We start from the raw sequence: 63,043 nt of genomic DNA on the forward strand, positions 1-63,043 counted from the left end.
GTCCCGTGGAGCTCAGCCGGGAGCCTGGTCCCAGCGGCCTGAGCGCTCGGTCACGGTCCCGCGTGCGGCTGGTGCAGCCCCCGCCGGAGGTCGGAGCGCGGGGCCGGGGCAGCAGGAGCGGGGCGGGCCCGGCTCGGCTCGGCTCGGCCCGGCCCGGCTCGGCTCGGCCCGGCCCGGCTCGGCTCGGCTCCGGGGGCGGCCCGCGCTGGGAGCTGGGACGGCCGCGGCTGCGCTGAGACTCGCGGGGTCCCTGGGAGCCCCGCGGAGCCGGGGCCGGGGCAGCAGGAGCGGGGCGGGCTCGGCTCGGCTCGGCTCGGCCCGGCCCGGCCCGGCTCGGCTCGGCGGGCGGCCCGCGCTGGGAGCTGGGACGGCCGCGGCTGCGCTGAGACTCGCGGGGTCCCTGGGAGCCCCGCGGAGCCGGGGCGGGCCTGGCAGGGAGCAGCGGTGTTTGCTCCCGGAGGGGGCCTGGCCCTCGGGTTGGGAGGCTTCCCAGGTAGGGGACGTGGGGCGGAAGGCAGCGCAGGGGAATTGGGGGCTGGAGGGCGAAAGCAGCAGCGTGGATGAGATCTGAGCCAGGCCTAGGCTGAGTAAGAAGTTGTAATGGGACAGCCTGGGTGTAGGGGCACCAGAGGGGCTGGGAGCCTGGCGAGCTCAGCGGCTGGGGCTGGGGCGTGGAAGTGAGGGAGGCTGTAGTGTTCAGGCAGGATAAGGAGAACTTGCACGAGGGAGGAAAGGGGAGTGCGCTGTGCAGGACAGCAGTGGGATTCAGACATGAGGGGTGATGATGGAGAATAAAGGAGAGCAGAGTGTGGTGGGAGGAAAGAGCAGGAGTTTCATTTTGATCTCCGGGAGCATGAGTCGCATCCCGGTGGTGAGTGCCAGGTCTTGGTCCCTACTTGGGCAGTGGAAGAACCTGATTGCGTTGTGCTGGCCTGCACCAGCCACAGGAAGTGGGAGGCAGGAGAGTGGCTGCTTTTTGATGCATCTCATCCCTGTGTGAGATGATGTGAGCTCCACTGGACAGGGACTGTTTGTGCACCTGAGTACTGAGGGCAACGCACCAAACCTGCCCTTGTGCCAGGAGGAGGGCTAGCCATGTCCTCAAAGCAGAGGAGGAAGTGATTCCCCATCAGATGCCCATTGTCCAATAGTAGAGCTGGGCCAGCAGTGCCAGGCTGGAGTGGCCATGAACTTTGGGGTTATTCCGTAAGACTCATCAGCCTGGTTGTTAAATTGCTGAGCACTCAGAGCCTTGAAGTCTCCAATGCTTCCATGTGAGGAGCTCCCATAGGATGCTCCAGTGCAGTGGGGTGAGCCATATACTGTATTCCAGCTTGAAGGCATGGAGACCTCCTGCCTTTCAGGTGGTGCTAACACCATGGCCTGCCATCCTCCTTGCCCATTCATGCTGCACATGGTACCCTGCTGCCACCCATCCAGGTGTCAATAATATTTACAAAACTGCTTCCAGAACCAGAGCCATGATGGGATGGGCCTTGTGTCAATCAATAGGACCCTTGGCCCCGACACTCCCATTCTGGCTACTAATTAAATGTGAACCCAGTGGAATGGCCAATCACTCCAGCCATTTCCTTGCCCAGGAAGTGAGAAGCCTGATGCTCTTTCCCAGGGCTCTGCACTTCTGATGTGCAGTGATGCTATTCATCCTTCATGGCCCCCCAGCCTGCCCTTCAGAGGGGCATAGCAGCTGTAGCTCACTGCCTGAATAAGGACTTCCACGGCAGGTGCCCCAAAGGTTTAATAAAAGGGCAGCCTCTTTCCTGTGCTGAGGGAGTGGGCACAGGAAACCTTTCTTAGGTGCCTGGGACTGACGGAGCCTGCTTGGCTGGTGCTTCCCCGAAGTGCCAGGCAGCAGGAGTGATTGTGGTTTGTGTGTGCCGTCACAGTTCTGCTCCGGGACAGTAGCCATGATGCACTGTCACAGCAGCTACCCAGGATTTCACTGAGAGAAGCTGAGGTGTTAACCATTGAGGTGCGGTGCCACATCACGGGAGCACTTGTTTGTTAACCACTGAGTGCGGCCACTCCTTGTCACAGGAGCACCTGTTCGGCTGGGCCAGCGCTTTGGAGAAAATCGCTGCCATGATTCATACAGGACAGCTGTCAAGAGGAGGTGGGGCAATTCCAGGTGCCCTTGTAAGGCTGCATCAGGGCAACCTCGGTCCTATCTGGTCCCACCCAGCCCTGGGTTGCCCTAGAATTTGATTTCAGGCTGCGTCACAGGCACTGACCCCATTTCTGCATTTCTCTGCTATCTTCTTGGAAGAAAGGAAGAGGTTTCTGCTTCCAGGAAACCCAACCACCGGGGTGGCAGTGCCTGAGCTGCAAGCAGATGAGCCTTCCTGCGGAAGCCACAGCTGAGGGGCCTCAGGAGCTGGAAAGGTTGTGAACTGTGTGCTGCTCCTGCCTGGTGCTAGCTGCCCTTTTTCCCCAATGGAAAGACCCACTTATGGGTCCAGTGTGCACCTGGCAGGACATTCATATGGCTCTGAAAGTCAAACCGTCATCCAGTGGCTGGAAACTGAAGCCAGAGTCAGATTAGAAATCAGGCCCAAATGTTTAACCGTGAGAATGACTAACCATTGGACCAAACTGCCAAGGGCAATGGTGAAATAAGTCACGGGCTCAATGCAGGGGTAGCTGGGTGACTGTCAGTGGCCGCTGCTAGACAGGAGCTCAGACTTGATGAGCACAATGGTCCCTTCTGGCCTTGTACTCTGTGACCCTCAGGTGCTGCCCTAAGGTCTACACCCAACGTGCCAGGGCAGGTGGAGCAGCTGATAGTGCCAACACCAGAGACCCTGACTCAGACGGTTGTGCTGCCCTCAGTCTGCCTGCTTGGCACATGTCCTGGGAGCAGGAAGCATGGCTCAGGCTCCAGGGCTCTATGTATCTAGTGAGACTTGTTTCACAGTTAGCTGCTGGCTGCACAGAGGTTTGTCCTGTCATTGCTGCCCTGTCCTAGACTGCACGGAGGGGAGATCTCTGGTAGCTTATCCTTGGCCATCAAAGAGCCCGCCCCTCCCCCACCCTGCAGTGAGGGCAGAACAGTCCTGGAACCCCTCAGGGATACACTGCTTCAAGGGAAGCCCTAATGCTACTGACACAGTGCAGCTATGGGCCGGGGCACATTTTGCTGCCTGCCTTGGCAGAGTGTCAGAGTGCACCACCACCCCCAAATTAATGTGATTTCACCACTGCTCAGATAGCTTCAGCACATAACTCAGCTGGTGAAAAACTTAGCTATAACAGCAAAAAGCTTGACAATGACACGCAAAGCACATGATGTCCCACATAACTGGAGTTCCATCCAGCATCTCAGCAAGCCAGGAAATGCTCTTTCTCATTGGCTGTCATTCCAGATGACCTTGGAAGTTAACAGTTACACAACATAAGAAGTGGGCATCAGCACCGAACCAGCCTGCTTTGGTCCAGGTGCATTTGGAAATTGCAAGTGCCAGCTGTCCGCAGAAGTAAAATCACCAGGGTCTCCTTTCCCGGAGCAACAAGTGCTGCAGATTCATCTGTCCTAGAACCAGTGCAGTTGGGCCTAGGTTTCATGGGCTGGATTCGGTCAGGGTGAACAGTAGGAGCATGTGTGAAGATCCCTCGATTGTGGGGCCTGTTCTTAGCCAAGGTTTTGGATTCCACGTCTTCTGGTTCTTCCCTCTAAGTCGCAGGTAGCCAGAGCCTGTGGAGAAATGCACCCTCTCTGGACCAGTGTGAGCTGGCAGCCTGCCTTCTCTCTGGGCTTGTGCCATCCGTCCCTCCACTCCTGCTAGGGAGTGCTAAGCCCAAGCTTTGTTGATGGGATGTGGCAAGGTGGGGGATGCAGTTACAAGACAAAACTTCCAGCCAGCCTGGCTCCAGAGCATGTTGCCTTGTGCAGGTTGAGGTATCAGCATTGCTCCAGGACCATCCCTGCTGAGCCAGGTAAATGGCACAGGGCTGGCAGCCTTGAGGAGGATGAGAACTCATGGCATGTATGGCCCCCAGAAAAGGTATGTGTGAGGCCAGGACAATCTTGTCCCATCCCCTCCTGTCTCTGGGCTTCTTTGGTCTCTGGTGTAGGTCCCTGACCTTTCGGCCGTGGACTCTATTCCTGTCCCAGGTGTGATGTCCTCATGTGGATGGGGTTCCTGTGGTGATGGGTACGTTACCAGCGGAGAGGCCAGATTCCTTACAGGGAGTTTTTAGTTTTATTAGAAAGTAGCAGTTCACCCTTCCCAGATGGGCCCTGTGTGGTGATGACCCAGGCACCAGCTTTGTTACAAGGAATCCTGGAAATGAGGAGCGGTTCTCTTTTTGTGAGGGGAGTCCCGTAATTAGCCCTTTAGTCCCGCAAACCTTACTTCAGTGAACAATTGGCTCAAGAAACAAAACTCCCTTAACTTACCCATGAACCCAATTTCCAGTCACAAAGCTGATTCACTTAGTTAATCTCAGCAGCATCAAATTACCAAAGTGACTGTTTCCTGTGCAATTGCTAGTTTGTTTTAATTACTCCTCTGACACCTAAGTGATTTCCTCTTCTTTGTAAGGAGATGCATGATCAGAATCTGTTCAGTTACACGGAAGTCCCCGTCCTGGGGTTTGGCGTAAAGAGGAGGTTTTCATGTCCTCATAGATTCCAAGGCCAGAAGCGATTATTATAATCTGACCTGTATATCACAGGCCAGAGACCTGCCCCCAAGTCATCCCTGAATCAAAGCTTTTTAGAAAAACATCCAGTCTTGATTTAAAAATTGTCAGTGATGAAGACTCCACCACAACCCTTGGTAAATTGTTCCAATGGTTAGTTACCCTCCCTGCTAAGAGTGTGCCCCTTATTTCCAGTTGGCATCTGTCCAGCTTCAATTTCCAGCCTCTGGATCATGTTAGACTGTTCTCTGCTAGACTAAAAAGCTCATTATCAAATATTTGTTGGGACTTAGCGATGTAGTCAAGTCACCCCTTAACCTTCCCTTTGTTAAGCTAAAGAGACGGCACTCCTCGGATCTATCGTTGTAAGGCAGGTTTTCTAATCCTCTCATCATTCTTGTGCTTCTTCTCTGAACACTCACCGATAATTGTTTGACTTGTGAACGCCAGAACTGCACAATATTCCAGCAGCTGTCACATCCATGCCATTCTGAGACCTATCACTTAGCCAGTTTTTAATCCATTTAATGTGTGGCAGGTTAATTTTTGTATTTTAGTTTTTTTAATCAAAATGTTGTGATATTAAATCAAATGCCTTACAGAAGTGTGTTACATCAACACTATCACTTTATCAACCAAATTTATAATCTCATCCAAAAAAAAAAAAAGATACTGAGTTAGTTTGCCGTGATCTATTATCCATACATTCATGTTAATTAGTATTAATTATATTACCCTCCTTTAATTCCTTGTTAATCGAGTTTGTGTCAGCTTCTCTGTTATCTTGCCCAGGATCGACGTCAGACTGATATTACATTTATGCTTTTAAATATTGGTACATGAGCTTTCTTCCAGTCTTCTGCAACTTTCCGGTGTTCCAAGAGTTCTTGAAAGGAAACGTTAATGGTCCAGCCAGCTCCTCAGCCAGCTCTTTTAAAACTCTTGGAAGCAAGTTATCCAGACCCTCTGATTTAAAAAATGTTTAATTTTAGTAGGTGCTAACATGATCCTGAGATTCTAGTGGGATGGAAAGTCTGTTATCATATATGACTATATCATCTGTTTCTTCCCAAATACAGAATAAATATTTATTGAATGTTTCTGCCTTTTCTGCATTATTATTGATAATTCTACCATTTCCATCTAAAAGTGGACCAATACCATTATTAGGATTCTTTAAAAAATCCTTCTTACTGTCCTTAACAAGGCTGGCCATAATTTCTTCTTGTGTCTTTTTGCTTCCGTTATCAATTTTCTCAAATTCCTAGCTTCTAATTTATATTTACTACTATCAATTTGCTACTATCAACTTCCCATTTCTTCCATTTGTTATATATTTATTTTTTTTATAGCTGCCATCACTTTCCTTGGAAAGGAGGTCTGTTTTTAACCAGCACAGCCTTCTTCCTCAATTGTGCATTTTGGGCATCTAGTTAAGTGCTCTTAAACAATTTCCAATTATTCAATTTTTTTCTGATTAAATTCCTCCTTCCAGATGATTTGGCTCATAATTTTTTTCAGCTTTGTGAAATTGGCCCTTTTAAAGCAACAAATATATGCATCACTGGTCTGAATTTTATTCTGCTTCCACATTATAAATGTGATGATCAAGTCATGATTATGTGTTCCTAAATTACCATTCATGTTCAGTTCTATGATCAGTTCCTCTTTATTTGTCGGGACAAGGTCTTATATAGAATCCCCCTTGCTGGGTAAAACATTTTTTTAATTAGGAAATTGTCATCTGTAATATTCAGGAATTCCAATGAAGTTTTAGTACGGGCAGCATGAGACCTCCAGCGTATTTCACTCAAAATTGAAGTACCCCATGATCACTCAGCTTCCCCCCACTATGTGTTATAGATAGGTGCATGAAGAGCCAGTCATCCTGTTCCCTAGTGTGACTGGGTGGTCTGTAGCACAAACCAACTAATACCTCATCTTGTGCTTTATCTGTTAGGACATTGATCCAGAAGCATTCAAGATCATTTTCTTTCAAGTTATCAGTGACTCAGAAACAGGTTTGGCTTCTGCTCATGCTCTTTATACAGGGACTCAATACACAGTCATATTCAAAATGCAAATGTACTTGGGCTGTAACTAAACCCTCCTTTTACCTTACAAGTAGAGAACCAGAGCCATCCACCCTGATTGAATTGGCCTGTCAACACTGGTTCTCCACTTGAACTCCCTTCTCTTCATGTGTCAGTATATTTAGGCCGGTATCTGTAATTTTCACTCCATGCATCTGAAGAAGTGTTGGTTTTTTACCCACATAAGCTTATGCCCAAATAAATCTGTTAGTCTAAGATGCCAGCGGACTCCTTGCTGTTTTTGTGGATCCAGACTAATATGGCTACCCCGATACTTGCTAGTCCATTTCTCATTCAGGCTCTCATTCCAGCTCTAGCAAACTCAAGGTTGCAGCACTTGGGTTGCACTGCAGGGAAAGTTTATGTTTGAAACACACTGTTCCCATCAGTACTTGCTAATGTTCTGGGGACATGTCTACTAGTGGCTGGTTTGGAAGAAATTGTTCTTTGGAAGACATGGCTGTTGGGCCCAAATTGTTCTGATAGCATCCCTGGCCCAAGGAGTGAATAATACCCATGGCCACATTAGGGACCTGGTTACTGTTCTCCAGTCTCTTCCACTTCATGTTCTTCATCAAACCGGGTCTGTGTTTGTCTTTTCACCACCTGTTCCACAGAGGGTGGCTGTGGAGGTGGGTCAGGTAATGTTATGGACTAGCTCCTGCTGGGGAGGGACAAGCTTTCAAGCTACACTGCACTCTTCCCTGGGTCTGGGAAAGGTAGTCAGGCCACAGCTAAACAGAAGGAGGAACAGATTGTTCAGTGTAAGCAGTTAGTACATGTTCTCAGGGATCGGTCAAGGTGAAGCTAATTTCTAGTTCTTCTTCGAGTGCTTGCTCATATCCATTCCAGTTAGGTGTGCGCGCGCTGCGTGCACGTTCGTCGGAAGATTTTTACCCTAGCAACACTCGGTGGGTTGGCTGGGTCGCCCCGTAGAGTGGCACTGCCATGGCGCCGGATATATACCCCAGCCACGCCAGTCACCCTTCAGTTCCTTCTTACCACCCGTGTCGGTCGTTGGAACAGTGGAGCGCAGCTTAGCTGACCTCCACTTCCCTAGCTATTCGTAGTTCTCATGTATATAGTTATATAGTTATAATCCCTTTATATATATATATATATATATATATATATATATATATATATATTGTTATATGTTTTTTCTTTACTAGCATAGTTAGTTTAGTAATAGTTAGCGGGGTTTGGGGAGTAGCCCCTTCCCTGCACACGGGGCCGGGGCCCATGCCTGGCTCACCGGCTTTTAAACCGTGCTCAGCCTGCCACAAGCCGATGCCGACAGGAGATCCGCACGACTCCTGCTTGAAGTGCCTTGAGGAATTGCACTTGACAGCTAAGTGCCCCATTTGCAAAGCTTTTAAGCCGAGAACTAAAAGGAGCGGGTCTTTCACTTACCCCTCCGCCTTTGGCACCGAGCGATGATCAATCGGCGGGCATAAGCGCCTCCTCGGCACCGGACCCCGCCGGTACTGCCAAGGCCTTTCGGCACCAGCTGTCGCCAGCACTGAAGTCGACTCGGCACTGCTCCCTCTCTCCGAGGTCGAGAAAGCCCACGACTCCTCCTGCCAGTGCCTGATGGCTCCCTGGCAGGCGCCGTGGTTGAGCTCCCTGCTCCTGCTGCTTCCATGCCACCTGCACTGCAGCCAGAGGGCTCGTCTAAGTTGGATTGCCCGGCACCGACATCTGCAGAGGCACCGATGATGTCAGCACCGTCGATTCTGGTCCCACGGGGCAGTCGAATCCAGTGCCTGACAGCTCCCCGGCATGCGCCGTGGTTGAGCTCCCTGCTCCTGCTGCTTCCATGCCAACTGCACCGCAGCCAGAGAGCTCGTCTAAGTCGGATCACCCGGCACCGACACCTGCCAAGGCACCAACGACATCGGCACCGTCGATCCCAGTCCCAACGGGGCCGTCAAATCCAGTGCCTTACAGCTCCCCGGCACGCGCCGTGGTTGAGCCCCCTGCTCCTGCTGCTTCTGTGCCAACTGCACCGCAGCCAGAGAGCTCGTCTAAGTCGGATCGCCCGGCACCAACACCTGTTGAGGCACTGACGACATTGGCACCGTCGATCCCGGTCCCACAAGGGCTGTCGAATCCGGTGCCTGACAGCTCCCTGGTACGCGCTGTGGTTGAGCCTACTGTTCCCTCCACACCAGAGACATTCCCAACGGCGAGGGATCTCATTGCCATGACAGAGTCGATGCTGCCTGACCCCGGCACTGCCGGTGTGGGTAATACAGTCTCTTGGCAAGCCTCTCTTGATATGACCATCCTCTGTCGGAACAGCAAGGCGGCACTGTTCATGATCACGGTCCCGCAGACGCTCCAGGTCCCATCGGCACACCCGCTCCCAACACCACTTGGAGTCCCAGCGCTGTTCTCCTCCTCGGTACCGGTCGCACTCGCAGCACCGGTCGGTATCCTGTTCGCCGACCTGCTACTCTCGGAACCGTTCCAGCTCCTGGCACCGCTACAGGCACCGTGACTCCCATAGCCGCTCTCAACGTCAAGCCTCGAGATCTCAGTCGACCTCCAGGCACCGTTCTGGTCGCAGGTCTGGATCTTGTTCCAGGTACCGGTACACCTCCCGGTGCCAGTCCCCGGTGCCGAGTTGGGCAAGGTCCGATAGAGTCAGAGACTCTGCCCATGGTTTTTCAGCACCTCCATGGCAATCCAGACACGCATCAGTGTCATCCCATGCAGACAGCTCTTATGCTCAGGACTGCGATTCTGATGTGCCCACCAACAACCTGAGAGCCCATCAGGACCTCCTAAGGAGGGTAGCTCTCCATATGGACCTCCAGGTGGAGGAGGTCCCGGAGGTAGAGGACCCGGTAATGGGCATTCTATCGGCGGTTGCCCCACTAGAGGGGCCCTACCCGTTTATTTGGACCATCCAGGCGAATGCCAATACTATGTGGCAGTCCCCAGCCTCTATCCCTCCTGCGGCCAGGGGAGTCGAGCGTAAATATATGGTGCCCTCTAAGGGGTACGACTATTTGTATGTCCGTTGTCCTCCCTGCTCACTAGTCGTTCAGTCCATTAAGGAGAGGGAATGGCATGGCCAGAAGGCGCCAGCCCCGAAATCGAAGGAGGCTAAGTGAATGAACCTACTCAGCCGCAAGGTGTACTCTGCAGGGGCCTTACAGCTCTGGGTGGAAAATCAACAAGCCTTGCTTAGCCGTTATAATTATAACACCTGGGTGGCGGTAGTTAAGTTTATGGAGCTTCTCCCTCAAGACTCCCGCCAAGAGTTCGCTGCCCTCTTGGAGGAAGGGAAAAAGGTGGCCAGAGCTTCCCTCCAGGCTCGTTGGATGCAGGAGACTCAGCAGCCAGGACTCTGGCCTCGGGTGTTGCCATGAGGCGCATCTCATGGCTTCAGGTTTCAAACCTCCGGTCGGAGCTGCAGTATACTATTCAGGACTTACCATTTGATGGTAAAGGCCTCTTCGCTGAAAAGACAGCCCCAGGCTGCAAAGCCTGAAGGACAACAGGGTCCTAATGCGCTCTCTCAGCGTGCATACGCCAGCCACCAAACACAGGCCTTTCCGTCCCCAGCCGCACCGCCGTACTCTGTGCCTAGCCAGAGACAGGACTTTGGCAGACGGCGCGGCCGAGATGGTCGCAGACGACCATCAGGACCCCTAGAGGGCCAAGATCAAGGTCCCTCGCAATCACCACTGGGAACAAAGACGAACTTTCGAAGGTGCGCCCGAGGGCAGCGTACCAGTTACAGGCCGGGATCCCACTCCTACTTTCTCCTGGCGTGGTCCCAGTTAACTTCAGATCGCTGGGTCCTACGCATGGTGGAGTACGGGTACCATCTCCAATTTGTTCCAACCCTGTCCCCCCTTCAGGGACCCCTCTCACGAGCAATTCCTCTTAGAAGAGGTGCAGACGCCGATGGATGAAAGGGGCAAGGGGTTTTACTCCCATTATTCCCTAATCCCCAACTTGAACGGAGGTCTCAGACCTATCCTAGACCTGCGAGGACTCAACCAGTTTATGATAAGGTTGAAGTTCCACATGGTATCCCTGGGAACCATTATCCCGTCCTTGGATCCTGGAGACTGGTATGCCGCCCTCGATCTGAAGGACGTGTACTTTCACATCGCCACCTTCCCTCCGCACAGGAGATACCTCCGCTTTCTAGCCAACCATCAGTACTTCCAGTTTACGGTCCTGCTGTTTGGCCTTTCTACAGCCCCACGGGTATTGACCAAGTGTATGGCCGTAGACACCGCCTACCTTCGTCGATGTCAGATATGGTTTTTCCGTATCTGGACGATTGGCTTATCCAAGGAGACTCCGAGACACAAATCACTCAGCCTGTGGGCATCGTCAAGGACCTATTCACACGTCTAGGCCTGATGATTACTATAGAACAATCCACTGGTTCCCACGCAGAGGTTAGACTTCCTAGGAGCTATCCTGGACTCCGACCTAGCCGGAGCCTGCTTACCACAGCCGCAGTTTCAGGCGATAGCAACAATCATCCAAGGTCTGCAGACTTTCCCAGCGACCTTGGCTCGCACTTGTCTTGGTCTCCTGGGTCCCATGGTTGCCTGCAAGTTTGTTACCAAACATGCCAAGCTCCGCCTCCGTCCTCTCCAAGTTTGGCTCAACTCGGCATACCGTCCTGACAGGGACCCAATGGTCACGATAGTCACCATTCCCTCGAGCACCCTAGGCTCCCTAGAATGGTGGCTAACTCCCTCCCTGGTGTGGGCAGGGATGCCATTCCATCCGCCCCAGCCATCACTGTCCCTGACGACGGACGTGTCATCTCTCGGCTCAGGTGCTCGCCTCAGTCACCTTCGAGCTTAAGGCCTTTGGTCTTCTCAGGAGCTGGCATTCCACATCAATGTCCAAAAATGAGAGCAGTCCGCCTGGCGTGCCAGGGGTTCCAGCAGCAGCTGCGAGGCTGTGGTGTCTCAGTTTTACAGCCAACACAATGGCCATGTGTTACATAAACAACCAGGGAGGGACATGGTCCTCCCCCTTTTGTCAGGAGGCCATCCATCTCTGTGACTTTTGCATAGCCCACTCGATAAATCTGGTAGCGTCCTTTCTCCCAGGTGTTCGGAATGCCTTGGCGCTTCGACTCAGCAGGTCTTTCCTGTCTCACGAGTGGTGGCTCTGCCCCAATGTGATGCATTCTGTTTTCCAGAAGTGGAGAATTTTCCCCACATAGACCTGTTCGCTTACCCGCAAGAGCAGGAAATGCCAGATGTTCTGCTCCTTCCAAGGTCTCTCCCCAGGCTCGATCTCGGACACTTTCCTGATGCCATGGAAGGGCCAACTCCTTTATGCCTTCCCACCGTTCCCGCTGGTTCATTGGGTCCTGCTCAAACTCCACAGGGGCAGAGCGCACATCATCATGATCACTCCAGTGTGGTCCAGGCAGCACTGATACACCACGTTGCTCAGCCTGTCAATAGCCAACCCAATTACCCTGCCACTCCACCCAGACCTCATAACTCAGGACCATGGCAGGCTTCGCCACCCGGACCTGCAGTCTCTTCACCTTATGGTGTGGCTGCTGCGTGACTAAACCGGGGTAGCAGGAAGCCTTCCAACTGGTCAACATATCTGGTCGAGTGGAAGCGTTTCTCCTACAGGTGCGAAACGTTTGCTCTTACTCCTACTGAGGTCTCGATCCCCTCTATTTGGCCTACCTCTGGCCTACAGCAGCAGGGCCTAGCGGTGTCATCGCTGAGGGTAAACTTGGCAGCCATCTCTACCTTCCACCCAGGCTAAGGTGGTCGTTCCATGTTCTCACACTCTATGGGTTCGAGGTTCCTCAAGGGCTTGGAGTGCGTACACCCTCAAGTATGCCGCCCAGCCCCACCTGGGACCTCAACCTGGTTTTAACCAGACTCATGTCTCCCCCATTTGAGGCATTACCGATCTGCTCACTGCTATACCTGTCTTGGAAGACAGCTTTCCTCGTAGCCATTACATCGGCCAGACGAGTCTCCGGGCTCAGGGCTCTTACGGTAGTTCTGCCGTACAGTATGTTTCACAAAGACAAGGTGCAGTTATGACCACACCCGGCTTTCCTCCCTAAGGTGGTTTCGGCCTTTCATGTTACCCACATTCAACGCAATGGGAGCAACAATTGCATTCCCTGGACGTCTGTAGAGCGCTCGCATTTATGTTGCGCGGACAGAACGATTTCGTAAAACGCCCCAATTCTCTGTCGCGGTAGCAGACCAAAGGAAAGGCCTACCTGTTTCCTCTCAGAGGATCTCATCTTGGGTGATGGCGTGCATCCGCACTTATGATTTGGCTCATATTTCCCCAAGCCGCATCACCGTGCATTCTACCAGGGCTCAGGCTTCATCTGCTGCCTTGCTAGCTCATGTACCTACCCACGAGATCTGTCGCGCAGCTTCATGGTCCTCGGCCCATACCTTTGCTTCGCATTATGCTCTGGTTCAACAGGCAAGAGATGCTGCAGCCTCTGGCTCAGCAGTTTTGCACTCTGCCACATCTCACTCCGACCCCACCGCCTAGGTAAGGCTTGGGACTCACCTAACTGGCATGGATATGAGCAAGCACTCGAAGAAGAAAAGATGGTTACTCACCTTTGTAACTGTTGTTCTTCGAGATGTGTTGCTCATATCCATTCCACACCCGCCCGCCTTCCCCTCTGTCGAAGTAGCCGGCAAGAAGGAACTGAAGGGTGACTGGGTTGGCTGGGGTATATATCCGGTGCCATAGCGGTGCCATGCCAGGGGGTGCCGAGCCGGCCCACCAAGTGTTGCTAGGGTAAAGATCTCCGATGAACGCGCACGCGGCACGCACACCTAACTGGAATGGATATGAGCAACACATCTCGAAGAACAACAGTTACAAAGGTGAGTAGCCATCTTTTCAGGGCAGAGGTGTCTACTACAGGCCCTGGGTTCAACATCCCCCGGGACCTGTGGGGAGGGTATTACACTTCCCATCCAAATCCTTCCAGAACCCTCACAGCAAGCTGGGCCTCAGCTTCCTCGGAGGAGCAATACACCCCCTGGGGGTGGAGAAGGAGGGGGTGCTGGGAGGGAGAAGGGGACTGGGTGTGACCCCCGTGGGGGGGGTGACCCCCGTGGGGGGAGAAGGGGACCAGTCGTGGGGGGGGGTGAAGGGGACCGGCTGTGACCCCCGTGGGGGGAGAAGGGGACTAGTCGTGGGGGGGTGACCCCCGTGTGGGGGGAGAAGGGGACCGGGTCGGGGGGGGGGGGTGTCCGCGCACCGGAACTGCAGGGCTGGGTCCGGCCGCGGGTCCCCCGGGCCGGCGCGGGTCCGAGGGCGCCGCCTCCCGAGGAGGGGCCGGGCGCCGGGCCGGGGGAGCCCGCTGCAGCCGTGACAGCATCCGGCGGCGCCCGCCGGGCCGGGCCGGGCCGGGCCGGGCCGACAGCTGCGGCGAGTCACCAGGCGGCGGCCGGGCCGGGCCGGGCCGGGCCCCCCCGCTCCTGCTGGGCCGGGCTCGGCTCCGGGGCGGGGGCTCCGGGCTTCCCCGCGAGGTGACGCTGCTCCGCCGCCGCCCATAAAGGGCCGCGCCGCCAGCTGAGCGGAGCCGAGCGCCGCGCAGGGTAAGGCCGGGCCGGGCCGGGCCGGGCCGGGCCGCGGTGGGGCCGGGCCGGGCCGGGCGCCCCCGATGCCCGCCGGGGGGACCGGGCCGCTGGGCGAGCCCGTGGGCAGCGCGAGCCCGTGGGCAGCGCGCTCGGGACTGAGGCAGGTCTCCGGCGGGTGCCCCGCGGGCCGGGCCGGGCGGGCTGAAGCTGGGGCGAGCCGGCCCGCAGTGCTGGGGCTCGGGGGGAGCCGAGGCCTGGCTCGGGGCTTGACAGCTCTGGCCTGTGGCCGAGGCCGGCTGGTTCCCCTGCTGGACAGGGGTTCAGGTGCTGCGGGGGCCCCCTGAGCAGGTTCCCTGGCACCTCCCAGTCAGGGGAGCCCAGTGGGACCCCATTTCAGAGCCTGCCTCTGCCCCTCGCCAGCGGGGCCAGCGACTTGTTCTTCGCCCTGTGGGCGAGGGGGAAGGAGCCTTTCCCAGCCCTGCCCGGCGCGATGGGCACCCGGGAGCTGGCCTGGGGTGCAGGCGTGGAAACAGGGCTGTCTGGGAGCAGCTCCTGCTGGTGAGTCAGGCTGGAGGAAATGTCTGTGCTGGGGGAGAGCACTGCTTGTAGGCCTGAGCCTGGCGCTTCCTGCTGTGGGCAAAGGGTAGCCGGGACTCTCTGGAAGGTGGGAATTTAGCTGGAGCAGAAGGGGCCGTGCCGTGGGTGTGTGCAAGAATGCTCTGGGGCTTGGTTTTGGGCAGCGATGGCGCTGCTGCTCAGCCAGGGCTCGGGCCAACTGTGAATCATTTCTGTCCCAAGTGACATTTGTGGGGTGGCCCCATTGCATAGTGGGACATTGCTTCTTTGATGACCCCACAGACCCCAACCTGGCAGCCTTGCCCCACGTGACAGGACAGAGCCCCCTCCTCCAGCTCTCAGGGCAGCTTGTGTTCGCTGCACCTGGCTCTAGGCTGGGAGCTGTGTGCTCTGAGCAGGTGGGAACAGACCCAGGGAGTGCACTCAGGTTCTTCCCAAAGCCACCACCCGTCAGTGTCTTGGCTTCTGAATGGTGTCTCTGGTCCCCTGGACATGCTGGGCTTGCACTGAAGCTGTGCTTGGGGACCCCAAAGCATCTTCAAACCTAGTGCCCCAAACTTGCCAGAGCTGAGGGAGGGCCCCAGCTGGACCGCTGGGCAGTTGGGGCAGGCTGGATGGTCTTAGGGGCTGAAAGCCCTGGCACGCTGCACTGCCAGTCGCTCTAAAATGATGGTTAGAAGTGGCAGTTCTTATTCCCATTTATGCCAGGTGGCTCCTTGCTGCTCCTGTGGGGATGGGCAGTTCTGTGGTCCAGACCCCCCCATTCTTCAGGAACATTAGTAAGGCATTTGATACGGTCTCGCATGATATTCTTATAGATAAGCTAGGAAAGTACAATTTAGATGGGGCTACTATAAGGTGGGTGCATAACTGGTTGGATAACCGTACTCAGAGAGTAGTTGTTAATGGCTCCCAATCCTGCTGGAAAGGTATAACAAGTGGGGTTCCGCAGGGGTCTGTTTTGGGACCGGCTCTGTTCAATATCTTCATCAACGATTTAGATGTTGGCATAGAAAGTACGCTTATTAAGTTTGCAGACGATACCAAACTGGGAGGGATTGCAACTGCTTTGGAGGACAGGGTCAAAATTCAAAATGATCTGAACAAATTGGAGAAATGGTCTGAGGTAAACAGGATGAAGTTCAATAAAGAAATGCAAAGTGCTCCACTTAGGAAGGAACAATCAGTTTCACACATACAGAATGGGAAGAGACTGTCTAGGAAGGAGTATGGCAGAAAGAGATCTAGGGGTCATAGTAGACCACAAGCTTAATATGAGTCAACAGTGTGATACTGTTGCAAAAAAAGCAAATGTGATTCTGGGATGTATTAACAGGTGTGTTGTAAACAAGACACGAGAAGTCATTCTTCCGCTTTACTCTGCGCTGGTTAGGCCTCAACTGGAGTATTGTGTCCAGTTCTGGGCACTGCATTTCAAGAAAGATGTGGAGAAATTGGAGAGGGTCCAGAGAAGAGCAACAAGAATGATTAAAGGTCTTGAGAACATGACCTATGAAGGAAGGCTGAAGGAATTGGGTTTGTTTAGTTTGGAAAAGAGAAGACTGAGAGGGGACATGATAGCAGTTTTCAGGTATCTAAAAGGGTGTCATCAGGAGGAGGGAGAAAACTTGTTCACCTTAGCCTCCAATGATAGAACAAGAAGCAATGGGCTTAAACTGCAGCAAGGGAGATTTAGGCTGGACATTAGGAAAAAGTTCCTAACTGTCAGGGTAGTTAAACACTGGAATAAATTGCCTAGGGAAGTTGTGGAATCTCCATCGCTGGAGATATTTAAGAGTAGGTTAGATAAATGTCTATTAGGGTTGGTCTAGACAGTATTTGGTCCTGCCATGAGGGCAGGGGACTGGACTCGATGACCTCTCGAGGTCCCTTCCAGTCCTAGAGTCTGAGTCTATGAGTCTGAGTCTAACATGGGTCTTTTGGGGGGTTGGGGAGGAAATCAATGGCTGGAAGGTGCTCCTGGCAGGAGAGAGCAGCCTTTCCATCTCCCACTCAGGCCCCCACTTGGGTAAAGCATCTGCTGCCATCAGTGGGCACTGGAGCAGCCCTGACTGGAGGTGGGAGTGCTGTACCCGCAGAAGATGGGCAGCTGGGCAGTTGACGGGGGGTGAGGAGGGACTGGCTGCCCCAGCGGCTGCTCTCATGGATCAAGAGGACGTGGTTTGTTTTGGGCCGTGAAGTCTGGCTGGCCACGTCTCTTCTCTGGACTGGGTAATTATCTAGTGTTGGTGAGTTCCACAGGCTGTCATTAAGTGCCAGAGGTTAGCAGGCAGGGTTCGAGCTAGGCGGAGACACTGCAATGGCTAACACACCCAGTTATATGTGGGTGCCCTGTCTAATGTCAGGTCTGTGGTGTAGCCTCAGCTGTGATGCTGCCGGTGCAGAAGAGCCAGGTGGGAGCCACCCTGGAATCACTGGCTGAGCTACTCTGTGTCCATAACAACCTTTTGTGCCCATCCTCCCCTCCCACGCCTTTCCTCTGTGCTTGTGCACAGCTGTCCTCTGCCCCATGCCCCAGGGTGTCCCCATGTGGTTTATAGGGCTGCAAGTTGCTAGGGGCAGGCACCGCGGGCTGTGCGGTGACTCTCAACAGGGCTCTGGGCCCTAGCATAAGGAATTTAATCCCTCCTGCTCCATGGAAATAGGCACCCACTGAGTGCTAGGGGGTCGCGAGAGCCTGTCTATGTGGGAGATGGGGCCAGGGCAAGCCCTGCTCTGGCCATCCCTATGGCAAGGGCAGCTGGGGCCAGACCCTGGCATTCCATGGTACACTTCAGCTCCACTCATCAGCCCTGCCCCCACTTAGAAGGGCAGTCACAAGGGGAGCCTTACCCTTTGAGAGGTAGGAGCAGGGGTATGGGTCCCCCTCCACCCCACACCCTGGGAGAGAAGCAGGGTGACAGCAGGGCCCCGCAGCCAGAATGTGTCTGAGTCAGTGGGGGGCCGGGCTCACTGCACTCCGCCCTTGGCTGGGGGATGGTGGCAGGGTCCCCAGAGTAGTGGACTGTGGTGTTAACCCGCCATTGAGGAACATGGGGACCCCCCTCCCTGAGCCATCACAACTTTGCTGTTTGCTCCTTTCCCAGGCTTGGGGCTTAGGCTCTTTGTGGGAATCGCTCCTTTTGTTTAGAACATCACCTGGCTCCAGGAGCTGGGCGGCCAGGGGTCTGTAGTGCAGCCCCAAACGGGCACTTCATGCCACGCGGTGCAGCCCTTCATCCCTTGCAAGGTGGCCGAGGCATGGGCCCCTCTCGCCCTCCTATGGCCACTCATATCCCCTGCAATAATCCTCCGCTGAACTGTAGCTAAGGGTCACAGCCTTCGTCAGCGTTCTTTGCATTTCTCCATCTCCCCAGGCTCTATGGGCTACCCCATCCCCCTCTATTTCAAGGACTCCCTGCAGCACCTTGCCTCATGCCAGGGGCTGTGCCCCCATTCTCCCCTAGGCCTCCTTCGCACACCATTATTACGTCTCATTAGGGTGCCAACGGGTAAACTGTTTTGGGATGCCGGGTGGTGCTGAGCTGGGGAGGGGGGTTCTGCCATCAGTGGGTTCTTTGATCTGTAGGCAATTACAGGCTGATGCTGCTGCCTCTGCTAGCCAGGCGCTCCATGTGCTCCCCACTTCCCCCTTCCGGGTTTTCACCTGGATCCATGGGGTTTTGCCCCCAGTGCCTAGCCTTGATGCTTAGGAGTTGAGTGACTGTGCCCTTGTTGCATGGCAGTCAGACTGTGTCCCCATCCCCTTCCCAAGCCAGGGGCCATGTGACTTCAAGCTGAACGTGATCAGGCGTGGCCATGGCTGTGCTGTGGGATTGGGGCCCATGTCACCTGGGTCTGGTGGCCTCGCTGGAGCAGTCACCTGGTGCTGGGGTCTCCTGAGCCTGGTGCTCCCACACCAAGCAGCTCTCCCGGGTCGCCTGGCTCCGGGTTTCTCAGCACCCTTGTGAGCGAGGGAGCTGGTTAAAGTCTCTGTGGGTGGGAGAGGGGTGCAGGGGCTGCTTGTCTCTTTTGCTGGTTATGGAGAGGTTCTCTCCCCCCCCCACCCCTCCATGGTTTGGCTGCTTGCCCCTTGTCCAGGTGAGGTCTGCCCAGGGCCAGCGCTACCATTTAGGCAGCCTAGGCAATCGCCTAGGGCGCCAGAATAATTGGTGGGCGCCGTTTTGCTGGAGGGGGCGGCAGGCGGCTCCAGTGGAGCTGCCGCAGTCCTGCCTGTGGACAGTCGGCTCCTCACGCGGCTCTGGTGGACCACCCGCAGGCACGACTGCGGCAGCTCTACCGGATCCATGGAGCACCGGACCCTCCGCAGGCACCACTGTGGCAGTTCCACCGGAGCTGCGGGACCAGCGTGCGAGGTGGCGAAATTGCCGTCCGCCTAGGGCACTCAAACCCCTAGTGCTGGTCCTGGGTCTGCCTCGAGCTGGGTGCTTGAGGTGGGTTTCCTGTTTGCTTCTGCCTGGGCAGAGGGAGCCATTTGCTGTCCTCTCCCCTCCTTCAGCAAACACTGCCTGCCCTGCTTCCCGCTGGCTGTGGCTGCCTGTTTGCAAGCCTAGAGCATAAACACACATTGGCCAATAACAGGGTAAACAGTGTGAGATGAGACTGGCCTCCTGGAGCTCTGCAGCTGGGAGCTGGGCCGGGGGCAGGGCCCCTCTGGGGGGGATTCGCAGCTCGCCCCCCATGGGGCGCTGTGCTCCCTCCTGTCAAGGACTGCGCTCTGGGCTTGTGCGCTGGGGCCTGGGTGGGCTCTCCTGGCAGCGCTGTGTTTCCTGGGGGGCTGAGGCTCAGCCGTGACTTGTGCTGCTCTTCCTCCAGGGGACCTCTGATCGGTTGTGGTGCGGTCCAGCCCCTGCCTCCAGTTCCTCGGCTCGCCGTGCTCAGCCTGCTGCTCGGATGTCGTCCCCATGAGCCCCAGGCCGGCTGGAGGGCCAGCCGGGCAGAGCGAGCGGCGGGGCGCCTGGCTGCGCTGAGTGAGGAGGGCCTGCTGGGCACTGGTGTTCCTGGGCCCCCGGCGAGAGGCTCCAACCTTCTCATGGATCTGGGGCCCCGTTTGCTGCTCTTGCTGTGGACTCCAGTGGTGGTGGTGGCATTGCTGGCCCAGGAGGGGTTAGGCCAGCGCGTCTACACCAACACCTGGGCCGTGCTTGTCCCAAGGGGGCCACAGGAGGCTGACAGGCTGGCCAAGAAGCATGGATTCCTCAACCTTGGGCCGGTGAGTGAGCCTCTCCCTGCTTGGAGCCGGAGCCACCCCCACCCCCACCAGTCCTGTGTGCCTGGTGCTCAGCCTGCCCCTGGCAGGCCCTCTGGCTCCTGGGGCCATGTGGGGCAGTTCTCCCTGGGGGGCAGTGGCAGTCTGTTTGCACAATGCCAAGCAGGTGCCTGGGGCCCTGTCAGTGCAGTTCTTCTGGCAGGGCCTCCGTTGGCACTCCTGGGTTGGTGTGGGCTAGGGGCAGGGCCTACCCCCTGGCTGCCCCTCAGCCCAGCCTGGAGTTGACTTGCCCACAGACTGGGGACTTGGGATGCACTCAGGTCCCACCCCCAGCAGACTGAGTGGGCGAGGCAGAGCTGTGGGGTGGCTGCATCAGGAGGAGCAGTGTTTGGGTGAGTCTCCAGGACCCCTGCCAGCTGCTCCCCTTCAAGTGAGCTGGGCACAAAGGTCCAGCATCCCGTGCGGGGTGGCAGGTGCTGCAACCTGCTGGGGGAGATCTGGTCATGCAGGTTGTTGACAATGACTCCTGTGTCCTTCCCCAGGAATGCCCTCTGCAAATGCTTGTGTCAGCCGGGCCCCGTTTCCCTTCCATCAGCGTGTGGGCCTGGGGGCTGAGCACCAGGCCTGGCCCGCAGCCGCCCCTCTGCGGGCTGTGTGGGACTTGTCACTTCCCCATTGGCTCTGGTGTCCCTTTCCTTATCTCTGTGCTGGGAGCCTGGCAGCCCCTGCTATCTCTGCAGCACTGGCTGAGGCCCAGGACTCTTGTCCATGCTCAGTGCCCGCTCCCCGTGCCGGGGGCACGGCTGCCGTTCACACCAATGATAGTGAAGGCACCTCTCCAGAGATGTTCCTGGAGGTGGGGCCCTGGCCTTGGCAGCTCCTTTGCGTGCTGGAGCGTGCGACATGCGGGGCGGGGACTTGGCTGGCTCTCTGTTTTCTTGTCCTGGTGGCAGCTCTTTCTTCCGGGCCAGTCCCTGAGCCCTTGGCTCCTGAGCAGCGGTGGGAGTGCTGCCCCCAGGGCACTGGCGTCCTCGCTTTCTCTTGCTCAAGTGTTGTGGGAAAATGTAACGTGTTCTCGGGAGCACTGGATGCAGCCCACAGCGGTGTGACCAGCAGAGCATGAAGTGCTACCAGGCATGCACCTCTGGGTGACCCAGCTGGGGCCTAGCAGTGGGTGGCCAGGACCCACCACCTCAGGCTGGGTGGAGACGGGTTGCCTGGGCCCCCTGAGCCAGCTTGTGCTGCACTCCCTGCTCCCTGCCTGTTTTGTCTCTGTGGAATGTCTCCCTGCCCCTCCTGGGAGCCCTGGCAAAGCACTGCCGGCCAGGGGACCACTTGGCTAGGACTGCCAGCTGCCCTCGCAGGAGGGGTGCTGCTAGTTTGCCAGGCTTCCTCTGGCTGAAGAGTGAGTGCTCAGGAGCACTTGTGTACGGGTGGGGAGCAGGGGCTTGAGGCGGCCACGATCTGGGGGGCTGACTGCCCAGGTCAGGTTCTGCCCTCGCACCTCCCCTGGCAGCACTGGCTGCTGTTGAGCTCTGCCCTAGTGACATGGGATCGGGCTGTGCTGTGCCCTGGGGCCTCAGGCTGCGGGGAGTCCCCCTGTCCCCCATTTCCCGTTCGGGGGAAGGGGAACCCAACCCCCTTGCATTCTTGGCCATTCTCCTACAGCCCCCCCAGGAGTAAGAGAGGGGCACCCAGGGTGGTGTTAGGTTGGGGGCTGGGCTGCCCAGATCTAGTCGGGGCTCTTGGCTCTGTCCTTGCACAGCTGCCCTGCCTTGCTCACGCAGTGTGTGGAGTGAAGCCTCTGGTGAAAATCACCACTGCTGCCATTGTGCCCGTTCCAGGGCTTCACGGGGCACGTGCAAGGAGAGCGACTGGCCCAGCCCCACCTGCCCTGGGGTGGATTGGGGGCAGGGGTTGCAGAGCTGGGGGTGGGGAGTGCATGTGGGTGTCTGAGAAGTGGGCTTCCATGCCCCCCAAGGCCTTCCTCAGCCAGCAGGGTGCAGGGCTCTTGCTCTGCCAGGAAGGAAGTGGGGGGGGGGGCGTGTTGAAATCCCTCAGGAAGTTTCACAATTGGTAGCGGTAGGGCTGGGATCTTGCTCTGAGCCATCCGGCTGCAGCCAGCTGGGGGGCAGGGAAAGCAGCTGCCTCCAGAATAGCCCGGGTGCCTCTTTTTGCTGGCTCATAAAGGGACCCGCATGCAGGGCTCAATGACCATGTGCGCTTGCTGTGGGTGGGGGCAGGGGCTAGCATGTCCCAGAGCAGTCAGGGTGTGGGCTGGGGGTGGGGGGTGGCAGCACGGAGGGGCTTGGCATTTGCTCTGATGATTCGGGCTGGGGGTGGTGCTACGGGGGGGCCTGGCGTTTGTCCTGATGGTGCGGGCTAGGGGGAGTGGCATGGGAGGGGTTGGCATTTGCTCTGACGGTGTGGGGGGTGTCACGGGGATGTCTGGCATTTGCCCTGACGGTTCGGGCTTTGGGGGGATGACACGGGGGGGCCTGGCATTTGCTCTGATGGTTCGGGCTTGGGGGGGGTGGCACGGGGGGGCCTGGTGTTTGCCCTGACGGTTTGGGCTGTGGCTGGGGGATGGCACAGGGGGGCCTGGCGTTTGTCCTGATGGTGCGGGCTAGCGGGAGTGGCATGGGAGGGCTTGGCATTTGCTCTGACGATGCGGGGGGCGGCACGGGGGGGTCTGGCATTTGCTCTGATGGTTTGGGCTTTGGGGGGGTGGCACGGGGGGGCTTGGCGTTTGCTCTGACTGTTTGGACTGGGGTGTGTGGCATGGGGGGGCCTGGCGTTTGCCCTGACGGTGTGGGCTGTGGTGGGGGAGTGGCACGAGAGGACCTGGCGTTTGCTCTGACGGTTTGGGCTTTGAGGGGGGGTGGCATGGGGAGGCCTGGCTTTTGCCCTGACGGTGCGGGGTGGGGTATATGGCACTGGGGGGCCTGGCGTTTGCTCTGACGGTGCAGGCTGTCGGGGGGGATGTGGCACGGGGAGGCCTGGCATTTGCCCTGACGGTGCGGGGTGGGGGTATATGGCACTGGGGGGCCTGGCGTTTGCTCTGACGGTGCAGGCTGTCGGGGGGGATGTGGCACGGGGAGGCCTGGCATTTGCCCTGACGGTGCGGGGTGGGGTATATGGCACTGGGGGCCCTGGCGTTTGCTCTGACGGTGCAGGCTGTCGGGGGGGATGTGGCACGGGGAGGCCTGGCATTTGCCCTGACGGTGCGGGGTGGGGGTATATGGCACTGGGGGGCCTGGCGTTTGCTCTGACGGTGCAGGCTGTCGGGGAGGGATGTGGCACGGGGAGGCCTGGCATTTGCCCTGACGGTTCAGGCAGATCTTCGAATTGGAGTGAAAGCTTCAAACCCCACACTGAGGCCAGTGCCCCTTGGTGCCAGGATTCCTCCTCTGCTCCCGGAGCTGTTCTTCCTGCAGCTGCCTCCTCGCTGGCAGTGGGGCTGGTTCTGCTGCCGGGGGGGTAGAGGGGACATGCTTGCTGGGGAGCATTGGGGCCCGAGGGCTCAGCCTGCCGCTACACAGGCGAGTTGGGGAGAGCTGGGCTGGAGCTTGCATTGCTGCAGAGCTTGCTGGGCTGGCTTCTGGAGGGCCAGGGGGTGAAGCTGCCTGGTCTATGGCCCCACAGTGCTGGCTGCTGCTGGGCCTGGGCTGTTGCTAGGAGGTCCCTGCAGGGTAGTGCTGGCCACAGGGGTGGAGAGGCAGTGCCCCAGCTTGCTCTGTGGGGTGCCCTGTGTCACGGAGTCCCCGGGCCATGCTCTGGAACTGCTCCCCACCAAGCCAGGCAAGACTCTGGGGAGCCTCCTTTCCCTTGGAGCAGACTTGTTCAGGGCAAGAAGCTCACACAGCTTCACCTCCTGGGTCTCTCCTTGGAGCATTCAGCATCCTCTGCCCCTCCGTGCGCTTCCCACAGCGAGTCCACCCCGGCGGGGTCCTGGGGAAGCCACAGGGTCCTGCACCCCCACTTTGCAGTCAGATGTGACTCTCAGCCAGCCAGTAAAACAGAGCTATGTTCGATGACAAGAACGCAGTCTAAAACAGAGCTTGTAGGTACAGAAAACGGGGCCCAGCAAGCCAGACACCCCTGTCTGCCCTCACTTCCCATCCCCAGCCAGCCCTGAACTGAAACCCCCTCCGGCCCCTCCGTCTCTGCTGAGTTCCTTTCCCGGGCCAGGAGGTCACCCTTTGTTCTCCCCCACCTTTAGCATCCCCTTGCAGGGGGGGAGGGCCTAACTATTAGTTGCCAGGAGACCGAGTGTCGGCCAGAAACTGAGGCACCCACACAGTATTCAGAGGAAACATTAAGAACAGTCCCACTTTGTCACACCCTGCTACTCAGATTGTGTCTCCTGGCGTGCCCCATGGTCTCCATCCCACTGGGGCAGGTCCCAGAGTGTATTGGGGCTGCACAGATCCCTCTGCCAAATGCAAGCTATGAACTCAGGGTCCCCTGGCCAGGGCAGTAGGTCAAACCCCTGCTTGGGTAGCGTGCTGCCTCCTGCCCTCCCATCCCTCCTATTGTGCAGCAGCAGCTGGTGCCAGGGAGCTGTTGAGGCTGGGGCCGAGATCCTGCAGGGAAGAGCAGAGCTGCGTGGGTTTGAGGAGGGGGCCGCCTCCCAGCCTGTGCAGTTATTTCACTTGGCAGCACAGCGGAAGGATGGCGCTTTTCTGGCTTAATTCCCTGATGAGGCATCGCAGACCAGTGTGACACTGGTCCCAGCAGGGCAGGGCTGGCACCAGTCTGGCTTGGGCTTCCCAGCTGGCAGGAGGCCCGCGGGACTGGGGGTGAGGCTCAGAGGGGGCAGGACACAGGCTTGGCAGTGTCCCTCTAATTTTTTCTGTCCGTGTGCAGGATGAGTTTTGTTATGTGCACCCGTAGGAAGGTGCTGTCACACACAACAACGTTCATGTGGTGGGGGTGGGGCCGAGGGGTTCGGTGTGTGGGAGGGGGCTCAGGGCTGGGGCAGAGGGTTGGGATGGGCTTTGGGGATGAAGGGTTTGGGCCTGCCCTGAACACGGTGCATTCCCATAGCCTCGGGGGCACTCGGTGCTAGGGGTTTGTTAGGCTGGGCTGCCTGCTAGCTCGCTGCTCGGTCCGGGCAGACCGTAATCCTGTCTGGTGACTAGGCAGAGCTGGGAGCTGCTCTGGGGAACAATGGGCCCCTGTTCCTGGCCCAGGCAGGCAAGGTGCGACGTGGCACTTGCTGGGCCAAGGGCGGTTTATGAAACCAAGTAGCTTTTCTCTCCCCCAGTTCCCGTATCACGTGGCGCTGGTCGCATCCTTTGCCCTGTGCCTGGGCAGGACCACAGCCCCACTGACAGGATGCATGGGGGCCTGTCTCTGGCCTTTGGCACCATAGCCCTGCCCCCAGTGGACTGCTACGGGGGCACAGAAGGAGCTCGCCCAGGTCACACAGGGCGTCTGCAGCAGAGCAGCCCCTCGAACTCAGAGCTGCTGGAGCCCATGGCCACCCTCCCGCTCTGGGCTGCATGGGGAAGGGCAGCGCTCAGCTCTCTGGCTGGGGCCGTGGGTCAGGCGGAAGTAGGGGGCTGTGGAGCCCATGGTGAAAGTGGGGGACTGGGGCTGCAGTCTCCACCCATGTGCTTGTGCGGGATCTGCTGGTGTGTGCTGTGATTGCTCTGGGCAGGGAGCCAGGCTGTGCAGCCACCTGTGCTGAGCAGGAGGCTGTGCGGGGGAGCAGAGCCCAGCTGCTGCCTCTGCCTGGGCCCCAACACCTGCTCTGGGAGGATTTGCAGGCGCCTGCACTGCCTGCAGCCTTTTCCCTACGAATCCGAGGGGCCCACAGTCACCTCTGCCCCTGCCCAGCTCCCCTATGGCTCAGTGACTGCCCCAACTCATGTCCCAGCCAGGGCATGTCAGGAGGGGTGCTGTGGTGCCCGGGGATGGCAGTGGGGAGCGACACACAGGCTGGGCCAGGGCATGAGACTTCCACCAGAGACCTACCTCGTAGGGATGGGCCCAGCCAGTGGCCACCTGCTTCCCCCTCCTGGGAGCCAGCCAAGTGCGGTGGGGAGCAGTCCACCACTGCTCTGCCCTGCCCTGGGGCGGAGAGAGCAGGGCTGGCCTCCTGCAGGGGCCCAGAGCAGGTCCTTGAGCCAGCCTGAGGACTGCCTGCATACCAGGCTCTGTGCCCTTTGCCTGCCCCATCCTGAGGAGCCTGCAGTCTGCGCTCCCTGCAGCCAGGGCAGCAGTGTCTCCCGCTCAGGCACAGGCCTCACCCAGCAGGGAGCAGTGGGGCCAAGCAGAGGATATGCCTGCGCACTGGGCCTGCGGGGGGATGGCGCGAGGGGGCCACTTAGGGATCTGGGGCAAAATCAGTACTTGGTCCTGCTAGTGAAGGCAGGGGCTGGACTCCATGACCCTTCAGGGTCCCTTCCAGTTCTAGGAGAAAGGTATAGCTCCATTAATTTATTTTATTTTATTTATTCCCGGGGTGGTGGGGACAGCCAGGTGCGGCAAGAGCAAGGGCTGGCCGTTGGGGAGGAAGCTGCCGGCCTCACCGGGCTGGGCTGGGGAGCTGTAAGTAGCAAGGTCTGTGGGTGCTGCTGCCTGGCTCCGGAAGGCTGTACCTGTGCGGGCTGGCTTGGCTGCCCCACGCACTCGCAGTACAGCATGCGCCCTGCTCAGAGGCCTGCTTGGCAGCAGGCGCTCCCTGGGGAGGCAAGGGGCTTGCACACTCGCCGTGGAGTGGACATGGTTTTGGGTGGAGGAACAAGCCCTAGCTCCTACCCCAGCCAGCATAGCCTACGGGCAGCGCTCAGGGGCTCGCTTCACTGGGGTGCTCTGGGGGGTGTCTGAAGTAGATGGGGCGTCCTGTTCCCTTGCTGGGGAGTGGGGGCTGGGGAGACCTGGCTGCTCCCAAACAGCAGCTAAGCTGAGGAGGTCCCAGCTCAGAGGGAGAAGAGCCGTCCAGGCATGGCCCTGGGCCGTGGCCTCCTGTCCCGGTCAGGCAGCAATGTGGGGGTTCAGGGCAGGGGTTACTGGGGCAGCATCCTGGCAGGCTGGGCTGCAGCTCTGTATGGGGCAAGTGGCCATTGGCACAGCGGGGATATGGGTGCAGGCCCCAGGGCTCTCTGTATAGGTGGGGGTGGGAGGGATGGTCTATCTCTTACCAATGTGTGTTCCTGGGCCCATGTCCCCTGAAGCACTGACTTAGGGGGCAGTGGGGGCGACTTGCTGTGTGGAGTGTCGGGTTAAAGCCAGAGCTGCCTGGACCTGGCTATGGCCTGGCAGCAGAGAGGCCCTGCCATAGGGCTGTATTGTCCAGATCACTCCCACAATGACCCCCCTGGGGCCGGGCAGCAGCTGGGGCTGAAGCCCAGGAGGAAGGCCAGGGTTGAGGGCAGGGAGGCTGACTCATGGCCAGTTTCCAGGGCGTGGGGTGGTGTACGGGAATGACGGGGCTGGAGAGGGAAGGGTTTAAAAATAACCCACGGGAGGCTCTTTGGGGAGCCAGGGTTGTGTTGGAGTCAGGCCCATCCCCTGTGGGGGGGAAGAGGGGTAGGCCCAGCACCTCCATTTGCTAGGCTCAGCTTTTCTCCTGGGGAGCAGGAGGAAGCCCTGTCCAGTACCTGCACCTGGAGCACTGGCCGGGCTCGCTGAGGAGGCTGGGCTGGGACTCGATCTTCATGTTCACAACTGGAGCCTCCACCCCAGCCTGGCACAGAGCAGGGCACAGGGATGCCCGTGACCCAGGGGCTGCTAGCATAGGGGGTGTCATGTGCCCCTCCCCTCAGCAGGCTCCAGGGCCACAGCCTTGGGGGGGATCCACATTTTGTGGGGACCGGATGCATCCCTGAAGGGAGGGAAGGGTTGATTCAGGGCTCTGACTGGCTGCTCCAGTCCTCCCCTCCTTCACTGCACCCTCTCCCTTGGCCCACCCCCAGCTGTTGCACTCAGTTACTGTGAAAGAAACCAAAACCCAGCCAAGGTCTAGTGTGCAGACCCCCAGGTGCTAGCCCATGGCTTGCCCAAGCACTTCCTGTGACCCTCCCTGCTCTCCTCTGCTCTGTGGGCAGGGGCTGTCTGTCCGTGCAGCTCTCAGCACTGTAGGACGTGTAATAAGAGGGCCAGGGATGGGGCAAGTCTAGTCCGGGCTCCCAATCCCGGCTGTGCCCAGACTTGCTGTGTACCCCCAGGTGGCGTGGCAGGTTGGGCCCTGGGGAGCCTGGGGGAGGGGGCTGGAGGGCTCTTGGCTGGCCTCACCCACGTTCTCTGTGTTGCAGATTGTTGGTGACTATTACCACTTCCAGCACCGTGCGGTGGTGAAACGTTCCCTCTTGCCCCACCGGTCCCGGCATAGCCATTTGGCCAGGGAGCCCCAGGTAGGTGGTGTCTGCCTCTCTGTGCCGCTGGCAGGGCTGCCCGTGGGGCCCCTCCCCACCGCTGCTGGAAAGCTCCTTGATGAAGGGCTAAGCCACCTGGCAATGGCAGTTTGGTCCCAGTCGCGAGCCTCTGTGGTGCCCAGAGCTGGGATGGGCAGGTACAGGACAGGGCTGGGGACATCAGCAGAGTTGAGGAGGGGATCAGGACTGTGATCACATTAGGGAGACGGCCTGTGAGCTGGGCCTCATCAGAGCTGGGGGGCAGGGGACCAAGGGCTGGAATAGCAGGGGCCTGTGGGTCAGGGTTGTGGGGGCAGCAGCAGAGTTGGGAGGTCCAGGGCTGGAATAGGAGGAGGCTGTGGGTCTGGGTTGGGGGGGGGGGTCCAGGGCTGGAATAGCAGGAGGCTGTGGGTCCGGGTTGGAGGGGGTCCAGGGCTGGAATAGCAGGAGGCTGTGGGTCTGGGTTGGGGAGGGTCCAGGGCTGGAATAGCAGGAGGCTGTGGGTCTGGGTTGGGGGGTCCGGGGCTGGAATAGCAGGGACCTGTGGGTCAGGGTTTGGGGGCAGCAGCAGAGCTGGGGGGTCCAGGGCTGGAATAGCAGGAGGCTGTGGGTCCGGGTTGGAGGGGGTCCAGGGCTGGAATAGCAGGAGGCTGTGGGTCTGGGTTGGGGGGGGTCCAGGGCTGGAATAGCAGGAGACTGTGGGTCTGGGTTGGGGGGGGTCCAGGGCTGGAATAGCAGGAGGCTGTGGGTCCGGGTTGGAGGGGGTCCAGGGCTGGAATAGCAGGAGGCTGTGGGTCTGGGTTGGGGAGAGTCCAGGGCTGGAATAGCAGGAGGCTGTGGGTCTGGGTTGGGGAGAGTCCAGGGCTGGAATAGCAGGGACCTGTGGGTCAGGGTTTGGGGGCAGCAGCAGAGCTGGGAGGTCCAGGGCTGGAATAGCAGGGGCTGTGGGTCAGGGTTTGGGGCAGCAGCAGAGTTGTGGGGTCCAGGGCTGGAATAGCAGGGGGCTGTGGGTCCGGGTTGCGGGGGGTCCAGGGCTGGAATAGCAGGGGACTGTGGGTCTGGGTTGGGGGGGGTCCAGGGCTGGAATAGCAGGGGACTGTGGGTCTGGGTTGGGGGGTCCGGGGCTGGAATAGCAGGGGCCTGTGGGTCAGGGTTTGGGGGCAGCAGCAGAGCTGGGGGGGTCCAGGGCTGGAATAGCAGGGGCTGTGGGTCAGGGTTTGGGGCAGCAGCAGAGTTGTGGGGTCCAGGGCTGGAATAGCAGGGGGGTGTGGGTCTGGGTTGGGGGGTCCGGGGCTGGAATAGCAGGGGCTGTGGGTCAGGGTTTGGGGTCCAGGGCTGGAATAGCAGGGGGCTGTGGGTCCGGGGCTGGAATAGCAGGGGCTGTGGGTCAGGGTTTGGGGTCCAGGGCTGGAATAGCAGGGGGGTGTGGGTCCGGGTTGCGGGGGGTCCAGGGCTGGAATAGCAGGGGCTGGGGGTCAGGGTTTGGGGCAGCAGCAGAGTTGTGGGGTCCAGGGCTGGAATAGCAGGGGCTGTGGGTCCGGGTTGCGGGGGATCCGGGGCTGGAATAGCAGGGGGCTGTGGGTCCGGGGCTGGAATAGCAGGGGCTGTGGGTCAGGGTTTGGGGTCCAGGGCTGGAATAGCAGGGGGGTGTGGGTCCGGGTTGCGGGGGGTCCAGGGCTGGAATAGCAGGGGCTGGGGGTCAGGGTTTGGGGCAGCAGCAGAGTTGTGGGGTCCAGGGCTGGAATAGCAGGGGGGTGTGGGTCCGGGTTGCGGGGGGTCCAGGGCTGGAATAGCAGGGGCTGGGGGTCAGGGTTTGGGGCAGCAGCAGAGTTGTGGGGTCCAGGGCTGGAATAGCAGGGGCTGTGGGTCCGGGTTGCGGGGGGTCCAGGGCTGGAATAGCAGGGGCTGTGGGTCAGGGTTTGGGGTCCAGGGCTGGAATAGCAGGGGGGTGTGGGTCTGGGTTGCGGGGAGTCCAGGGCTGGAATAGCAGGGGCTGGGGGTCAGGGTTTGGGGCAGCAGCAGAGTTGTGGGGTCCAGGGCTGGAATAGCAGGGGCTGTGGGTCTGGGTTGCGGGGGGTCCAGGGCTGGAATAGTAGGGGGCTGTGGGTCCGGGGCTGGAATAGCAGGGGCTGTGGGTCAGGGTTTGGGGTCCAGGGCTGGAATAGCAGGGGGCTGTGGGTCCGGGTTGTCAGGTACTGGACTTGGCATTCAGGCGGGTGCTGCGCCAGTGTGCCCACTTCTCACGTAGGCTGAGAGCTCCCCTGAGCCGTTCCCAGGCAACGGGACTGAATGCAGGCGCTGCTGTGCCCCCCCAATCGGCCGTCTACTCTGCCGGGATCACGCCAGGCCCCTTAGCCCCAGCTCCGCTTACTTGTCCTGGGGAGCAGCTGGGCCACGCCCAGTGCCCGGCCAGTCGCCGTGGCAGGAGCCTTTTCTGACTGAGCTCCTGGGCTGGCACGAGGCTAGTGCTGAACGCAGGGGGCCTGGCTGGGGATGTGTGCGGGGGGGAGGGGGCATGGCTTCACCTGGCACTCCAGCCTCAAGACTGCAGGGGGCTGGAGACTGGTTTCTCTAGCCCTCCCCCTGCCCCCCCCGCCCCCGGATCTCTATGGGCCGCAGACTTTGGTGATGCCTTCAGAGGTGCCCGTATAGTGGGGGAAGTTGCGGGCTGGAGGGATTCAGGGCTCTGCCGCTACTGCGCTCCCCGGGGAATGGGCAGGGCCGTGGGTTCCTGGGCAGCGTCTGATGACAGAGGCCTTGCTGTGCAGGATGCCTTTGCCCTGAGAGCTCCTTAGCTCAGGGGCTGTGGCAGGTTTGGCCCAGCAGCCCGGGGCCCAGCGCTGGCAGCTCTGTGAAACGCTGCCTGTGGCACCAGCCGAGAGCCTGTGCTCGTCCATAGGCGGCCAGGCCTGGAAGCAGAGCTGACACATTGGCAACCCGTTGCAGCCGCTCCTTGTGCTGAGAGAGAGAACACCTTACTGGGATTCCTTCTCCTACCATCCTGGCCCCGCTGAACCCTGGACAGAGGTGCAGCCCTGCCCCTTTAGTGTGCCTGCCTCCTCCCGGAGAGCCCCCTCCCCTTAGGCACTGCACAGGCCCTTGCCAGGCAGACACCTGTGTCCTGCTCGCTCCTGGGGCAAGAGGGGCTTGTGTAGCCTGAGGCCGGGCCAGGGGCCAGGGCAGTGGCAGGGGCATGCCAGGCTCGCTGGGGTCACTCTCTGGTGCCTGTAGCTGCTGGGAGGAGCAGATGCTCAAGCCTGAGCTGGCTTCTCCATCTGCTCAGCAGGGGGTGCTCTTCACCCCCCTCTGTCGGTCTCTAGGTGCATTGGCTGGAGCAGCAGGTGGCAAAGCGCAGGATGAAGAGAGACGCCTTCACGGAGCCCACAGACCCCAAGTTCCCTCAGCAGTGGTACCTGGTGGGTGATGGCGGGGGGGAGGGGGGGGCGGCTCGGGTGTGCTGCACTGGATGGTGGGGAAGGGGGTGCAGTGGCTGGGTTCTAGTCAGTTGCTTTGCTTTGTGCCAGGCCTTGCCCTGCTGCATGCCTCAGTTTCCTTAACTGGAACATGGGAATGGCCAGACGAGAGCAGATCTGTGTGCCATCCAGCTCAGTGTCCTGTCACTGCCTTTGGCTGGGAGCAGCTGCTTCAGAGGAAGGAACTCTGCAGCAGGCTGTTTGGGGCGGGCCAGGCACCATTTCCTCCTCCCCATCCATTAGGCCAGTCAACGCCCAGAAGCGGGAGCGGTTACATCCCTTCGGAAGCTCCTGCTTTCATTCAGGCCTCACTATTATGGTCCCATTATTGTAGGAATAGTGGAGGGGGGGGCGACAGGTCGGGAGCGGGGGGCAGCGCCTGCTGGTAAATGTCGTCTGGTGCCTGGGAACCTGCCTGCACTGTCCCCTTCTCCTGCTAGGGGTGCATGAAGATTGACCACCCATGAGATGGGGGCTTGGGTCCTGGGGCTCTGTAGCTAAATCCAGGGTAGAGTGGCATCCGGGCCCAGGAGGGTCACTGATCCCCTGCTGGGGAGGGTGGCTCCCCAGCCCTGCAGCCCCCGCTTAATCCCTTCATTCCAGCTAATGGCACATGGCTGGGATTAGCAGTGCCAGGGCCAATTCCTGCTCAGATAGCGCATCCCCCCGCAGCATGTCAGCCCCTCACCAGATGCCAGATCCTCCCCAGCAGGGATCTCCAGGCTCTGCTATGACCCAGCTCTTAAACCTGCCCCGGAGGAGCCCTTCAGTGTCCCGGACCCCAAGGGGTCCCACCCGTGCTTCAGGGCAAGGCATGCACCCCACCACCACCGCCTCTGAGCCCGAGCCTCTGGGCTGCAGCCCTGTGGTGTGTCCCCAGGAGCTCTGCCCTGCTGGTCTGAGCTGTGCTCTGTGGGCGAGCAATGCCCGGCAGCACACGCCTGCAGTGCCGGCAGGCAGCCTTGTCCACCCAGAGCAGATGTATTCATCCCTACACACTGCCTGGTAAGGCCTCTGGGCTGCAGCCCTGCGGTGTGTGTCCCCAGGAGCTCTGCCCTGCTGGTCTGAGCTGTGCTCTGTGGGCGAGCGATGCCCGGCAGCACACGCCTGCAGTGCCGGCAGGCAGCCTTGTCCACCCAGAGCAGATGTATTCATCCCTGCGCACTGCCTGGTAAGGCCTCTGGGCTGCAGCCCTGCGGTGTGTGTCCCCAGGAGCTCTGCCCTGCTGGTCTGAGCTGTGCTCTGTGGGCGAGCGATGCCCGGCAGCACACGCCTGCAGTGCCGGCAGGCAGCCTTGTCCACCCAGAGCAGATGTATTCATCCCTGCGCACTGCCTGGTAAGGCCTCTGGGCTGCAGCCCTGCGGTGTGTCCCCAGGAGCTCTGCCCTGCTGGTCTGAGCTGTGCTCTGTGGGCGAGCGATGCCCGGCAGCACACGCCTGCAGTGCCGGCAGGCAGCCTTGTCCACCCAGAGCAGATGTATTCATCCCTGCGCACTGCCTGGTAAGGCCTCTGGGCAGCACAGGGCCGCCAGGGTTCAGCAATTATCCAGCCTGGCCAAGCCAGGGCCAGAGATCCCTAGAGGCCGGGTGTGACTGCCAGCTAGTTGCAAGTATCACACAGCCTTGTCCCACCACCTCCTAGACACTTGAGTAACACATAAGGGAAACTGAGGCACACAGTATTCAGACAAAACAGTAAGAACATCCCCACTTGGTCACAGTGTGGCAGTATCCTTTGAGGTCCTTCCACTTGCCCCGATTTCCCCTGAAGGGCCAAACCAGCTCAGTTGATTGCACATCTCCTGTAGCTTGGGGGTGCACTCTGTCTGTTACCTGTATGTTAGTGTAGCTTGCAGACAGCCGTGGGTTGTGGGAGCTGCTGCTCCATGACCCCGGTTGGGGGTTGCACCCCCCCCATCTTTCAGGGTGTGATCAGGGGGTTTCTGGTCTCGTTCCTCTAGTACAACGTGAACCAGCGGGACCTGAACGTGCGGGGGGCCTGGGAGCAGGGCTACACCGGCAGGGGGATAGTCGTCTCCATCCTGGACGATGGCATTGAGAAGAACCACCCAGACCTAGAGGACAACTATGTGAGTAGGGGCCCCAGTGTGCTGCGCTGTGTTCGCAGCTGGGTGCACAGCATGCTGGGACCTGTCGTCTTTGAAAACCACACCTGCCACTCAGCTGCAGCCCGAGGCTCCTGGCACACGGCCCCAGGCTGAGCAGGATTTGGGCCTGGCCCTGGAGTCTAGAAGTGTGGCAAGGCAGCACTGGCTGCTAGAGGAGTGAAGTCTCCCCCTCCCATGCCACGGGTCGGGGCTGGCCTGTGATTCCGTGAGCTTGCTGTGAACCACAGCACAGCTGTGGGCAGCTGCCTGGCCCAGAAGGGAGCATGGGGCTCTGCTGAGCTGACAGAGGTTCTGTCTTCTAGGACCCCGGGGCCAGCTTCGATGTGAATGACCAGGACCCAGACCCACAGCCTCGCTACACACAGATGAACGACAACAGGTGAGGGGGGCCAGGAGTCATCCTCCTGGGGGCGTGGTGGACTGGGCGGGGCCTAGCTGCTCCAGAGAGCCTGTCTGGGGTGGAGGTGGGGGGTGAGCTGAGGAGGAGGTAGGGGCCCCAGCTGTGGTGGGGGCCTGATTCTACTCAGGGGTTATTGGGGTGGCTCGAGCACAGGAAACTGGGCTCCAGGCCCTGAGCGTCTGAAGGCGGTGGGGCAGGGTGGGGAGTCCTCGTCCCCTGTGCCCTGGCAGAGTTGTAGCCATCTCCTGCCTCCCCTCTCCAGACACAGGCTCATTCATTGCCATCTGGAGCTGAGACTGGCCATTCCCATCCTCCTCGGGTTCCTGAACCCAGGGCGCTGAACAAGGCAGCCTGGCTGGGCGATGGGACAGTGGCATGGCTCCAGAGGGTGTGTGCAGCAGCAACAGAGGCTGCAGCTCGGCCGCGAGGGCTGCAGGGACCCAGCCTGTGCTCCTTGGGCTTTGCTTCTGACCGTGCTGTGTTGCTGTTCCCTGGTGCAGACATGGCACCCGCTGTGCTGGTGAAGTGGCTGCTGTGGCAAACAACGGGATCTGTGGCGTGGGAGTGGCTTACAACGCCAAGATCGGAGGTGGGTGTGTGCCGGGCCCAGGGCTGGTGGAGAGCCTCTGCCTGCTGCTTCCCATGGCCTGAGGCCTGATGGGTGAGAGTCTGGGGCCCTGGCCTGCCTGCCTGCCTGCCTCTCAGCCCGCTACCTCGGGCTGGGATGGAGACCCTGCATGGGGCTTGTGCCTGCAAACACGAGCTTGCAGGGCACAGGGAGTCCAGGCTCATCCCAGGGCTTCCACACTGGGGAGCCAGGGGGCTGCAGGGGAGCCCCGGAACCTTTGCTGGAAAAGCTGGTGACGTCTCCTGTGGCCCTAGGTGTGCGCATGCTGGACGGGGAAGTGACCGATGCCGTGGAGGCCCGCTCCCTGGGTTTAAACCCCAACCACATCCACATCTACAGTGCCAGCTGGGGCCCCGAGGACGATGGCAAGACAGTGGACGGGCCGGCCCGGCTGGCAGAGGAGGCGTTCTTCCGAGGGGTCAGTCAGGTGAGCAGAAGGGCCGGACTGGCTGCGGGCTGCCATGGCTGGGGCCTGCCTCACTCTCTCTCTTTCCACAGGGCCGGGGGGGACTGGGCTCCATCTTCGTCTGGGCCTCTGGGAACGGGGGCCGCGAACATGACAGCTGCAACTGCGATGGCTACACCAACAGCATCTACACACTGTCCATCAGCAGCACCACCCAGTACGGCAACGTGCCCTGGTACAGCGAGGCCTGCTCCTCCACCCTCGCCACCACCTACAGCAGCGGCAACCAGAATGAGAAGCAGATTGTGAGTCCGGGCTAGGCGGACGCCAGGCTGGGAGCAGCGTGTGCGTTCATGCTCTCTCTCCGTGGGCTGGCTGGGCGCCTCGCCGGGATCAGGGCATGCTGGGAGCAGCAGTCTGTGCTGGCTGCACCTCCAGTGAGAGCTGAGGGCAGCCCCTTGGTGGGTCTGAGCCCTGTCTCCGGAAATGGTCTTGTGGGGGTCTGAGGGACCAGGCTTCTGGACACTATGGCCCCTGGAGCTGCTCCCAGGTTCACTCTTGCTAACGCTGGGGGATCCACGCTGCCCCCCACCCTACAGCTCAGTTTGGAGGGACCCATCCCCCAAGCAGAGTTTGAAATGAGCTGCTCTCCCCCCCCCCCCCCCGCCTCCGGCGCTATGGCTGTGGTGGCAGTACCCTGGGTCACAGGGACTGGGCCGGGAGGACTCTGGGGTCTCATGCCTTGCCTCTCCCTGCAGGTGACAACCGACCTGAGGCAGAAGTGCACAGAGTCGCACACAGGGACCTCTGCCTCGGCCCCCCTGGCAGCTGGCATCATCGCGCTTACCTTGGAAGCGAAGTAAGGCCAGGCGAGGGCCGTGGGGGGCCTGGGTTCCCCATGGCCCCATGAACAGGGAGCACCCTGATCTGAGGCTCCCAGGGCATTTAGTCTGGGCACCACCTGGGGGTGAGGAGTTAGTGTCACGGAGTCCCCAGGTGATGCTCTGGAATTGCTCCCCACAAAGCCAGTCAGGACTTTGGGGAGCCTCCTCTCCCTTGGAGCAGACTGTCTCCAGGGCAAGAAGCTCACATGGCTTCACCTCCTGGGTGTCTCCTTGGAGCATTCAGCTTCCTCTGCCCCTCCGTGCGCTTCCCACAGCGAGCCCACCCAGGCGGGGTCCTGGGGAAGCCAGGGGGTGCTGCACCCCCACTTCGCAGTCAGACGTGACTCTCAGCCAGCCAGTAAAACAGAGGGTTATTAGATGACAGAAATATGGTCTAAAACAGAGCTTGTAGGTACAGAGAACCGGACCCCTCAGCTGGGTCCATTCTGGGGGGCAGCGAGCCAGACAACCCCATCTGCCCTCACTTCCCATCCCCAGCCAGCTCCAAACTGAAACCCCCTCCAGCCCGTCCTTCTCTGCTGAGTTCATTTCCCGGGCCAGGAGGTCAGTTAACCTCTTTGTTCTCCCACACCTTTAGCATCCCCTTGCAGGGGGTAAGGGCCCCGGTCATTAGTTGCCAAGAGACAGAGTGTCAGCTAGAAACTGAGGCAGCCACACAGTATTCAGAGGAAACATTAAGAACAGTCCCACTTGGTCACAGTTAGGCCCTGGCAGGACCTTGGCCACGCATGCTCCAAGCCCACCTCTGTCTCTGCAGTAAGAACCTGACCTGGCGGGACATGCAGCACCTGGTGGTGCGGACCTCGAAGCCAGCGCATCTCAACACCAACGACTGGGCCACCAATGGCGTGGGCCGCAAAGGTACTGTGCTGCCCAGCCCCCTCCCCCAAGCTGTGATCATCTGGGGACGGCTGGGGCTGCCCCACAGGCCCCGCCCGTGTGCTAGCAAAGTGCCCAAATCTGCCTTTGGAGCCCCTGGGGAGTGGGGCAGGTGGGGCCGCAGCCAGTGGGGCACGTGGCCCGCTTTGGGCAGGGCTGGCTGCTGAACATGTGACAGGCATCCCCCAGTGCCCAGAGGGGTTGGCCCCAGGGACCTTTCCTTGTCCGCCCAGGGCCCTGCGCCTCACCCTCTCTCTCTCTCTCTTTGCAGTCAGCCACTCCTATGGCTATGGCCTGCTGGATGCGGGCGCCATGGTGACCCTGGCCAGGAACTGGACCACGGTGGGACCCCAGAGGAAGTGCATCATCGACATCCTCACTGAGCCAAAGTGAGGGCTGGTGTGTCCTGGGGGGGTCTCCAGCACTGTGCCCAGCCCTCAGCATGGCCGGACAGTCTAAGAGCTCCTGGGTAGAGCCCGGGCATGCTGGGCTGGGCAGCGCTGGGCTCGGAGCCAGGCTCTGCTCCCTGCGTGGCTGACGTGGGGCAGAGCTGGAGAGAGGCCTGCGTTCCCCCCCTTGGCAGGCTGCGGTCAGTGCTTTGGGCACCCTGAGGTGACGGGAATAGCTGGAAAGAGGCCTCGGCAAGAGCACTGGGGCTCCAGAGACTGGCCTGAGTCTGGGGCTCATGCCTGCTACAGGCCATCTGCCGTCCCTGGGGAGTGGCTGGGCCAGCGCTGCTGGTGCCGCTGCTCTGTGCAGAGGGAACCTTGGTCCCCGTCCTGCGTGTGGAGCGGTGCTGGGCTCTGCTGCCTGCACATGGCTTGCTAGCGCCGCTCCCTCGGGTGCTGTGGTTTGGGAGCAGCCAGCGTGAGCCAGTGCTGGACAAGGGCCTTTTCAGGGCTTGCACAGAAGCTGCTTTCACTTGTGCTTGCGCTGTGCCCATGTGGCTGGGAGTGGGGCACTGAGTGCTTCCCATAGAGCTTGGGGGGCGTCTGTCTCTAGCTCCACTTGTCCCTCCCTGCATGCTTCCCAGGACTGGTACCCTGGGATCTGCCAGTGCTCATCACCCATGCTGGCACCAGCACCCCTCCACTGCAGAGCACAGAGGTGCCATGTGTCCAGTGCCCAGGCCGAGCACAGCCTCCTGGCATGCTGGGTGTGGAACTCAGTCAATGGCCACCCAGGGCCCCGCAGCTGCCCCATAGCTCTGGGCTTCTCTAGGACCCAGGTGCTCACTGCCTGGCCTGGCAGCTTTTGGGGGAGGGAGGAGATGCAGTGCCCAGGCCAGAGAGCAGGAGCCGAGCTCTGGAGATGCTGCCATCTCAACTGCAGGTGAAGAAAGGAGCCATTCATGGCTGGCACAGTGCAGCTATTTAGGAGGGGCGGACACACTCACTGAGCAGCCCTCTGCCTTCCAGGAACTGGGCTGGTTTGAATGTGGTGTCCATGTTGTGGGGGGAGCTGGCGCTGAGCCGGGGGAGCTGTCTGCCTGCTGTGGCACAGGAAAGCCCAGGAGGTCCCATCTTGTCCATCCCAGAGCCAGGCCTCTCAGGGAGCATCTATGCTACAAAGAAAATCCCATGGCTTTGTCAGCTCACAGGCAGGGCCGGCTCCAGGGGTTTTGCTGCCCCAAGCAGTGCCAAAGAAAAAAAAAGCCGTGATTGCGATCTGCGGCAATTCAGTGGGATGTCCTTCACTCCGAGCGGGAGTGAGGGACCCTCCACCAAATTGCTGCTGAATACTTGAAAGTGCCACCCTGCTCCAGAGTGACCGCCCCAAGCACCTGCTTGATAACCTGGTGCCTGGAGCGGGCTCTGCTCAGGCATTCTGGCTGGGGCTGGAGCCTGGGCTCTGGGACTGTGCAAGGGGGGAGGTCCCAGAGCCCGAGTCAGCTGACCCAGGCCAGCAGTGGCTGTGTATTGCAGTGCAGACATACCTTAGCTCCTCCCCAGAGCCAGCTTCATCTCCCAAGCTCATGCCAACTCTTGTCCTGTCATGTGGGGCTGTGTTCTGACCTGGGGGCCCGTCGGACCATCAGCCACTCCCGTTCCCAGCCGGCCCCGTCACTGAGCGCCCAGGGTCAGGCCAGGTCTGACTGTTACACACGCTCATTGTCAGCTGCTGCTCAGCCCTGCCCTTTCCCCTGGCTCCTGGACCCCAGGTTGGGTTCTGTTATCAGCACAGCTGTGCCTGTGTTGCTGCCACTGCAGCTGGGAAGCTCTGCCTGGGGGGAGCTGGGAGAGGCAGCTGGAAAGGGAGCAGCAGGAGTAGATCAGTGGAGAAGGGACGCAGCAGGGTGGCTGGCACCTAAAGCTGCTGCTTCCCTGCCAGAAGGCCCTGGGGGGCCTCCCTAGCTGCTGCATTCCTGGCAGCGGAGGGCCATGCCAGGCACTGCTTGCCTGCTCTCCCTTCGGGGCCTCTGGACGGTTCTTGCTTGTGAGTTGAGAAGGCAGCAGGGTTGGTATTTCCCTGGGACCTCGGCTCAGGTGGTGTGGAGGGGCCCAGTGGGGGGCTGCATCCACTGCTGGCTGCACGCTGACTCCACTTCCTGTGCTCTGCAGAGACATTGGGAAGCGCCTGGAGGTCCGGAGGAAGGTGGATGCCTGCCTGGGGAAGGCCAGTTCCATCGGCAGGCTGGAGCACGTCCAGGCCAGGCTGACGCTCTCCTACAACCGGCGTGGCGACCTGGCCATCCATCTCACCAGCCCTATGGGCACCCGCTCCACCCTCCTGGCTCCCAGGTAGGGCCTCGACTGCCGCAGCCTGGGGGCTGCCCAGGCCCCCTCCTGTGCGCTGCTCGGGCTGTCTCAGGCGGCAGGCTTCACCTCTCTCTCGTCCCCAGGCCCCACGACTACTCGGGTGACGGCTTCAACGACTGGGCCTTCATGACCACGCACTCGTGGGACGAGGACCCCTCCGGTGACTGGGTGCTGGAGATTGAAAACACTAGCGAAGCCAACAACTACGGTGCGTGCAAGGGACTGCAGGCTCCCTGGTGCTCGCTATGGCCCCAACTGCCCACCCAGCCTGCTCTCTGGCGCCTGCCTACCGCTGTCCGTGGCGCCCACTGCACTCCCCCACCGGCGTCCCCCTCCTGCTGGAGCCTGCCTGGCCCGGCACACTGTCGCAACAGGCAGGCTGGCATCGTGTATACTAGGTGCCATGTGCTGAGCAGAGAGATGGTCGCCCCGTGGCCACAATGCCTGCGCTCCAGTGGTAGCTCCTGGGTGCTGGTGGCTGCAGCACCACGACTGGGCAGGGGCGCCTGAGGCCAAGCACCTGGGAGAGGGGTGGGGAGGAACCTGGGTCTGCCTCTGAGGGACTTGGAGGAAACTTGCGATGCAGAGGCCCCATGGCGCAGTGTCCTCTCTTTGGGCGGGGTCAGCGCAGAGCCCCCATCCCTGCTGCTGGGGCCCCACTCGGCTCATGTGGGGCAGTGGCACAGCAGTCTGTGGGCACAGCCTGCCCCCTGCTCTCCTGGATTTCCATGGGAGTGGCAGGGGGTATGATGGGCCCTGTGCCCAGCAGAGGGCACCAGACACTGAGATTAACGCCTGGTGGGTTAGCAAGTGTTAGTCCGAGTGGCAGGTCCCTGGGCGCTGCTCACCCTCTCCCTTGGCCTGCAGGCACCCTGACCAAGTTCACGCTGGTTCTGTACGGGACGGCGACAGAGCCCCCTAGCCTCTCCAACCAGCTCGAAAGCAGCGGCTGCAAAACCCTCACCTCCAGCCAGACCTGTGTGGGTGAGTGAGGGGGCTGGATCCCTGCTGCTGGACAGCCAGGCCCAGGGATCTGGGGAGGGTGGGCAGAGCTGTGCCCAGAAGCACCCAGACTGGCTTGGAGGTGCCACAGCCCGTAGGGCAGGTATGCCAGTCGGGGGCTGGCAGAGCTCGGGCCGAGCACTAACCCAGCCCTGTCCCTGCAGTGTGCGAGGAGGGCTTCTACCTGCACCAGAAGAGCTGCCTGAAGCACTGCCCCCCCGGCTTCGTGCCCAGCCTGCAAAGTGCCCACTACGCCCTGGAGAACAGTGTGGAGCCCAGCCCCCCTCACCTGTGTGTACCCTGCCATGCCTCCTGCGCCACCTGCATGGGGCCCACGGCCAATGCCTGCCTCAGCTGTCCAGCCCACTCACACTACAACAGCTTGGACCTGACGTGCTCTCACCAGACGCAGAGCAGCCGCGCATCACCTGCCCTGGGCCAGCCCGAGGCACCGCCCACCTCCAAACTGGCCATCCTGGTGGCCAGCCTCAGCTGCGTCTTCATCATGCTCATTTTCATCACCGTCTTCCTGGTGCTGCAGCTGCGCTCGGGCTTCAGCCTGCGGGGCGTCAAGGTGTACTCCCTGGACAGCGGCCTCATCTCCTACCGGGGGCTCCCCGCCGACCTGTGGCAGGAGGAGCTGCCTTCCGAGTCGGAGGGGGAGGACTGTGAGGCGCACAGCGAGAGGACTGCCTTCATCAGAGACCAAAGTGCCCTTTGAGCCCCCCGGCCCCTCCCTGCCCTGCCCTGGCACAGCCCCTGGGGTGGGGAAGGCTGAGGGGCCCTGGACACTGCCCCGTCCTGCTCGGGCGAGGGCTTCACCAGCTGCTGGCACCATCCTGTGGGCACCTCTGCTCCTGGCCCAGGGCAGCGGCTGTCTGCCCTGCTCTAGGGAGGGCCCCCTGGCACCGTCCTGGGCTCTCACCCCCACAGAACCAGGCCCAGTCTCCGGTTTCTTCTAACTCGCCAAAGTGTTTTTAGCATGGGGGCCCCCCCTACCCCCACCAGCCCCATGGGCCTGGTGAGGATCTTGTCTGCCAGCCCTGCCTGTGCCCGTCACACCAATGTGCTGGGGCAGGGGCAGCCAGATGCGTCTCTTTCAGGGCTGGGGCTCCTATCTGCTCGGGCTGGCCCTCAGGCTGGGCACTGCAGCTCCATGGTGGGGGCTCTGGCGAGGGAGTGATGTGCTGTCTCCTTCCAGCCTTGGGCTCTCCAGGCCTGGCCCCAGTTTGGGCCCAGAGCACTGGGCAAGTCCTGCTCTCGGTGACCCTCTTCCCTCCTGGGGAGCAGCAGGGCTCCCTCAGCTCTGAGGCCCCCCCAGGAGTGGCAGCTGTTTCCTTCTCTCTACAGCAATAATGGCTAGCCCCCTGGCAGGGCTCCGCCGGTGGCCAGGAGGGAGTATGAGGCTCTGCGGTGTTGAAGGGCCAGGAGCAGAGTCTCATCTGGGGCCGGTCCCAGGGACCCCAGCCCTGCGGCAGCAGGCGGCAGCAACCTCACTGCTCCTCGCCTGCTGGAGCAGTTTCCAGGGCATTGCCCCAAGTGCCCAGTCCGCTGCCCATGGGCCGCCTGCTCTTCCCTCCCTTCAACCCTGCAGCGCTCTCTGGCCTTGGGCCATGCAGCCTGGTCCAGTCTCCAGCCCAGTGCAGAGGCAGCAAGTCATGGAATATCTGCCCACCCTCCCCCCCCAATGTGCCTTGCCCCTCCCCTGGTGGTGACAATCTGTTTTGCTCCCCAGCTGGAGCCCCCCAGTCCCCTCCCTGTTCACACATCATTTGCTCATGATGGTGGGTGAGGCCTGGCCCAGGTAAGTAGGGGCTTCAGCATCAAGTGCCCCCTGCAAGGGGCCTGAGCACCAAGCCCAGATCTGCACCCCCAGGCCTTGTCTGTGCTTCAGCCCCTGCGCAGGCTCAGGCAGTGCCGGGGGGCAGGGTCCCCCCCCCCCAGTTTTCTGTCATCACTTTCTGGTGCACAGTAATTTGTTCTTGTAATTTAATCAGGCAGGTGTTGCCTCCTGCACCCGGTTTTTAATTTAATGGTTGTGGATATAACGCTAGAGAGACTGAGAGTTATTAAATGTTCAGAACTATGCAAACCAGCCCCCCCCCCCCAGAGCATGTTCTGTGCCCCTGCCTGGCTGGGTGGACTGCCCCCTGCTCCTTCCCATGCAGGCTGTGCCTCTTCTCTCCCCCCACCCGCCCCCTCATTGCCACTTCCCCTTGGCCTGCGGCAGATGCAAGGGCCAGCCAGCTCTGCTCCAGCCTCCTCTTGGTGCTGCCCTCAACTCTGGGAATTGCTGCTGCCTGGGTATGCCCCCCCCCCTTCCCACTCTGCCCTGTTGCTCAGGCTGAACAGCGGTGGGGCAGGGAGACAGGAAGTGGGAGCCCTAGCCTTTGAGAGCCAGATGCTGGGCCCTGCGCCTTGCTGCGAGTAGCAGCCCCCTGCGAGTGTGGGCCTGGGTCATGTGTTAACTGCTTGACAGCTGGGGTAGGGGGCCCCAGGTCAGGTGCCTGCCCCCCCCAAACCAGCTCACACCTGACTTCTGGGGCAGGGCAGGGCAGCACCTACACTCAGCCCCATCCTGCACTGGGGGGTGGGAGCCACCCGAGTGCCCTCTGCCAGCGCACCATTGCCTAGGCCCCTCCACTTCTGCCCTTGCTGCCTGTTCCAGCCCGGCCTCAAGGCTGTCCCCTGGGGCTCCTCGGGCTTCCCTCTGAGCACAGTGGGCGAGGGTGTGGGGTAGAATCCCAGCATCAGCCTTGGTCCAGCCTCTGGCTCCCCAGGGTGGGCCTGGGTCCCCTGGCTGCAGTGCCAGGGTGGGGGCAAGCTCATAGTGGGGCTGGGAGGAGGATCTTCCCCACCCCCAAGAGCCAAGGCCCAGCCGTGGGGCCCCCTAAGCACTTGTCATGTCTGGAAACTTCTGCTGCTTCTCAGGAAACCACCAAAATCAGGAACTAATTCAGGAAGCTCCTGGTGGTGTGGAGGAAAGCTGGGGCCATGTGAGGCACTTGGAGAGCCTGGCCTTGCCTGCCCTGTCCCAGCCGCCCAGGCTGAGCCCTCTGGGCATGAGGGGTGCAGGCCCTTGGGGGCTGGGCTGGCCCCCAGCCTAGACCTAACCCTTAAGCTGCAGACAAATCCTCATCTTCCCGTAGTCCCTACCTGGGAGGCGATGACTGCTCACCCGCTGGGGCCAGCTGCACCCACAGCCTCAGGCCTGGTCTGGCCCTCTAGCCATACCTACCCCAGTGAGTAGTTCTGGGGCCAGACCCTGAACCACCCAGAGCTGAGCCAAAGCAGCTGCCAGCCCCTGCCAGATCCCTCACCCAACCAGGCCGGGCTCAGCCACAGACAGACCTGTTGCCCCCAGGCTGGGGGGTGGGGGGGAGTGGGAGGCCCAGAGCCCAGTCTGACCCCAGGGGTGACTCTGGAGCCAGCCGGAGGGGAGACAGAGCCGTTTTCTATGCAGCATCCCCAACACAAGGGAGCCATTCCCCTAACGTACCAAGGCCAAGGCCAGGCCTGAGTGGGAGTGATGCAGAGCCGGCCACGTATGAGGGAGCCACCTTCTGATGGACACAGATCAGCCCCCAAACCATGGGGGACCCTGTCCCCCTCCCCCGGCTCAGCAGAGCAGCAGGGCCCACTTCTGCAGGAGGTCACAGTTCAGCTCAAAGGGCCAGAGGTGCCCTGGGTGCTGCCAACAGGTGTCATTGGGGGTGGGGGCTGGTGGCTGGGGGGGGTCCAAGTGCAGAAGCAGCCTGGGGGAGGGGAATGGGAAATTGCCATGAGGTGAAGGGGGAGGGACTAGCACTCAAGGACCAGGAGTCCAGATGGGGTGGGCAAGGTGAAGGGGGCAGGCTGGGGGTGCGCAAGGCTGCCAGGAATCCCAGAGCGGAGCAGACCCCACCCCAGGCTCATCTACCTGCAACTCCATCCCTGGAGCAGCAGCACCAGCCCCCTCGCAGGAAGGTGCGAGATCTGGGCAGTAGCAGATGTGGGGTAATTAGACTTCCCCCCTCCTCCCAGCTGATCACATCCTGACCCTAACAGGTCGCTTGGCGTAAGCCCGGGAGCAGGGGGTTTATCTGTGGTAGCTAGTCTTGTTATTGATAGAAATGTCTACTCCCACTCTGAACCTTGTTCTGGTCCCGGCCTCAATGACTTCCTGTGGCTGAGAGGTCCACAGGCTAAGTGCAGGTTGTGTGAAAAGGTGTTTCCTTTGATCAGTTTTGAATTTTTCACCTCTCTGTGTCACTGCGTGGCCCTTGTTTGCTCTGAGGCCAGGAGAACAGCAGCTCCCAATAGCCGTTTTCTAGCCTGGGCCAGACGTGCTGCCCTGTGCTGGCTGCTGCCTGGGACAAATTTTGCCCATTCTGTTCTAATGGACAATTAATCACTGTCACAGCTCCTCTAGGCTCGGCTTCCACAGCCCCGTTCTCTGGTTCTGGGGCCAGCCATGCTGATGGTCCCCCTCCCCCGCTGCCTTCTCAGCCAGGCCTTAGGGGTAACTTTCGGGTTTCCAGGGACCCACCGCGGCAGTGACTGCAGTTGGTGCTGGAGAGGGGCTTCCTGGGCTTTCTCCAGCTTAAGGCTTCTGCCCTTCCTGCACCTAGCCACATTGTCAGAGCCCAACCACTCATTTCCCTATGAAAGCTGGAACCTCCTCCAGTTTTGGACTGTAGGGCGCTCCTGCCCAAACGGCTGCCCATTGACTGCTGTTCTGTGACCCATCACAAGGAACAGTCCCTTTGCTGCTCTTCCTCAAAGGCGGCCTGCAGAACCACCCGCATCCTGCTGAAGAGCTCCCCTGGGAGTGTGCTGGGGAGCTCTCAGAGCTCATAAACCTGCTGAAACACTTGGGATTTGGTTTTTCCCTTGATCCGTGTGCCGCTCGCCCAGGACCCCAGATCTAGGGAAGAATTTGGCTCTAGGAGCTTGCTGCTGCCCCGGCCTCTTGATTTCCAACCATTCTGGACAGCCCACACTCCCAGCAAATACAGAGTGCCAGCCTCTCTCGGGTACGGGCCCAAGAACGGGCCTGGCCATGCACTCTGCACAGGGGCTCTCCCAAGTTTAGAGGGGCCCGTCTTTGCAACACACCCTCATGTATCCTGCACCAACTTTCTACACATGCCTGCATTTTACCTACCAGCGTTACCTACCCCCACAGCCACGGTCGGGTGGATGAACCAGGAAACCGGGCGCTTCTGCAAACTAGAGGGAGCGTGAGAAGCCAGGCATGCCTTCTTGAGCCCTCTTACTGCCTTGAGCAGCCAATTCCTAGCTTGCCTGCATAGGGCAGTGTTTGCAATGATCCACCCAACAAGGCCTCAGTGTTACCACACTTGTCCCCAGGCCTGGGTATGATTGTGAAATCACAGCACTGCAGCTTTTCCAGCCACCTGGTGAGTTGTCCCTCAAGATTCTTGGTGTGTAAGAGTCATTGCAGAGAAGCATGGGCTGGCCTGAGCCCCCGCAAGTCCTGTGGGTGTCAATACCACCCCCAATCACATGAACTGCCAGCTAGGTCTGATAGGACAGGGATTTGAAACATGGATAAGCCAAGACAGGACAAGAGCCTTTGTCAGCACTGAAAATGCAAAGTCACACTCCGCCAGCCACAGAAATGTTTGCACTTTCGCCTCAGACTGTGTAATGGTTTTGCAATAATGGCAAATCCCCGAGGAGCAGAGACCGACAAAACGCTGCATCTGTCACTGACTGGGGCGCTGGCCAGCTCTACACAGCCCCAAGGTTCTTTTTGGTCAGCGGCAATTCCCTACTTATTGGGTCTTTTCCCTCCCAGGAACAACTCCGCATTCTTGGAGTGTGATTTCAAATTCACCACCTTCAGCTTATCACAGACTATTTAAAAATGTAGGGATCTCAGCTGGGTCTAACAAGGGCATGCCAGCAATACCCTCCCCACTAGCCTCTCAGACGGAGCTGGGACTTTGCACAAGCCAATAGTCATCACTTTCATTGCCACAAGCCTGAGCCTGCTGCAAAAGCAGTCTCCTCCCTAGTATGACACAGTAGGGAGCAGGGCAGGTTGACCTGGGAAAGTCACTTAGTTTTGCTGGTTTCAGAGTAGCAGCCGTGTTAGTCTGTATCCACAAAAAGAATAAGAGTACTTGTGGCACCTTAGAGACTAAGGTTCTGTGCATCCGATGAAGTGAGCTATAGCCCACGAAAGCTCATGCTGAAATAAATTTGTTAGTCTCTAAGGTGCCACAAGTACTGCTGTTAGTTTTACTGGGACTGTCTGCATGGGGGATGGGAGAGCAGGGGGTGACTTCAGGTGAGAGACCTACCTGAGCCTGTAACCTGAGCCAGGAAGGGGGGTGGGTCCAAGCTGGACAAAGGGAGAGTGGGAGAAGGAGGGGGAGAGAGCCAGCTGGAGGGGGTTTTGGTTTGTTTTGGGCTGGCCGGGAAGAGGCAGGGAACCCCAAGTCTGGTGCAGGGCCGGCTGTAGGCACCAGCAAGCCAAGCACGTGCTTGGTGGCACAATTCCAGGGTCAGCATTCCGGGTGGCTGGGGCAGCACAATTCCAGGAGTGGCATTCCGGGTTGGGTTTTCTTTGCTTTGGCGTTGCACTCTCGGAGGGTTTTGGTTTTTTTGCTTGGGGCGGCAAAAAACCTAGAGCCTGCCCTAGTCTGGGGTCTAAGCTCCTTGCACCCCAGAGGGACCTGGCTGAGGGGTCCTGGCTGCACCTACACGCCCTGCTTGGGACTGTGTTCCTGTCATCTAATAAACCTTCTGTGTTACTGGCTGGCTGAGAGTCCCGGTGAATGGCAGGAAGTGGGGGGCGCAGGGCCCTGACTCCCCCATGCTCCGTGACACCTAGGTCTCGGAGCCAGAGGAGCTGTGCTATGATCCTGCTTGGATCGGTCTCTTAAAGGAACCACCACCTTGAGCCTGAGGGGTTCTTGTCCTTCAGGGTTGGTCGTGCAGCCTCCCCACCTCCTGAGACTGAACCTCTGGGCTCCAGCCCTCCTGCTTCACACCCTGAGCTCTGTGAGCTCTGAGCCCAGCTCAGATCAACCCTGATGGAGACGTGTCCATGCGTCAGGGGCTAAGCACCTTGCCCAGCATTTTAGTGACACACACGCTGTGAAAATAGGTGGGTTTCTTAGTCGTCTGTCCACAGCCTAGGGAGGCCTTAGGTCAGCACAGAGGCATGAAGGCTAAAGCAGAGACCATTCTGGTCAGCCCAGAGCCCAGCCCCACTGCCGTGAAGCCCAGTTTCAGGCTCTGTCTCTCTCTGACTTGCTTCCTTAGTCAGTTCCTGTGAGAGAGTCCAGATGCCGTCCAGAAACCAGCTCTCTAGTCACACACCTTCTACCCTGTGTTCTCACACTGTGGTTTCTGCTCAGCTTCCTTGCTAAAATATGGGGAAATCCATGACTCATGGGAGCCATCTTAGTCTCTCTCTCTCTCTCTGGCTCCTTTGTTGAGCTGGGTTGGGTTCAACCAGTTCCTCAACTATTCATCATTGCACCCAGACAGGGATGTGACACACCAACCTATGTCTCTCAGCCTGCATGGAGAGCAAACCTAATCCTAATCCTAATCCTAATCCTGAGGCACACATAGGGTTCGTAAAAATACTATGGAAAATTCCCACTTCATCACCCCTGTCCTTCAGGGGCACGGCCACTTGCCAATAACCACTTTTACTGTCCAGTGCAGAAAACCAGCCGGACTCTGCTATGGCCTCCAGGGTACCATCTACTTGTGGGAATGGCTAAGAATCCTTTACAAGTGTCTGAGTTCAGTTTTCTCTAGGCCATGCAGAACGGTGCCATCTTTTTTCTCAAGCAGCCCCAGAGGTGAGGCCCATGGGCAGGCTGAAGGTTCAGTTACGCCTTCCTGAGCAATTCCCTTATTGGCCTATCAGGCCTCTTTCCGTAACTGGTGATATGGTGGTTTGATCCTGCCCCGTGTCTGGGCTGGCCTGCTGCGCGGCTTGCGACAGCTGTGTTGCCTCGGGAGTGCAGGCAGGTGTGCGACGCTCTGCCAGAACAAGTCCTACAGAGCCGCGGTTCTCAACCAGGGGCCCGGGGCCACCAGCAGGTTTCAGGGGCTCTGCCAAAATAAACCAGAGAGCAGGGCCAGTGTCAGACTCACTGGGGCCTGAGGCTGAAGCTCAGGCTACTGTGCTCTGTGGGCCCCTGTGATGTGGGGCCCTGGCAATTGCCCTGTTTGCTGCCCCCTAAGGCCCGGCCTGGCTTGTCACCTACTGGCTATGCAGAAGACGAGTGGTTGTGGCACAGGCCAGCCATGGAGTTTTTATGGCATGTTGTGGGGGTATCAGAAAGAAAAAGGTTGAGCCCCCTGCAGCAGAGCCTCAGGGAGCTAACCGCCCCCTTCTCCATGGAGTTTTCTTCTACTCCAGCAGTTTACCAGACCCATTGCTTCGCCTTGGGTCTCTGGCCTTGTGGGTGCGTGTGCACCTGAACACTTGCTACGGGAGATGGCAGAGTCGTGCCTGTGGCCTGGGCCTGCACAGAGCAGCCTCATGGGCACAATAGGAGGCACCAGTGCCGCTGCTTAGTTCCTCCTCGCGCCCCAGCAGCCAGGGACGCAGCATTCTGCTGGCCACTGGCCTCCGCTCCCACCTTTCGCTTGGGAACCAGCTGTTTTCCTCTGGTTACTCCATTCATTGTATTCAGCACTGCTGGGGGGGGGGAGCACCTTCCTCCCGATCTTCTTGGACCCCTGCTTTGTGCTGGGCACGTGTTATGCCCACGCCCCATGGTGCCGGCCACGCCAGAGACCCACGGTGTTGGGGGCCTCTCAGGGCTGTCTGGGTTCAAAGGCAGAGCCAAGGACAGGGAGACTAGACGTCCGCTCCTGTTAGTGGAACGTGCTCTAGCTCCGGAGGGGCCCACTTCCCCCCTGGGACATCAGCCGCCATCGCAGGCCACCTCAATCCTGCTGCTGCATCATCTCTGGGCCTGGCCGATGGAAGTGGAAGCCATTCTCCCAGCAGGGACACGAAGCAGCAGGTAGCTCACCCCGTGAATCCACTCTTGGAGCCCTCGTCCCTTTAAGAGCATCACTGAGGCCAGTTCCGAGGCGGTGGGACCACAGAAGAAGCCCTGTTCTGACAACACACCTGGCACCACCTGACACTGGGCAGCACCATGGTACACACAGGGCTATGCCCTGGCACTGGCATCTCACCATACCGCTGACCCTCCAACCACCTCCATGCCACGACAGCCCTGGCAGCACCATCCCAAACCTCGCCCTCCTCCTGCTGGACCCGAGTCTCCCGGCACTGTCCGGGCAGCCTCAAGCTGAGACTCACTTCAGCCTCCAGTTGTTGGGACCGGTCCGGGCATTGGAGGCCCCCCGAGCTGAGGAGCTCTCGGTCCAGACACCCGTCCCCATACCAGACCTTCAGGAGTCCCTAGGGATCCCACCAGACATCGTAGGCCTAGAGACTATGATTATCAGTGGGCCCCATGGGGTCACTATGGCAACCAGTTCTATTGGGTACTTAAAAAAAAGCTCCAGCATTCTCTGGTACGGTACCAGCCCCGACACTGCACACCATGGTGCCATGGGCCTTGGTATCGCACACTGATCTACAGGAAAGAGCCCGAGGAGATCTTGCCTCCCTCTAAGGTCTCTCCATCTCTGGAGCAGACCAGGAGGCCTCCACCAGCCTCCCGTGCTGAGGGAGACATTCCAGGACGTCATGAAGAGGCTAATGGACTCTCTTTGAGAGGCAGGCCAAGAGTCACAAGGTTCTTGTGGGACATCCTGACTCCTAATCCTCAGAGAAAGGTGACCTACACCCTGTGCCATCACCTGGCAGACTCCAAAGACCTGCAAGCGGGCAAAGACCTGCCATGTGCCACTGAACGGAATGGAGCACTTCTTCCCTCACCCCAATTCCTGGTCGTGGAAGCAGCCAGTGAAAGGAGCCTTCAGCCTTGTTCTTGGCCTTCTCCATCTGACAAGGTAGCCAAGCAGCTACTGGCTGGGGAGGAAGAGCTACGCAGCAGCTGCTCTCCAATTGCGTATTGCTAACGACCGGCCTGGATGGTAGAATGCTGTGTGCTGGCTGGTGAGTCTTGCCCACATGCTCAGGGTGATCGCCATATTTGGGGTCGGGAAGGAATTTTCCTCCAGGGCGGATTGGCAGGGGCCCTGGAGGTTTTTCGCCTTCCTCTGCAGCGTGGGCATGGGTCACTTGCTGGTGGATTCTCTGCAGTTTGAGGTCTTCAAACCAGTTTTGAGGATTTAAATAACTCAGTCCTGGATTAGGGGTTGTATAAAAGTGGATGGGTAGGGTTCTGTGGCCTGCCTTGTGCAGGAGGTCAGACTAGATGATCATGTTGGTCCCTTCTGACCTATGAGTCTATGAGTCCATGAGTTACCCCATCACCAATGGACACACCTTAGTGAGCACTTGCTCAAGGGCTGTCTATCATTACAGAAGGCAGCTGGTTGGAAAAGCCTCCCTGAAATCTACTCTCGAGGCCGCTGACCCAGCTCCAGGTCCTGGCCACAGTGGTGCTCATGAGAAGAGCATCTGGTTCCAATCCTCAGCTCCTCCAGCAGACATACAAAATACCAGGGCAGAGCTTCTGTTTGGGGCCTAAGCTCCTCGGCGACCCAGAGACCTCTCCCCATAGGCTCCAGGATGCCAGCAGTGCGGCTGTCTCTGGGGAGCCATGTGCCTACACGGTTCACAATGAGCCCATTCCAGAGCCCATCGCACACCTTCCCCCGCTGCTGGGACCTGTCTGGAGAAACCCAGACCTCCCATCCCTACCTCTACTCAGTCGGCCCCTCCCTCTAAGAGGTAGTTTGATACCTCAGTTGAGGCCATCAAGCAACTCATTTCACTGGATCAGTGGTTGTGCAACTGCCCCGCTTCGGATTCTGACTCTGCACAGCCTGCCTGTAATGATGGTGCCCGTGGGAGCCAGCTGAGGTCACTCAATTAGGGTGAACTGCAAACAGAATGGGGCAGACAAACCCCAAATGCTGGTGGATATTCCAATACTTAGATTTACCAACCAGCCCCAAACAGCTTCTGTAGTACCACACTGGTTACTCAGAAGGCCAAACAACACAGTTCCCTTAAAGTGCCCAGCCTCAGGCCTCCATCCAGATACACATCAGATATGATGATGATGATAACTGAAAATCTTATCATATAAAAGAGAAGGTTCTTCCAATCCCAAAGGATCCGCCACACACCCAGGTCAGTTATAACTTAGATCTTACTCTAAATACACACTTATAGCCAATTCTTATTAACTAAACTAAAATTTATTAAAAAAGAAAAGAGAGAGAGTTGGTTGAAAGATCAATATACATATAGACTTGAGTTCAATTTCTTGGAGGTTCAGATACGCACAGGGGTGGCTCCAGGCCCCAGCATGCCTGTGGGAGGTCCACCGGAGCCATGGGACCCGCAACCGGCAGAGTGCCCCCTGCAGCATGACGCCACGCTTGGGCCTGCGAAATGTCTAGAGCCGCCCCTGGAAACACAACAGAGTTGAGCTTGTAGTTGCCAAAAGTCCTTTTAGAAATAATCCAGAGGTTATAGTCCAATGTTCATATTCAGGCTGACTCCAGTCAGTTCAGTCCAAACAGACTCAATTCTTCTGGCTTAGAGTTTCCCCTTCTTGAAACCCCAAGCAGATCTGAGATAAAACAGGCTGGTGTCCCAGGGTTTTTATACATTTTCCAGCAGCCTCTTGGCTTGAGAGAATAAGCTTCATCTTCTGTCTCCGAACCATCCTGGCAATTAGCACAGGGTCATTTATCCATCAAACAGTCAGATCCAGGTTACCACAACCTGCAAAGAGACATAGAGACTCATAGACTCATAGACTCTAGGACTGGAAGGGACCTCGAGAGGTCATCGAGTCCAGTCCCCTGCCCTCATGGCAGGACCAAATACTGTCTAGACCATCCCTGATAGACATTTATCTAACCTACTCTTAAATATCTCCAGCGATGGAGATTCCACAACTTCCCTAGGCAATCTATTCCAGTGTTTAACTGCCATGACAGTTAGGAACTTTTTCCTAATGTCCAACCTAAATCTCCCTTGCTGCAGTTTAAGCCCATTGCTTCTTGTTCTATCATTGGAGGCTAAGGTGAACAAGTTTTCTCCCTCCTCCTGATGACACCCTTTTAGATACCTGAAAACTGCTATCATGTCCCCTCTCAGTCTCCTCTTTTCCAAACTAAACAAACCCAATTCCTTCAGCCTTCCTTCATAGGTCATGTTCTCAAGACCTTTAATCATTCTTGTTGCTCTTCTCTGGACCCTCTCCAATTTCTCCACATCTTTCTTGAAATGCGGTGCTCAGAACTGGACACAATACTCCAGTTGAGGCCTAACCAGCGCAGAGTAAAGCGGAAGAATGACTTCTCGTGTCTTGTTTACAACACACCTGTTAATGCATCCCAGAATCATGTTTGCTTTTTTTGCAACAGTATCACACTGTTGACTCATATTAAGCTTGTGGTCCACTATGACCCCTAAATCTCTTTCTGCCATACTCCTTCCTAGACAGTCTCTTCCCATTCTGTATGTGTGAAACTGATTGTTCCTTCCTAAGTGGAGCACTTTGCATTTATCTTTATTGAACTTCATCCTGTTTACCTCAGACCATTTCTCCAATTTGTCCAGATCATTTTGAATTTTGACCCTGTCCTCCAGAGCAGTTGCAATCCCTCCCAGTTTGGTATCGTCCGCAAACTTAATAAGCGTACTTTCTATGCCAACATCTAAATCGTTGATGAAGATATTGAACAGAACCGGTCCCAAAACAGACCCCTGCGGAACCCCACTTGTTATACCTTTCCAGCAGGATTGGGAGCCATTAACAACTACTCTCTGAGTACGGTTATCCAGCCAGTTATGCACCCACCTTATAGTAGCCCCATCTAAATTGTACTTTCCTAGCTTATCTATAAGAATATCATGCGAAACTGTATCAAATGCCTTACTAAAGTCTAGGTATATCACATCCACCGCTTCTCCCTTATCCACAAGGCTCGTTATCCTATCAAAGAACGTTATCAGATTAGTTTGACACGATTTGTTCTTTACAAATCCATGCTGGCTATTCCCTATCACCTTACCACCTTCCAAGTGTTTGCAGATGATTTCTTTGATTACCTGCTCCATTATCTTCCCTGGCACAGAAGTTAAACTAACTGGTCTGTAGTTTCCTGGGTTGTTTTTATTTCCCTTTTTATAGATGGGCACTATATTTGCCCCCTTCCAGTCTTCTGGAATCTCCCCCGTCTCCCATGATTTCCCAAAGATAAGAATACTATTTCCCTCAAGTGTCTTCCTAAATGTTAATATTCCTTTTTTCATCTTTGAATCAAAGCCATTGTAATAGACAAGAATTGTTTGCTTACATCACAAGACCTGAGCAAACATCTACCCTTCTACCTCTAACAATGCAGGCTGCATTTCAAAGCTCTATTCATTTACAGATTTTCTTAACTAGTCTCTATAGTTCAGCCATGGGTCAGGTCTGTCTGTGAGTTCATTAACTCTTTCTGGCCCTGTCACCTTTCAAGGAGATTTAAAATTTTTATTAAGATGATGTTTAAAAAAAAGTGAACAGTCCAGAGTTTAAGCATAGAAGTTTGTGGTTATCAGGGAATAACATACAAATTGTCAAGGGTGCAAAGTTTGGTTTTAGATCGGGTGGCGTAAGGAATACATAATGTGCAATACCCCCAACTGGGGGTAAAAGGTTAACGGGTCAAAGTACAGACATTGAGATATGAGGGTATGAAGTTCATAAAGTGGCTATGTTCAGGTGTGGAGTATGAGTGGATATGATGATGAGGATGGGTTGACCTTCATTTGGGGAGATTTAACGTTCAGGGAGTTTATGGTTCCAGTTCATATGATCCAACAAGGAAAGTCTCTTGGTCCCTTTCTCGTAGTCGAAGAACGATGTCACTCTGGCTCACACCTCCTGGTACTGTCGGTGGCAGGTGATGTGCTCGATGTAGATGTCCCTGGACCATCGGATGGTGTCTGAGACTATGAGGCGCTGCACGCGCCATGCGTAGCGTCGACCGATCCCGCAGGTCCGCACCACAGGCTTGTTGATGCACCCGAAGAAGTGAGCTGTAGCCCACGAAAGCTCATGCTCAAATAAATGTGTTAGTCTCTAAGGTGCCACAAGGACTCCTGTTCTTTTTGCGGATACAGACTATCAGGGCTGCTACTCTGAAGTGCTCGTTGCAGGGGTCTCAGGTGCCCAGGGCTCCAATGATCACACTCTTAACCTCACACTGCTGCCTGGGGATTCCTTACCTGCAGGGCCCTGAAGTGGGCTACTCCAGGCACGTCCATTCCATCCCTCCCCCTCCCCCTCCCCCTCACTCGCCAGGCACTCCTAAGGCAAGAGTTTCATTCCCTCCTCCTCCTGGAAGCAAGAGACCCGGTCCCAGCAGAGTTCCTCGGAAAAGGGTTTTATTCCAGTTATTTCCTTGTTCCCAAGAAGGATGGAGGGTGAAACCTCAGGCTGAGGAACCTGAGCAACTGTGTCCTAGCAAACACTTCAGAATGGTGACCCCAGCTACCCTAATCCCAGCCTGAGACTAAGGAGATTCATAGATTCATAGATTCTAGGACTGGAACGGACCTCGAGAGGTCATCGAGTCCAGTCCCCTGCCCTCATGGCAGCACCAAATACTGTCTAGACCATCCCTGATAGACATTTATCTAACCTACTCTTAAATATCTCCAGAGATGGAGATTCCACAACTTCCCTAGGCAATCTATTCCAGTGTTTAACTACCCTGACAGTTAGGAACTTTTTCCTAATGTCCAACCTAAATCTCCCTTGCTGCAGTTTAAGCCCATTGCTTGTTCTATCATTGGAGGCTAAGTTGAACAAATTTTCTCCCTCCTCCTGATGACACCCTTTTAGATACCTGAAAACTGCTATCATGTCCCCTCTCAGTCTTCTCTTTTCCAAACAAAATAAACCCAATTCCTTCAGCCTTCCTTCATAGATCATGTTCTCAAGACCTTTAATCATTCTTGTTGCTCTTCTCTGGACCCTCTCCAATTTCTCCACATCTTTCTTGAAATGCGGTGCTCAGAACTGAACACAATACTCCAGTTGAGGCCTAACCAGCGCAGAGTAAAGCGGAAGAATGACTTCTCGTGTCTTGCTCACAACACACCTGTTAATGCATCCCAGAATCACGTTTCCTTTTTTTGCAACAGCATCACACTGTTGACTCATATTTAGCTTGTGGTCCACTATGACCCCTAGATCCCTTTCTGCCATACTCCTTCCTAGACAGTCTCTTCCCATTCTGTATGTGTGAAACTGATGGGCCCTCAGCCAACAGGACCATCCACCCCTCCCTGTGATGTTATGATTATAATATAATATCTCACTGAAAGGTGACAGGGCCAGAAAGAGTTAATTAACTCACCTCGCCGACTGACCTGACCCATGGGTGAACCTTAAGGACTGGTTAGCAAAATATGTAAATGAACAGAGCTTTGAAGTGCAAGTCTGCATTGTTAGAGATCTCAAGGGTAGATGTTTGCTCAGGTCTTGTGATGTCAGCAAACAAGTCTTGTCTATTGCTATAGTTTTAATTCAAAGATCAAAAAAGGAATATTAGCATTTAAGATGATACTTGAGTAAAATAGTATTCTTGTCTATGTGTCTCTTTGCAGGTTGTGGTAATCTGTATCTGAACTGTTTAATGGATAAATTACCCTGTGCTAATTGGCAGAATGTTTGGGAGAAGGAGTTAAGCCTATTGTTTTCTCAGGCCAAAAGGCTGCTGGAAATGTATAAGAACCCTGGGACACGATCCTTCTTCATCTCAGATCTGCTTTGGGTTTCAAGAGGGGGAAACCTTAAACCACAAGGATTGAGATCCCCAGTCACTGACTGGAGTCACCCTGAATATGGACATTGGATTATAACCTATGGACTATTTCTAAAAGCTTGGCAACTACAAGCTCATCTCTACTGTGTATCTGAACCTCAAGAATTGAATTCAAGTCTGTATGTGTATTGATCTTTTAACCAACACTCTCTCTCTTTTCTTTTCTAATAAATTGTAGCTTAGTTAATAAGAATTGGCTGTAGCATGTATTTTGGGTAAGATCTGGGTTATAATTGGACCTGAGGATGTGGCTGATCCTTTGGGATTGGAAGAACCTTTTCTTTTATATGATGAAGTAAGATTTTCAGGAATCATCATCATATCTGACAGGTGTGTCTGGGCGGAGGCCTGAGGCTGGGTACTTTAAGGAAACTGCGTGGTTTAAACTTCTAAGTGACCAATGAGATACTATAGAAGCTGTTTTGTGCTGGTTGGTAAATCTAAGTATTGGAATAACCACCAGCGTTTGGGGTTTGTCTGCCCCGTTTTGTTTGCAGTTCACCCTGATTGAGTGACCTCAGCTGGCTCCCACGGGCAGCACTGTCACACTCCCATCAACGCTTCCTAACTTGTACTGGGGCGGAGCACCCTCCATGCCAAGTTCTCCCCTCCGGACTCTCCATGGCCTCAGGGTGTTCACAGAGTCTCAGTGGTAGCAGTTCACTTATAGACTCATAGACTCATAGGTCAGAGGGGACCAATATGATCATCTAGTCTGACCTCCTGCACAAGGCAGGCCATAGAACCCCACCCGTCCACTTTTATACAACCCCTAATCCAGGACTGAGTTATTGAAATCCTCAAAACTGGTTTGAAGACCTCAAGCTGCAGAGAATCCACCAGCAAGCGACCCATGCCCCACGCTGCAGGGGAAGGCGAAAAACCTCCAGGGCCCCTGCCAATCTGCCCTGGAGGAAAATTCCTTCCCAACCCCAAATATGGCGATCAGCTAAACCCTGAGCATGTGGGCAAGGCCACGTCCAGACTAGGGTATTAAAATCGATTTTAGATACGCAACTTCAGCTACGGGAATAACGTAGCTGAAGTCGAATTTCTAAAATCGAGGTACTCACCCGTCCAGACGGCGCGGCATCGATGTCCGCGGCTCTCCATGTCGATTCCGGAACTCCGTTCGGGTTGATGGAGTTCCGGAATCGATGTAAGCGCGCTCGGAGATCGATACATCGCGTCCAGACTAGACGTGATATATCGATCCCCGAGCAATCGATTTTAACCCGCCAATACCGCGGGTTAGTCTGGACGTGGGCTAAGACTCACCAGCCAGCACCCAAGAAGGAATTCTCTGCAGTAACTCAGTTCCCATCCCATCCAACATCTCCCCGCAGACCATTGAGCAGACTTATCTGGTGATAATCCAAGATCAATTGCCCAAATTAAACTATCCTATCATAACATCCCCTCCATATACTTATCAAGCTTAGTCTTAAAGCCAGATAAGTCTTTTGCCCCCACTACTTCCCTCGGAAGGCTGTTCCAGAACTTCACTCCCCTAATGGTTAGAAACCTTCGTCTAATTTCAAGTCTAAACTTCCTAATATCCAGTTTGTACCCATTCGTCCTCGTGCCTACATTAGTACTAAACTTAAATAATTCCTCTCCCTCCCTAACGTTAACCCCCTTGATATATTTATATAGAGCAAGCATATCCCCCTGCAGCCTTCTTTTGGCCAGGCTAAACAAGCCAAGCTCTTTGAGTCTCCTTTCATAGGGAAGGGCATGTCGGTGGTCCCATTTGTGGACCACTGGCTTCTCAGAGACCCATCACTCAAGAGGTCTAGTCGGCCCTGTCCAGAGCTTTAAAACTATTCCAATCTCTGGGAATTAGTGGTACCCACCTGTACTGCTAATCCTCGAGCACTGAGGAGCCGGAGCTGCCCTCCCAGCACCTGCGTGGGCAAGGCAGGTATGGCACTTAAACGCCATCTGCCCTTCAACCTTCCTCTTACGAAGGGCCCTCCTCCCTGAGCCTGCCAGCATGGCTCCCTGCTGGCTCTCCGGCATGGAATGAACCTGTTCGGATGGGGTTCTGTCACTCCTTTGATCCAGTAGGAAGCCCAGAACCCACCCACAAGACTTGCCCCCTAAAGGGGAGTTGCTCACTCATGTCTCCCCAGAAGTGGAAATGGTTTCAGTCCTGGTGCTAACATCCACCTTCCCAATCCCAAGCCTGGAAAGTCCTGCTGTCAACAATCCTGAGTTCAGAGTACGAGGTCTCTCCATGAGCTCTAGCAGGGGCCAGCAGCACAGCCATCCACACACCCATACGGGGCTTCTCAGTCCTTGCTCGCTGTCAAGGAGTCCCCAGGCCATGCTCTGGAACTGCTCCCCACCAAGCCAGTCAGGACTTTGGGGAGCCTCCTCTCCCTTGGAGCAGACTTGTTCAGGGCAAGAAGCTCACACAGCTTCACCTCCTGGGTCTCTCCTTGGAGCATTCAGCATCCTCTGCCCCTCCGTGCACTTCCCACAGCGAGCCCGCCTCAGTGGAGTCCTGGGGAAGCCACAGGGTCCTGCACCCCCACTTTGCAGTCAGACGTGACTCTCAGCCAGCCAGTAACACAGAGGTTTATTCGATGACAGGAACAACAGAGCTTGTAGGTGGTACAGCGAACAGGACCCCTCAGCTGGGTCCATTCTGGGGGGCAGTGAGCCAGACCCCCCACATCTGCACTTCACTCCTCGACCCCAGCCAGCTCCAGACTAACCACCCCCTCCAGCCCCTCCTCTCTGCTCAGCCCCTTTCCCGGGCCAGGAGGTCACCTGATCCCTTTGTCTCCAACACCTTCAGCTGGCACCTTTGCAGAGGGGGGGCCCAGGCCATCAGTTGCTAGGAGACAGAGTGCCAGGCATTTAGGTGCACTGGCCCTTTGCTCTGCCAGATACTTAAGAACTGCCATGGGGACACTGAGGCACCAACACAGTATTCAGAGCAAACATTAAGAACATTCCTAGTTCATCACACCCACCCTACAGCAGATAGGTTTCTCCAGCGTCTATGCAACTTGTTTCCTTCCGGTCAACACCTGGCCCTGTCCAGTGGGACCTCAGCCTGCTTCTAAACACCCCAAGGAAACCCCACGTCAAACCAATGGCTCTGCCCCCTCCCCCTCAAAATGGTGTTCCTAACTGGTAAGGTCTGAGGCCTTTTTCTGCAGGCACAGTAGGAAAGCAGCAGCCATGAGCCAAGAAGCAGAAAGTCACATCCTCACATTCCTTCTAAATTCTATCAAAACAATGTAGTAGTGGATTGTTAAGGAGGCGCCTCTGCTAACAGTCCTCACCCTCCCCAGATGATTAAAGACAACTTTGATGCATTCTGTCTGGCAAGGAATCACTTCTCACCAGCTGTGGGTGTGAAATCCTCATCACTTCTTTCTTGTTTTGTCATTATGCTCCCCCCACTTCTCTACTGTTTATCTGTATGATTTCTGCCAACTCCAGGCTGCTCCCAGCAAGTGTATATTAGCTTCTTTAAAAAGAACAGGAGTCCTCGGGGGACCTTAGAGACTAACAAATTTATTTGAGCATAAGCTTTTTATATACAGAGAACATGAAACAATGGGTGTTACATATATATATCTTCCTACGGTATTTTCCACTCCATGCATCCGATGAAGTGGGCTGTAGCCCATGAAAGCTCATGCTGAAATAAATTTGTTAGTCTCTGAGGTGCCACAAGTCCTCCTGTTCTTTTTGCGGATACAGACTAACACCGCTGCTACTCTGAAATTGGCTTCTTTGTGTATGTAATTGCCTGCTCGTTTCTTTAAGCAGTGTGTTGCTTGTCTGGGGGCTTTCCTTGGGGGGAGACCTGCTTTTGTTGTTGTTGTTTGTTGTTGTTCTTTGTACGTTTTCTACCTGAGAGCGTCATTGGCTCCCAGTTGCACAATCTGCTAAAGAAAAGGCTTTAAAAGGCCCCTTGCTGCATCATTTCACTGTGCAGAAGCTGGAGTCCCCGGATGCCCTGATCCTGCCCAGCCAGCAGACAAAGCTCATCTGCTGTATTGGGAGCGGTGAGCATTGTCTGCTTAGCGGGTTCTGGTGGCGGTTATAAACCGAGAGTGAGGATATTACTGTGTAAGGCGCTTCCACTGGGAAAAGCCCCCCAGACCCGTAGAGCCCTGAGTCCATAGGGAATGGGTGACAAGCCCAGGGAGGGGTGGAGCCCAGAGCCCACAGAGGGGTAAAGTTGGGAGCCCTAGGAACGAGGAAAGGGGTGGGGGCTAGATTAACAGGGTTATGCCTTGAACCCGCACAAGAGTAAAGGTGGATGCCCTAGAAAGTCTGCAGGTAACAGGTTGCCACCACCGCAGCAAGACAAATGGAGCTGGCAGCGCCCGGAGTTGACCCCCAAGTTATGCTAGATCCCCAGCCTCAGTTCTTCCCCAAGGTCTCCAGGAACATCCCATTAAACAGGCACTTCGCCTGCCACTGCTCTACCCAAACCTCATGCCCCCAATGAGGCAGCCTGTCTTCCACCACTGGCTGAGCCCTTCGCCTGGTGGGCTGAATCCTGGCTTGACCAGCATGGTCTCTGCTTTAACCTCCGGGGGTCTGCACTGACCAAGGACTTCCCAGGCTATGTCTGGCCAACTAGAAACCTGACTGCTTTGAAAACACGCTTTGGAGCGGCCCTGCGGACACTGGGCGAGGTGCATTAGTCCCTGTAGCCAGGTTCTGTTAGGCTGCACTCGCCAGGCAGAGCACATGCTGTGAAACAGGAGGCTGGAGCCCAGAGGCTGTCAGGGAGGTGGGGAGGCTGCATGGCAGGACTGCCAGAACCATGGGGCCCAGGGGGCCCTTGCCCCCACCTACTTTTTAACATGGGGTTAGTTTAGGGAGAAGGGGACCGCATTGCCCCCCAGACTGCAAGCCTCAAGCAGGCACAGACCAGTGCTCCCAGCGGCTGTGCTTCCCAGTGGGGGGGCAGAGGTGGGCCTTAGTCCCTGCTTGCCATGGGGCCTGGCCCCTCTCCATGACCTCACCCTTGCTCCTCCTTCTCCCCCCAAGGCTCCCCCCCCGCAGCCAGGTGGGAAGGTGGAGCTACCAGGGAGCCTGGGCCGCTGTGGAGAGCCCAGACCCTCCACCTGCCCTGGGCGGGGCACCCCAGGGAGTGGGGATACAGACCAGGGGCTGCTCTCGGGGAGATGCCTCCAGAGATTACACTGCTTTTGGCTATGCTGTCCTCAAACTGTGCTGGATGCACTTCCTGGGGGAGGCTCCTATGGTGGACAATGTAACGGAGTGGGAATTTTTCACAATACTCTGTAAGAAATATTGTGTGTGCCTCAGTTTCCCCTATGTGGTGCCTGGTTAACTAGGTGGAGGGGAAAAGTTGTTACTCTTTGCCGAGACCCAGAGATCTGCATGTGACCGACACGTCGCTGGCTGGGGCCTGCGCCCCAAGCCCATGGATGGAAGACAATAGAAGTCTGAGAAGACAATAGCCACTCCAATTGCCCAGATATCTGGCACCTAGCAACCAAGGGCCAGGGATTACCCACTCTCCAGTTGTGACCAGCTGGAGAACAAAGGGCTAAGGAGGAGGCCAGCTGACAATGTTTGTCTGGAACAAGGAGAAAGGACTGAGGAGGGACCAGGTGGCATTAAGGGGGGGTGGGGCTGGGTCTAAAGAGGGGTCAAAGGGCTCTTGGCTCCTGAACCAGACTGTAACTTTCTGTTCTGTGTGTTAACTATGATTGTCCTATGCTGGGTTCCAGCCTTCTAATAAACCCTTCTGCTTTTACCCCACTGCTGAGTCACACCAGTTAAAGGAAGTTGGGGAACATGCTCCCTTCGGGTGTGCAAGTCTCTCTCTGAAGTGGATTCGCTGAGGGGAGCTCATGGCATGAAGTAGGGGGGCTGAAGGCTCCGAGGGTTGGTCCCAGGAGGTGGTGAAGCCAAAGGCCTGACCCCAGTGAGAGTGTGACCCTACGGGGGCTGAGACACTGAAGGGGTCTCCGAGGGGCTGCTCCAGCGCACAGAGCTGGGGATCCACGACACACCCAAG

The 63,043-nt window shown here is 57.6% G+C and overlaps 1 protein-coding gene across 3 annotated transcripts; it reads left to right on the plus strand.

Annotated features, from left to right (window-relative positions):
- Positions 1 to 14,685: 14,685 nt before the first annotated feature.
- On the plus strand, positions 14,686 to 43,183 carry FURIN (furin, paired basic amino acid cleaving enzyme). 3 transcript variants are annotated; one of them, XM_030577406.1, is made up of 16 exons: positions 14,688 to 14,896; positions 19,751 to 20,147; positions 28,409 to 28,507; positions 31,828 to 31,923; positions 33,942 to 34,070; positions 34,412 to 34,488; positions 35,010 to 35,098; positions 35,392 to 35,564; positions 35,636 to 35,848; positions 36,302 to 36,402; positions 37,206 to 37,309; positions 37,599 to 37,716; positions 39,889 to 40,068; positions 40,170 to 40,294; positions 40,954 to 41,070; positions 41,253 to 43,183. In XM_030577406.1, exons 1-16 carry the CDS (start codon positions 14,829 to 14,831, stop codon positions 41,807 to 41,809), a joined length of 2,643 nt encoding a protein of 880 aa, XP_030433266.1. In that variant the 5' UTR covers positions 14,688 to 14,828; the 3' UTR covers positions 41,810 to 43,183. The 3 variants fall into 3 exon arrangements, with proteins under 3 accessions (XP_030433268.1, XP_030433266.1, XP_030433269.1); XM_030577409.1 differs by lacking the exon at positions 14,688 to 14,896 and adding an exon at positions 17,084 to 17,146; XM_030577408.1 differs by lacking the exon at positions 40,954 to 41,070 and having other exon boundaries at positions 14,686 to 14,896.
- The last annotated feature ends 19,860 nt before the right edge of the window (positions 43,184 to 63,043 follow it).

This window comes from Gopherus evgoodei, chromosome 10, assembly GCF_007399415.2.
Source record: "Gopherus evgoodei ecotype Sinaloan lineage chromosome 10, rGopEvg1_v1.p, whole genome shotgun sequence".
Classification (NCBI taxonomy): Eukaryota; Metazoa; Chordata; order Testudines; family Testudinidae; genus Gopherus; species Gopherus evgoodei.

Bases quoted from the DNA above. Each gene is read 5' to 3' on its own strand.
- FURIN (XM_030577406.1), top strand. From the start codon at position 14,829: ATGGGCACCCGGGAGCTGGCCTGGGGTGCAGGCGTGGAAACAGGGCTG. The intron at 35,099-35,391 runs GTGGGTGTGTGC...CTGTGGCCCTAG, and splicing joins TTACAACGCCAAGATCGGAG to GTGTGCGCATGCTGGACGGG. The intron at 35,849-36,301 runs GTGAGTCCGGGC...CTCTCCCTGCAG, and splicing joins ACCAGAATGAGAAGCAGATT to GTGACAACCGACCTGAGGCA.